The sequence below is a fragment of the Neovison vison genome, chromosome 6, assembly GCF_020171115.1.
Source record: "Neovison vison isolate M4711 chromosome 6, ASM_NN_V1, whole genome shotgun sequence".
Taxonomy (NCBI): Eukaryota; Metazoa; Chordata; class Mammalia; order Carnivora; family Mustelidae; genus Neogale; species Neogale vison.
In genome coordinates, this window is record NC_058096.1 from 3888414 (window position 1) to 3957211 (window position 68798).

The 68798-nt window shown below is 52.7% G+C and overlaps 3 protein-coding genes across 3 annotated transcripts; 1 reads left to right on the plus strand and 2 right to left on the minus strand.

Annotated features, from left to right (window-relative positions):
- Nucleotides 1-29030: 29030 nt before the first annotated feature.
- Nucleotides 29031-29315, minus strand: LOC122910289 (keratin-associated protein 12-1-like). Its single transcript, XM_044254940.1, has one exon. It carries the CDS (start codon nucleotides 29313-29315, stop codon nucleotides 29031-29033), a length of 285 nt encoding a protein of 94 aa, XP_044110875.1.
- A 2390-nt stretch (nucleotides 29316-31705) lies between these two features.
- LOC122910290 (keratin-associated protein 12-1-like) lies at nucleotides 31706-32147 on the plus strand. Its single transcript, XM_044254941.1, has 2 exons — nucleotides 31706-31811; nucleotides 31920-32147. The coding sequence occupies exons 1-2, from the start codon at nucleotides 31737-31739 to the stop codon at nucleotides 32145-32147; spliced, it is 303 nt and encodes a 100-aa protein (XP_044110876.1). The 5' UTR covers nucleotides 31706-31736.
- A 3883-nt stretch (nucleotides 32148-36030) lies between these two features.
- LOC122910291 (keratin-associated protein 10-7-like) lies at nucleotides 36031-37020 on the minus strand. Its single transcript, XM_044254942.1, has one exon. The coding sequence runs from the start codon at nucleotides 37018-37020 to the stop codon at nucleotides 36031-36033; it is 990 nt and encodes a 329-aa protein (XP_044110877.1).
- Between the last annotated feature and the right edge of the window lie 31778 nt (nucleotides 37021-68798).

Consider the following 68798-nt stretch of genomic DNA (forward strand, 5'->3'; position numbering starts at 1 on the left):
CTTTCTGGAGGCCGCCGGGCTAGGGGAGAATCTTCTCCATGCCCCCCTGTGGGCTCTCCTGTTGCCAGCAACCCTTGGAGCACTTCTTCCGCTTGGGGACGTGACACTGGGACCCCTGCCCCTGTTTCCATGTGTCCCCTCCACCTCCTACCATGACTGTGTGTCTCCAGTCTCTCCTCTCTCTTGTAAGGATATTTGGGATTCCTTGGACTGTGGGTGCACCCCCGCTCCCCTCCAGCCCTCCAGCCTCCACCTCTGCCTTCACATGGCCGTCTCTCCGTGACCTCCTCACTGGGGTTAGGGCCCAGCAGATGACCCAGGACAAGCTCATCTCCCCATCACACGCAGGCTGCACCCAGAGCTCTTTCCTCCTACTGACATCACCAACTTGTACCGAATGGTGGAGACAGGCATCGGGAAAGCAGGGGGTGCAGGGCCCGGTGTGAAGGGACAGGGCTAGCGTGCTTTATTAGCATTTCTCCTTGTATGTGGCCACTGGCAGAGGCTGCATCTACCACGACTGAGTGGGCAAAGTATTAACTTGGCCTGGCTTGAATATGAGATTCCTTGGCTCTCACTGCTGGGAAGCCTGAGAATGGGATGGTTTGATCCATGTGCTCAATAGCTTCACTGAGGGGTGCCTGGGTGGCTCAGTGGGTTAAGCCTCTGCCTTTGGCTCAGGTCATGATCTCGGGGTCCTGGGATCAAGCCCCTCATTGGGCTGTCTGCTCGGCAGGGAGCCTGCTTCCTCCTCTCTCTCTGCCTGCCTCTCTGCCTACTTGTGATCTCTGTCTGTCAAATAAATAAATAGAACCTTTAAAAAAAAAAACAAAACAGCGTCACTGAGAACTTGTTTATATACTCTCTGCTCTGCCCAGAGGGGCTTTCCTCATGGTGACAAAAAGGATGCCATAGCTCCAAGTATCACGTCTTCATGCTGTACCATCCAGGGGAAAAGAAGGCTGGATTCCAAAATGGCTCTCAAAGAGCAAAGAGCCTTTTGTTCCCTCAGGCCTCTGACAGGACACATGTCCCCGTGTCGTCATAGCAGTAAGCAGACTGCAGGCTCATTTCTGAAGCATCTCTCTGGTCATGGGAATTCTGTATACTGATAACCTTAGGCCAAGGTCACCGACTAATCCCTGGGCTCTTAGACAGACTCATCTGGCTGGGTTCAGATAATCAAGGCCATCACCCTCAAGCCCGTACCATTACATCACATGGGGGAGTTCAGGATTCTGGAAGCAGGTCTCTGCCGAAACCCTGTCTGGTGGTTACATCAGACCTACTTCGCTTCTAGAAACGATGCTAAGGAAATACCCAGAAATAGAGGGAACGATTTATGCAGGAACAATGTTCATTTTGGATTACTTTTACCTTGCAAACAGTCGGAACCCGTCTAAATAAAATGGATCAGCTCTTCGATGGATTGTCATAGAACCATTTCAAGGAACATTTGATGACACGGGAAAACAGTGATAATGGCTTACAGGGAAAGTGTACGGTGTAAACTAGGTTTGGCGCCTACACCTGGGGGCAAAAAAAAAAAAAAAAAAAAGGAAGGGCCTGTACCAAGAAGTGGGCTATCTCGGAGAGGTAGGCTTATTTTCTTCTTTATGGTTTTTATACTTTCCATAGTTTTTCAAGAGGCTCGTAATTTGTGCACATGTGTAAGTATAATTGGACCCTGGGGTGGCTGTGACCAACTCTCGCAGGCTGGGGAACTCACACAACAGAAATGTCTCGTCTGGAAGTCTGGGGGCCAGGAGTCCAAGGCTGAGGTGTGGGCTGGGCCAGGTCCCCCTGTGGTCTTCACAGACACTCTGCTCTGTCCCCTTCCCCAGCTTCTGGGGGTTTGCTGGCATCTTTGGGGTTCCCTGGCTTGTTGACGTGTCCCTTACCCTCTGAATCACACAGCCTGGTCCTGCGCGCCTGTCTCTCTCTGTGTCCAAATGTCCCCTTTTATAAGGACATGGTCACATTGGATTTCGGGCCACTCCATTCCAGAATGGCCTCATCTTAACTAAGTCCAGTCCGCCTGGGATGACTGTCTCGCAATAAGGTCACACTCCGAGGTCCTGGGGGTTAGGGCTTGAACACAGCAATGTTAAGGGGACATAACTGAGTCTGTAACTATTTATGTTTACACAGACACACATTTCTTAAAAAGACAATAATGCAATAGAAAAAAGCCCCTTTTCTTAGCCTGTATTCCTGAAGCGAGGGCGCTGGCCGGTGGGTGCGGCGAGGGTGTCGAGCCAAGAGCAGGTGGCCAGTGAGGAGGGCCGGGGCTCGGGGCCCGAAGAGAGATGCCGGCAGCTCCCTGAGGTTCTGGGAACACGGGCGGCATTTCCCCGTAGCCTCTTGAGGCAGGTAGAGCTTGGACCCCGGCCCCCACGCCTCCCCACCTTGCCCTTCTGACTCCGTGTCTGGGGGCGGCCCACTTTCCTCTGTCCTCTGTTTTGGAACCTGAAGACAGCCGTTCAGTGATCGTCTCTGAATCTGACAGCATTGACTAGCGCATGGCAGCCCGGGGACGAGAGAAGACCCTGCCTTGGGCGCAGTGGAAATAGGACATGGACGTGGAGGAGAATTAGCCCCTGGCCTGCTCCTGTGTCCTCTGTCTGCTCGCCTGTCTTCCCCCCCAGAACGAGCTCCGTGCCGAGCAGGGGCTCTTGTATGGAACCGCAGTCCCTGCGTGCCGGGAGCAGGGACCCAGGGTCACGAGCAGCGATGAGCCCGGCCATGTCGTGAACACCAGCCTGAGGGCTCCTTCTGAACGTGAGGGCTTCCCAGAGGGCTTCCTAGAGGAGGCAACAGAAAAACAGGGGTTCCCAGGCCTGGGGAGCAGGCTAAAGGGAGTGGGCGGGCACAGGCTGGCAGGAGGGCCTCACTCTGGCTGGGCAGGTGGCGTCCCCTGAGAGGGGGCCAGGAGGCGGGGCGAAGAGGAGGCCGGAGCTGCACTGGCTCATACAGCGGTCAGGTCTGTACTGCGGAGGCCATGGGCAGGGCTGGGTAGCAGCGTGGGGTCCGCGGAGGAAGGCCTGGCTTGCTCAGGAGGGGCTATGGGAACAAGGGGGCCCCCCAGAGCCCCAGGGAGAAGCCCTTTCCCTTCTGACCTTCCCGGGACAGAGGAGAACAAAGCTGCGCAGAGCTCAGGGAGGAGAAGGGAGCCCGAGCATACTCCTGGACACGTGGTGGAAATACCCCGCAGATGAGGGGAGCAGGTGCAGGTTCTGGGCCAGGAGAGAGTCCCCCCGGGGTGGAGCCGAGATACCCGGACTCAGGGAGACCCTGGCAGGGGCAGATGGGAGGGCCGGGGAGGGCCCACAACTCTCTTCCTGGCCTCTGCTTCCAGTCTCGGCCCTTCTGCTTGGACGTCGTCTCCTGGGTGGTCTCCTGGCCTACGGGCAGGGCAGGGTGGCCTGCAGGCCGACCAGGTAATCCGGATTTGGCTTCCCTTCCTCTCCCTGCACCCATGGGCCTTTCCCCAGGGACCCCAGGCCCTGCTACGGCGTGTGGTTTTCCCTTCGCGATCCCACTTTGGTTCTGAGGGGGCGTATCACCACTGCGGCATGGGAGAGCTCCAGCCTGGTCCCTGGGTCCCTGGAATGTAACGCAGCGGGGGAGGGGGAAGCGAGCAGACAGCCTGGTGGGGGTGGGGCCAGAGCGGGTACCAGTCCCTGGACAGACTGGGCGGCTGGAGCAGCAGGAAGTTACTAGCCCAGGCCGGAGGCCGGAGCAGAGGGAGGTGTCTGCGGCACGCTGCTCTCTCCAAGGGCCCTAGGGCAGACCGTCCCCAGCCTCTGTCCTAGCTGCTGGGGTGGCTGGTGACCCCTGCTGTCCTGGGTTCACAGATGCGCCGCCCCAGCCTCTGCCTGTCTCCTGCTGTGTCTTTTCATCTGTGTCTCTTTTCTTCCAGGGCACCCATCGTTGCATTTGGGGTCTAGCCTTCTCCAGACTGGCCGCGTTGTACCTTGATTTCCAAATCTGGGCAGGTGCGGGGGCGCCCCAGCCTGGGAATTAGCCAGAGCCCCCTGCGGGGGACGCGGGAATCCCACCATCATGGACAAGAAGCCCACATGCTACAAGGCCTCCCCCTCGGCCCCTCAGCCCTTGAGGACACTTTCTGCCCAAACAAGAAAGGTTCCCCAGGGAACAACAGAGCGGTGAGAACCCAGCCAGGGGCCCCAGGGAACAGCTGAGAAACCTCAAGAATGCAGAGCCCCAAACTTCCTTAACCTGAGACAGTGAGAGTCCAGGATCAAAGCACCTGAGAACAATGCCCCGAGCCAGCCGTGTGTCTCCCCCGTGTCTCCTGTCAGGCTCCTACACGCTCAGGAGCTCGGCACAGCTTTTAACCCCTGCCGGTACGGCGTGGACCCGACCCCAGCTCCTGCAGCTCCCCCGGCTCCCCCCGCCGCCAGGTCGCCGTGCCGGGGCTCCAGGTCTGTGTGTGCGGCCGCCTGCCCGACGCCCGGTGTCCCCCAGCCCAGGTCTGCTCTCGCCCCCGGGGCAGCGGCTTTGACAAAGTTCCTTCTCGAACACTCGGCCCCTGCTTCTCGATGCTTTGCTCTCCCGCACCCGGAGGGCAGCTGGCCCGTCCAGCCTGGGGAGCGGCTCTGAGCCTGGCAGGGAGCTGGGTTGGGCGTCAGGAGCTGGTGAGTTGGAGGCCTGGTGGGTCCCTGGGCTTGTGGGGGGCTTGTGGGGGAGCACTGGGCCCAGGGAGGAGGCGGGACTGGCCCGTCCAGGCAGCTGGAGGCCACACCCGAAGCCTCGTGATCCGCCTCTGCCCAGGTCCCAGCCCGGCTCAGCCTCGGTGGCCACAGGGACTCGGCAAAGTTCCTCAGCCCGGGGTGGCCCACTTCCTCATCTGTGAGGTGGGCTAAAAGGAGCACCGTCCCCTGGGCCTTGTGGGGTTAGATGGCACCGGTTGGTACACACCAGCGTGGAGCCCGGCGCCGCTCCGAGGGACCCTGGCGCCCTGTCACTCGGGGCCTCCCTTTCCTCGTTTGCATATCAAGGGACAGAAAGACCCGGACCTTTCCAGGTCCTTGCCGCCGCCCGCGTCACTTCCAGGGGCCGGTGCAGTGTCCGCTCCACGGACAGGCACGGCTTCCTGCTCCTGCCTGGAAAGATAAACAGAGACACAGTAACAGCTTCAAGAGCTGACCTGTTTGACCGACAGTCAGTCTGACTGGGGCCGTGCCAAGCAGAGGGGTTCGGTAGGGCTCCCGGACAGAAGCTGCAGAAAGACGTCCAGGGCCAGACAGACCAGGGAATCGACAAGGAAGTCACGGGATTGGCTGACGCTCAGGGCCACGTGGGCTGCTTGTGACCAGTCGTCCTTGGAGCCTCGGCTGCGCGACCTTGAGGTGCTTGCAGACTCAGGTTTCGGTTTGCAGAGACCCGCCACGGCGGCCTTGGAGCCGCCTCGGTGTGATGGCCTCCTCGTCCATTTAACACCTGCTCCGGGGACACCCCAGGTGTCACCCCAAGGTGACCCTGCCCCCTTCTGCCATGTTAGGACCGAGCGAATCCTCTAGTGCAAGCCGCTGCCAGCCCGACCTCACAGGCCGTGACCTCGATAATCTCCCAGAGTGAGGCTCACAGGGCCCCGAGGTCCAAAGACCCTGAGGTCACAGGGTCCCCAGCTCACAGAGCCCCGAGGTGTCAGGGTCCTGGGCTCCGAAGGGCCTGCCCCCCATGGCCCTGTGTCAGGCTGCCATCCAGAAGGTCTTATAAATACTTGAATGCTCGTGTTGTCCTGGGCCCCCAGAAGTATGGGGCTGTGCTTGTCCCTCTAAAGGGATCTGAGAGCTTCCCTCTCTCAGACGGGGTCAGGGCGGGTATGTGACCTCTGCACCTGCAGGAGGACGTGGGAGACTGGAGACCTGGGTGAAAACCTTCACACAAGACAGACCCCAGACCCTGGGCTGCTGTTCTGGGCTTACAGGAGGGGGGAGGGCAGGAAGGAAGGGGCAGGAATCCCATCTGAGGAGGCCTGGCTGGGGGTGGGGGCTCCTGGGCACAGGGAGGGGCGTCCCCACTGAAGACAGGGAGGATGGGCATGGGAAGGGCCAGCAGGGAACGGAGGGGAGGACACAGGAGAGACTGCCTCCCAGAGTGAGCCCAAGGGGAGCACAGCGCGGGGGAAGGACAGTGACCGCGGAGCTCCCCTCTCCTCTCTGCTCTTGTGGCGGGGGGCTGAGCCTGGAAGGCAGAGGGGGAGAGACCCCTGCCAGCCCCGCTTGGCCCCACTACGGAAGGAGGGCACGTGCTGCAGGTGGAGACGAGACGGGCGCAGGACGGAGACCCAGCATGGAGATCGCTGCTACCAAGACAGGGGGCGGGGCTGCTGGTAAACACCTGCTGTCCCACAGCAGAGGGGGGTGTGGGTCCCCCGAGGAGCCAGTGGAGGCTGAGCGGGCAAGCTCCCTGCCCGTGAACCTGGGGCTTTCCTGCAGGGCCCAGTGGGGGAGGGGGGTGAGGAGAGGTGCAGGGTTTTGCCCGGTGGGAGGGAAGGAGCAAGGGGCCGCGGAGCCAGGAACCGGAGGGCTGCAGGCGAATGGGCTGTCAGAGCATCCCGCCTGGAGCTCTCTGGCCGGCATCGGCGGCCCGGGGCCGGGCAGGCTTGGCTCATCCCGGAGCAGGAGTGCGTCCGGACGGAGCAGAGTCTCCTGACGCTGCAGCAGGAGACAGGCCAGCGCGAGGCTCCGTGGGAGCCACCACGCTGGACCCTCCCCTCCCCCCACGCCGTTGCCCTGCCGTCTTGCCTCATTCGTTCCGACATCCTGACCACTCCATCGAACGCAGGCCTCGGGGTGGGGGTCCCAGTGCTCTGCAGGGGGGCTTTCCTGAGGGTCAGGGGCTTGCTGCGTGTCCATCAGGGACTGGGTGGGCCCCCGACGACGGGCCGTGTCCGTGAGGACGGACGTTCATTTTCTGGGGCTGTTGGAATGAAGGGCCACCTGCGGGGGCCTCCACGGCGGAAACATGTCCCCTTGCGGTCTGGAGGCCCGAGTGGGAAAGCAGGGTGTCTGCCGGGCCGTGCTCGCCTGTGGCTGGGGGGAGGTCGCTCCTGCCTGGCCCCTCCTTCCGTCTGTAGGCGCCTCACCCCAGTGTTGGGGGTCACGTGGCCTCCTCGTGCATCTGTGCATCTCTAGCTCCTCGTAAGACGCCGGTCCTGGGCTCAGAGCCCACCCGGATTCAGGGGGACCTCACCTGAACTTGAGGGCACCCGCCTAACCCTATTTCCAAATGCTGCCACCAGCTTGACCTCAGCTTGGCCACGCCCCTTCCCTACACCTGTCCCTTTCTCTCCCGCCGTCTCCCTGCCAGAGCCTGGAAGGAGACAGGTGACAGGGTCAGAATTCCACGGATGGTGCAACCCGGTACTTGAATCCGGGGTGGTCACCACACTCGTTCTGCTGGGTCCTTAAAGGGGGATGCAGCTCTGACTGTGCATGGAGACTGTCCCTGCAGGGGACTCAGGAGACTCAGGAGAGCCCTCACGGCGAAGTTCAAGGCGAAATGCACCCCGACAATTCACCCGGCTGGTTTCACCACCGCCCCAGGAATCCCGGCCATCCTGTTCTTCTCATGGTCCTCCTGCCCCGGCTCCTCCACAGTGTACCCAAGGGGACAGTCCATCTGTCCCCGAGTGAGCACCCCGTCCCCTCCCCAGCTTCAGGGCCCCTGCTGCGGACCCTACTCACCCCGCCCTCCCTTCAGCCACTGTCCTCGCCACACGGTGGCTGGATGTACTTTTATGGTCTGTTCTCAATACAAATGAATAGATGCTCACACCAGATTTTTTTTTAATTCCAAGGAAAAAACAAAAGCTTAAAACCATCTGTGATCTCACCACCCAGAGGAAAAAAAAATCATCCGTGACATGTTGTCTTTCCAGTGTTTTTCTGGAGGTAAGTGCTACAGTCTGAATGTTTGTGTGTCCCCCAAGTTCAAATCTTGAAATCCCGATGACCCTCCGGTGCGATACTAGGAGGCGGGAGCTTGGGAGGGGCTTGGGTGAGGAGGGGTCCTCAGGCAAGGGGTGGGAGCCCTTCCTTATGATAGAGACCCCGGAGAGCTCCCTGGTCCCTTCCCCTGGGTGGATGCAGTGGGAGGAGGGCCTGCCCCCAGCCACGCGGCCCCTGCAGAAGCGGGAGGGACGCCCTTCCGTTGTGCACAGGCTCGGGTCTGTGGTGTCGGGGCTGAGCCAGGAAGCGTGCTTCGTGTTAGCACGTGAGCTGAAAGCGTGAGGTTTCGGGTCCCGCTTCATTCCCCAGGTAGTGCGTTCCCCGTGCCATCCCCATGTCTCCTGTGTGTTGCGGGCTCAGTCCATGGAGGCCGGGGAGCCCAAGTGGGCGGCTGTCGGGGGCCCCAGGGAGGGCTGGCGCTCCACCTCCCGGCCCCTCACCCCGTCCCGGAAGCCGGACAGCGTTTAGCTTTTGGTTTGGGGGCCATTGTGAAACATGTGTGACTTTTCAACAAAGCTTTCTCGTGTGAAAATATTGGGAGACCACTGTTTTACTGGACGCTCAAGGCATGCTACCCTGGGGAGGCATCAGACCCTATTTCGTGGCCCCCCTATGGTGACACGCATTGGAGACCGTGCTCACTTCCGACACAAGTGACCCTGTGGGCTTGGGAGGGGCTCCTCGTGCATCCCACTAGAAAGGAAGCTGGCAGAGGAGTCCACCATCCGTCTCACGGACCTGTCCCGTCCCTGCACACGGGGTCTGAGGACACTTGATGCCATGGTGAGCAGATGTTCCTGCACCCGGAGCCCAGCAGGTGGGGTTGCGGGACTCTGAGGATTTTGATGCCAAGTGAAAACCCCTGACGTCACCCTAGGGTCGCAAACAGGACTTAAAAAGAGGGAGAGAATCAGAAAGGATGAATGCCCGACTTCCGTATCAACATGGACGGGACTGGAGGAGATGATGCTGAGTGAAGTAAGTCAAGCAGAGAGAGTCAATGATCCTACGGTTTCACTTACTGTGGAGCATAAGGAGTAACACGGAGGACATGGGGAGATGGAGAGGAGAAGGGAGTTGGGGGAAATCGGAGGGGGGAGATGAACCATGAGAGACTGTGGACTCTGAGCAACTAGCTGAGGGTTTTGGAGGGGAGGGGGATGGGGGTTTGGGGGAACCCAGTGGTGGGTATTAGAAAGGGCCCATATTGCATGGAGCACTGGGTGTGGTGCATAAACAATGAATCTTGGAACACTGAAAAGAAATTAAATTTTAAAAAAAGAGGGAGAGAGAGAATTAGCGGGGAGGAGGGCTGCGGAAAGAGAAGACAGAGCGGCAGAGAAATTTATCTGAGTCTGGAGGCAGAGGTGAAGGTGACGAGTAGGGAGAAGGGAAAGCAGTTCTCGGGGTGAAGGAACCAGTCCCCAGGTTAACCCTAATTCTAATCCTAACCCTAACCTTGACCCTAACTTAGCCCACAGAATGCTTTCAGCTGCTGCACGCTGTTTTAAGACCACAGGTAACAGCTCACTTCACCTTCCCAACAGCCCTGTGAGTAGGAAAGGAGGCACAGAGAGGTCAAGAGACTTGTCCAGGGTCACACAGCCGGTAGTGACAGAGCTGGGACTCCAGCCCAGGACGTCGCTCTCTGTGGGCAGCTCGGTGGGGAGAGGTTGGGAGGCTTATGAGTGCCTGATGCTCCCTCCTCTTCCTTCCTTGGTGGGAAGGACAGAGGGCAGGAACCGCTTTGGGGCAGTCAGGGGCTGGTGACGGGGCACCCGGCGTCTCCCCAGGCATGTGGACCTTCAGGGAGGGAATGTAGGGCCAACAATGGCTTCGATGTGTCCCGAGCTTTCTCTGCCTCTGGCAGGGGTCCGGCAGTGTCACCGGGACCGTCCTCATTCGGGAGCTGCCGATGCTGCCCCGTGGATGAGTAGTGACAGCGCCAGCGTGGAAACCGGGGTTTTCTTTCTTCAAACACTCAGCGACTCCATGCAGTCCCCTGAGGGCTTGGTGGGTGTCCGATGGGCCAACAAAGACGCCGGGTCTGAGCCCAGGCAGCCAGCGTGGAGCTGGGGGGGGTGGGCAGGAGCACCCCCACCCCCGTCCCTCCACCAGCTGACCTTGAACTCGGAGGGCTGTCTTCTCTTATTTCACAAAGGGGTTCTCGGGACCCTAGGGGGAGTGGGGAGGTAGTCCGACTGGGCCTTTGCACACCCAAGAATCTCCAGTCGGGGGCATCGAGCACAGGACTGACCTCTGGGCGGCTGTGGGGTCACCGAAACCAGGATAAGGTTCCTAGTAAACCCCACTGTGATCGGTGGCAAGACAGGCCTCCCCAACCTGCCGCTGGGACATACGGATCATTTCGAGCTTAAGGTACTTGAAAGCCACACGTGAAACTCAGGCCCCCCTGGCCTTCCCCGTACAGGGTAGTGGCATTTACACTCGCCTCCTTGCTCAGCTAATGGCTATAGATGCATGTGGGTGTTGCCCCTTCTCTGGGTCTTCATTTCCTCATGAAGGCTCCCGGGCCCCCTGAAACTTGCATTAAATGTGCGTGGGGGCATCTGGGGGGCTCAGCCGGTGAGGCGCCCGTCTTCAGCTCAGGTCATGATCCCGCGGTCCTGGGATCGAGTCCTGCGCCGGGCTCCCTGCTTGGCGGGGAGCTCGCGTCTCCCTCTCCTCCCAGCTTGTGTTCCCTTGTCCTCGCTGGTGCTCTGTGGCTGTCTTTGTCTGCCTCTCTTAAATAAAATCTTAAAAAATAAATAAATGAGTGTGTGCTTTCCTCCTGTTTATCTGCCTTACGTTGCTGCATTCCGGGCTCAGCAGAGACCCTGAGAGTGAGAAGAAGCTCGGCCCCCTATAGCTGCGTGGCACCAGGCACGGATCCATCAGATGGAAACTGGCCATGGCCCTGGGGAACCCCTGAGCCAGGGCTTACCCCTCTAGGGAGGTCCCCACTTGGAGGGTCTTGGGAAGCAGCTATATAAGGACGAGACCTGCTTCAGGGACAAGAGGCCCAGCCCGGTGGGTCCCGAGCCGTCCGGCTGAGCACTGTCCCGGCCCTCAGCTCTGTCCCCGAGGTTGCCGGCCCCTCCCGGCAGACACAGGACCTCGCGGTTCTTTGTGGGGTCCCCGTCACCCCTTCTAGAGCAGACACCGTGGGGCGTTCCCCAAAGAGCAGGACCGGCTCTTGTTTTCGTCTGTGGGTCCCCACACGGGCCTTGAACGCGGCTGGGGCTGAAGAGCACGGAGTGACTTGAAGAGATGCGTTTGTGGACGGCACACACGGCTCCGCACGAGGAGGCGGCTCCACGCGGGAGCTCTCGGCTGCAGAGCAGACTGACCCGAGGCGCTCAGAACGGTTATTATCTTACCGTGTCCGGGGGTCAGGCGTCCAGGAGGAGCTTGGCGGAGCGCTGGTCTCCAGAGCCCCTCCCAGGGTTGCGGCGAGGCCGGCGGGGCCCCCGGGTTCCGCCCGGCGTGTCAGCCTGTGCACACACTCAGCAGGTGTCGGGGGATTCGGCTCCCCAAAGCCAGGCTCTGGTCTGCGGCTTCCCCCAGGTCCCGGCGCGGGGGCTCCGGCCTCTCCAGCGGGACTGCACCGGGGTGCGCAGCCGGGGAAGACGGTGGAGAAGGCGTCCCACCCTCTGCAAGTCCGTCCTGAAACCTAACCGTGGCCGCGAGGCTCCAGCGTGTCGCCCTCGGCCCGCAAGAACGACAACCAGCCTGGCATGGTGTTAATGCTTCGTCTCTTTATTACGACAACTTTCTTAGCTTATATGTGTCAGGGTGACCAATAAGGGGCCAAACAATGGGGAGAGCCAATGAGAGTCCTGTTATTATACTGATTAAATTTGAAACAGCCAATGACTATGTCCTCCTTCAGGTGGGCTTCACCAGAAAGTTCGGTGTTTACTTGCAGCATATTTTGCTGGCAGTGAGCCAAGCGCCATCTTGTAATGGCGGGGACTTTCCCGGCCGGAGGCGGTCCCCGACATCTCCCCCTTTTTTGTTTTATGGCGGAGATCGTGCCTGTCTTAGGTTGTCAGTAGCAGAAAACATCCTTACCCGTCATCAGACACAAGATATCGATGATCTCTGTCCTGTCTTAGGTTGGTATGTTTCTCTACTGATCTTACCCGTCTTTGGCTACCGATCTAGCATGCTTAGCCATATCTGGGGAGATGTCCAGCCTCTATTGACATAAGGGCTTGTACTATAGCTCGGCTCTGCTCTCGCTGCTGTGTTCTCCACTGGCGAACTTTTCTGAATAGAAGCAGAATGCCAATAAGAAGGATAAGAAGACCAATTGTGCCAGCCCATTGTTTGGTGAACTGGAACATATTGCTGAATGTTTGAAATAGCTCTGGGAGGGAAGCTGGTTGCACACACGTACTCGTGTGAAATTTTGAAAATCGTCAGAAAATCGTCAGACTAAGCACCCTGCAAATACTGGGAGAGCTGTCGGGAGACATTCTGTAAGTCACTCATATTAGCATAGGCTACGGGAGTTACACAAGTTGCCGGGAAGGGCGCTACACATCCCAGTCCCAATAGGGCCCCCAATATGTCCACTTGTTCTTGAACCAAATCCACTCTCTGGTTGACTATCAGGATTCCTGCTTGCAGGTGTGCATTGATCTGAGTCTGTGTTCGAAGGGCAGCCGCCGATCCTTCTGCAAGGGTGTTCACAGCTTCCGCAGTGGGTCTAGTTGCAGCAAGCGAGACTGCTGCTGCCGTGGTAGCTGCTGTAGATATAGCCAATGCTGTCACAATGGCGGCTGTGATACCAAAGTCTCTCTTCTTTCTGGATAGCACCACCGGTAACTTGTCATCTGGAATGAAAACTGGGATAGGAGTAGGGATACGCATAATCACAGCCAGCTTGAAGGCCGTGACATTCCAGCACTGGGAAAGATAGCAATTAAATAATATTATTGGGACAAGACACATTAACTGTTGTCTCAAAGGTACCAGAGTCATTTTGTTTATAAGAACAGTTGAGGAATTTGCCACCATTTAACATGGACACTGCTGAGATATAAGTACATGCTCCTAACAAGTTACAGACCTGCCATGCATCAAAGGGAGAGGAGGGAATATGAGAAAAGAATTAGTCACTGGTAAAGGATATAGCCATGCTTTAACCACTGCTCACAGCTCTCTGGCTTGAGTCTGCCGTAGGAGGTGTAGCATCCCCAGAGTTATCATCAGCATCTTCAGCATCATGACTGGTGTTCGGAGGCAAGGCTGCACGCACCAGCCGCTCTGGGATCCAAATTGGAGCCTCTTTTTCCTGTGGAAAAACACATACAGACCCCCTACTCCATACTAACACTGGATCTGGTCCATTCCACTTTCCTGTGAGGATGTCCTTCCAAAGTACTAAAGGCTTAGGGGGAGCAGCAGCAGCATTTGCATGTCTGTCTGCAGCTGATTTACCTGTTTTATCCAACGTTAAAAAATTCAAAATAAAGAGAATGGTGTTGAGCTTATCTTTAGGGGACCTGAAGGTGTCCCCTATTCCCCCTTTTTGTTTATAAAGCGCATTTTTTATTGTAAGATGCGCGCGCTCCACAACACTCTGTCCTTGTGGGCTATAGGGTATTCCATGTATCAAGTGAATGTCAAGTTGTTGTAGGAAGGCTTTAAAGGGTTGTGAGGTGTAGGCTGGACCATTATCTGTCTTTAACTGGCGTGGCTTTCCCCATGCCGCGAAAGCCTGTAGGCAATGGGCGATAACATCTCTGGATTTTTCCCCCGTATGCACTGAGGCAAAAATTATTCCAGAGCAGGTATCTACAGAGACATGAACATATCTTAACTTTCCAAATTCTGAAACATGTGTGACATCCATTTGCCATATATGATTAGGTAACAGACCCTTAGGATTAACCCCCAAAGACGGTGTAGGTAGTAAAGTCACGCAGTTTCTGCAGGAGACTACTATGTCCCGTGCCTGTGCTTTTGTTATGTTAAATTTGAGGCGAAGAGTTAAAGCATTCACATGGAACAGCTTATGATAATGTCTCGCCTGTTGCACCGGGTCCTCAATGGCAAAGACAAATTCTCCTCTGGTTAAGGAGTCTGCTAACCGATTACCTTGTGTCAGGGGGCCTGGTAAGGTTGTATGAGCTCTTATGTGGCCAACATAAAATGGAACCTTCCTGTCCCAAACTAATGTTTGGATTTCTTGTAATGCCTTAGAGATAGTAGACCTGGCATTAATAGAACCCACATTTTCAATGATAGAGACAGCTTGCACCACATATCTACTATCTGATAAAAGGTTGAAGGGTTCTTGATGAAACATTTGAAATGCTTTTATCACTGTGAGCAGCTCGGTTTCCTGGGGAGAGGAGCTTTGAAATAGGAAAGTCCAACTCTCTTCTTTGGTAACTATAGCTCCTACTCCTTGCTTAGATCCATCAGTGAATATAAGCCTTACATTACTGAGGGGTTTATGGTGAGTGATCCTAGGGTATATGATTGGATTGGATAAACTGAACTGTAGCCATGGATGTGATGGGTAGTGGTTATCAAATTGAGCGCACGTTATAGTTATCAAAATGGCCCAGTCATCATCACAGGCTGCTAGGCACTTTATTTGTTCCTGCGTATATGGTGTTATTATAGTATCTGGTTGTTTACCAAACGCTGCTATACTAAGTTTAATCCCTTTAAGTATAATTTGCGCAATGGCGCTTGGGTACCAAGGCAAGACCTTTCTTGGAGAGTGGGCCAAACTAACCCATGATATGGGGCCAGATTGCCAAAAAACTGCAGTGGGAGCTCGTTTTTCGGCAAGGACACAAAATAGCAAAGGTTTGGAATAGTCAATTCTGTCTATCTGAGCAGCTTCCAGCCTTTTCTGGATCAAACTGATGGCTGCTTTTGCCCCCTCAGTCAACTGACGAGGAGAGGTGAGGTTAGGGTCTCCTTTAAGTGTCTCAAATAAGGGTGACAATTCCTGATCAGTGAGTTTTAGGTAGGGCCTGATCCAATTGATATCTCCTAACAATTTTTGAAAATCATTTAATGTGTTTAGGTGATCTGTCCGCAGGGTTATCTTTAAAGGTCTGACTTTAGTATTCTCTAACCTAGTTCCCAAATACTCTTTAATGGGCGTCATTTGGACCTTTTCTGGTGCTATGTGTAATCCGAATCTCTCAAAATGTTTGAAAAGAAAGGAAAGGGCCTTCTCAATATACTGTTCTTCTTTATGGCACAGCAAAATATCATCCATATAATGATACACAATGAGTGGGGGAAATTGTGTTCTCACCTCCTTTAGGGCTTGATCTACATATAATTGGCACATTGTAGGGCTGTTGGCCATGCCCTGAGGCAATACCACCCATTCCTAGCGTTGATCCAGACTAGAATGATTAATGGTAGGTACTGTGAAAGCAAAACATTGGGTGTCCTCGGGTGCAATGGGATGGAAAAGAAACAATCTTTAACATCGATACCTGGTTTTTTAGGCTCCTGATAAGACACCTTTATCTCGGGGCACTCACGCTTAAGGTGTCCTGGCTCCTTGCAGTAATAACAAACTCCAGGAGTATCCCTATGTTTATATTGTTGAGCTCCCTGTAATCCTTGTAAACCTTGAGTGATAGCTGCAGCCATAACCTGCCCTTGAATAACACTGTCATTGATATCCCTGCAAACTTTAATATATGTACTCAAGTCTTTGCTTTTCCAAGGTCTGATGGCTTCTTTACACCACTTATTAGCTTGCTCATAAGCCAACTGTTTTATCAATGGCATGGCTGCCTCTACCTCCCCAAATATTCGACCAGCTGTTTGCATCAGCCTCGCTACAAAATCAGCATATGCCTCATTTGGTCCTTGTATTACCTTAGACAGCTGACCCTGTAAATCCCCACTGCCTTGAATGGTTTTCCATGCTTTAGTGGCCGCCGCAGCTATTTGCAGATACACTGCAGGGTTGTATTGTATTTGGGCCTGCTTTCCCATGTACGGTCCCATTCCCATTAACATTTCTAGGTCCCACTGAGGATTTCCAGCCGCTGCATTACGGCGGGCAGTGTCCTGTGAGTATTCTTGCCAGGCTGTTTTCCATACTAGATATTGCCCTCCTGACAAGGTTGCGCGGGCTAGATTGCCCCAGTCTTCAGGGACTAAGTTCATTCCCGCTATGGTCTCCAACAAAGATACTGTAAAGGCTGCCTGAGGGCCATACTGCATGACTGCTTCCTTTAATTGCTTAACTAGTTTAAAATCAAGAGGCTGATGATACCGCTGGTTGTTTTGGTCCTCTAAAACTGGAAAGGCAGAGGTCAGGTCATGATCTTTCCAGCTCGAAGCCTTGCCACTACCGCATGTGGTGCAGCAGCTACAAGCTCCTTGGCACGCCATAGGATTATACGGCGGAGGGGCACTAGGCGTTGCTGGAGTCGACAGTTTCAACTGTTCAAACTTGGAGTACATTTTACGGTCTAACTTTTCCCCTGACATTTCTTCTTCCTCTTCACTAGAACTACCCCCCTCTGAGGCAGAAGACCACTCTTTAGATACTTCAGATCCCATTATGAACACAAAGACAACAGACGCAGACGTTAAAGACACTAACCAACTCATTGACTTTTTACACGCATATACTTCAGTCGACCTTTACTCCCCGCTTTACCGCAGAAGAAAATCCCGGCTCTACGGCCGCCCGCTTCTTATTGCGGTCTTGTACAAGATTCCCACCACTTTAATTGTGGTTCCGTCACCGCTTACCTGCGGTTTTTCTCCTTGCAAGGTTTACTTACTCGTTAACTATTCCCGGGTTTCGGCACCATTTGTCGCCCTCGGCCCGCAAGAACGACAACCAGCCTGGCATGGTGTTAATGCTTCGTCTCTTTATTACGACAACTTTCTTAGCTTATATGTGTCAGGGTGACCAATAAGGGGCCAAACAATGGGGAGAGCCAATGAGAGTCCTGTTATTATACTGATTAAATTTGAAACAGCCAATGACTATGTCCTCCTTCAGGTGGGCTTCACCAGAAAGTTCGGTGTTTACTTGCAGCATATTTTGCTGGCAGTGAGCCAAGCGCCATCTTGTAATGGCGGGGACTTTCCCGGCCGGAGGCGGTCCCCGACACCAGCGCTCTTGGGTTCGGCTCGTTAGAAGCAAGTCCCTAGGACCAGCCCCCACTCAAGGGGGAGGGGGTGTGCAGGACGGGAACACCCCGAGGCCACATCACAGAGGGCCGCCCTGCCCGGAGCCTGCTGCCACCCAGCACCCAGCAGTGGGGTGGAACCGACCAGAAGCGGCAGCCGCAGCGGGGACCCCCCGTGCGCTAATTACAGGCCCGCCCCTGGCCCAGCGCCTCACGTGACATACCCCCGCTACAGAGGCCCAGCCCCTGGGTGCCCCCCACCATCATCTGACGCACAGACACTGAGAGCGCTTCCCCCACGACGGTTCACGAGGGACGGAGCCCGGTGCCGACCCCGATCATCTTGGCTACATGGGTTCAGTCTTACTGCGCTCTGATCTCCGCCGTTCCCAGGGCTGACTGAGTTACTCAAGGCAGGCTTCCTGGAGGAGGAGGCACCAGGCACAACTGTGAAGGAGGCGAAAGACTGCAGCCTGATCACTTGGATGAGGGACGGTCTCGCTGGGGAAACACCGGACGCCGAGGCTGGGCTCCCCTGACCTCAGCAGCAGGATCTGGGTGCTGGGATGAGGCAGCAGACCTTGTCCTCGGGCTGCTAATCACACAGCGTGTCTGGACCCCGAGACCGTGGGAAACGGTGCCGAGACGTCCCTAACCACACCCTGTCGCTCTCCTCTGGGCAAAAGGACCCGCATCCTGGGTTTTTGGGCGACAGAACGCCAAACAGTGACTGAGCTACCGTGACGATGTCCCGGCCATCCGGTCGTCACCGCGAGGCCGCTTCCGGCTGGGCTGCTCCGCACACCGGCCTGACGAGCCGCGAAGGCGAGACCAGGAAGTGCATCGGGACAGGGAGGAAAGACGCTAACCCTGCAGGGGTCCGGCCCTCCCCTTGGCCAGAGCGGCCTTACTGCCAGAGCCCGGATGGTCACTTACAAGAACACGAACGCCACCACCCGCCCCAGGGCCCCAGATCAGCGACGCCAGCTGACCCTTCTTCCCACTGTTCGACGCTGAAGGGCCTGCACGAGACGGATGGGCGAAGGTCCCCTGAGAAGTCAGACCGCTCCGGCTCAACACACGGGAACAACCAGACAGTGTGTGGGGTCAGGGAACCGTGAGGCTGACCGTGACTGTGTCCCACTTAGAGGAGTTTCCTGGGGTGCACCTCTGGTAGGGCTCCGTGTGTGGAGTGCAGTGTCCCGGCCTGACAGCTGTTGCGGGGGCGCTGAGCTCTCAGAGCCGGAGATGAAGGCACCGCAGACAGGGGGCTGGAAGCCCCAGAAATGTGCTCTTTCCGGGTTCTGGAGACACATGTCCAAGATCAGTGTGGCGGGGTTGGCGAGGGGACACTGTGTTCCTGGCCTCCGGCAGCTTCTGGTGGCTGCCGGAAATCTCTGGCTGGAGGCTGCCTCGCTCTGATCTCCAACCTCGTGATCACATGGCCTACCCCCGTCCCACGTCCTCTGTGTGTGTGTGTGTGTGTGTGTGTGTGACAGCTCCCTCTGCCTTTCTTTCAGAAGGACATTGCAATGGCACGTAGGGCTTACCTGGATAATGCAGGACAACCCCCATATCAAGACCTTTAACTTGATCGCACCTGCAAAGTCCTTTCTCGTCTTTTAAGGCCACATTCAGAGGTCCGGGAGCTAAGACCTGGGTACCTTGAGGGGGCACCGTCCAGCCTTCCACAGTCGGTGACGGCAGGCTGGAGGGCGGCCCTGGGCAGTGCCGCTGCGCTCTGGGCCCCTCTGACCTCTGCCTCCCCGCTCCAGGGGGCCGCCTTGGGCCTGTCGACACCCACGGGGGAGCAGATGGGGTCCACAGATGACCTTGAGACCTGCCCCCTCCGTACTCCATGGGACATCAAGACCTCCACCACCCCCACCACTGCCCAGAACGAGCAAAGGAGGAGAGGCGCGGCACGTTCAGCTGCCTGTGCGAGAGAACCCAGTGTGACCCCCGAGCGTCACAGTGTTCGAATCCTACCAGGACCATGATTTCGGGGCCTTTGCCTCCTGTGCCGGGTCCTGCTGTCCGGGCTGCAGTTCCCGCCCTGGCCCATGAAAGCAGGTCACGCAGGGCCTGAGGACGTGGCCACGGGCGTGTGCGCTGACAGCTCACGGTGCCGGTTAGGCCAGGCGCCCTGGAGGGGGCCACTCCCTCCCAGGCCGCTGCGTGTTCCTCCAGCAAAGCAGCTCGTATGGGAATTGATCCTTTTTTAAAAAAGATTTTATTTATTTCTTTCAGACAGAGAGAGATCGAGAGAGAGCACATGACCAGGCTGGGGAAGGTTGTTCTAGAGGGAGAGCTGCCGGGGGGCGCAATCCCAGGACCCCGGGATCATGACCTGAGCCAAAGGCAGACGCTTAACTGAATGAGACCCCCCCCCAGGTGTCCCTGACTGGGAACTGTTCTGCTCGTGTCCACCCCAGCACAGGCCCCTGGGGGCCCATGGCAGAGGGTCAGAACCCCGAGATCCAGCTGCCCTGGTTCAGGGACCCCCACACTGAGGTTTGGGAGGAAGGATGATGCAGGAGCCCCTCCCCAGCCTGTGGCGCTCCTGGAGGCACCGGCTCGCCCAGCAGGCAGGGGCCTGCGGTCCCACGGGCCGTTAGGGGACGCCACCTTCACAGACCCTGTCCGGCCCTTTCTCTTCTTCGCCGTCTGAGTCCGTGTCCTGGGTGTGACGGAGCAGCTCACATCAGGGGCCTCAGAACAACAGACAGTTATTGTCTGACAGCTCTGGAGGCCAGAAGGCCGGGGCCAAGGTGGCCCCAGGACCATGCGCCCTCTGAAACCTGTAGGGGAGAATCCTTCCGCGCCTCTTCCAGCCTCTGGTGGCCGGCAGCAGCCCCTAGTGTCCCTCAGCTTGTAGCTGCCTCGCTCCCATCCCTGCCCCCCTCTTCACACGGCTTTTCTCCGTGTCTCTGTCCGAACTGCTCTCTTCTCGTGGGGCACTTCCTATGGACTGGCCCTAACCCACCGTGACCTCCTTCCCAAAGACCCTATTTCCAAATGAGGTCACTTTCAAGGATACCGGGAGTTCAGCCTTCCCAACACATCCTCTTGGGACAGAACCCCTAACAGCCCAGCCAGCCGACAGCACCTGGTGAGGGACGCGGCGGCTCACTCTTCGCCGGCTTGGCGTGTCCCCGCGGCTGGTCCGGGGCTCCTTGCTGTCAGCTCCAAGAAGCAGAAGGAAGGCAGGGCCGGGATCTCACCGGGGAGGGAAGCGAGGTCTCGGCAGAGAAAACAAGGCCACGCGAGCTGCTCGTGGGATCCGAGTCTGTCCCTGGGCTTTCAGCCATTCGATTGCAAAGGTTAAAAATCACACTTTCCCATTCTTTTACAACGTCACAGAAATGATCGGAAACACCAGCCTGAGGTCTGGGGAGAGCAGTCGTGAGCGGAGATCTCATCCCGAGGCCAAACGGTCCTCCTCGGGGTTTTTGCGGTGTTGGAGCGACATCCCACCACCGAAGCCTGGGTCTGTCTCCATTCATCATGCTTTAGGCTCCCTCCCTATTTCGGTACAGCAGATCTTTTTAATCCGGCACACGGTATCCACAGCCTACGCTTGGGGGTGCCTGCCAGCCTAGCGAACCCCTTCACTCTTCAGTCCGTATGACAAGCAAGGCTTGTGGGAAAAAAAAGTGGGAAACCAACCGCATGACTGGAACATTGTAAGGGGACGCCTGGGTTGGTCAGTCTGTGAAGCATCTGTCTTCTGCTCAGGTCAGGGATCCAGGGTCCTAGGATCGAGCCCCTCGTCGGGCTTCCTGCTCAGCGGGGAGCCTGCTTCTCTCTCTGCCTGCGGTCCCCTGCTTGTGCTCTCTCTCTCTGTGAAATAAATTTAAAAAAAAAAATAAAAAGAACTTTGAAGAAGCACAAACTCCTTCCCACCACAATACACACCACACACAACAATTTTTTTTTTTTTTTTACTGTACCAGAGTCTGAACAGTGGTTCTCTAGGGAGTGGGATGACTTCTTTCTCTTTCCTTTTTCTAGGGATTTTGAGCCACAGGAAGGCAGGGATCCCTAACGCCTGCCGTGCAGCACTGAGCAAAGATAACGCTTGCTCTCTCTTGAGTCTGGGAGCAGGACTTTTTGAAAGCTCCTGGTCTCCCTTGTGTGAACCAGTGGGGTTTCTTCTTGGTTTTGTTGTTGTTGTTGTTTTGGGTTTTTTGTTTTTTGTTTTGTTTTTGTTTTTGGTGCCAGTTCACTATGAGAAGGGAGCAGTCAGGTGAACTTTCCCAAGGGCATACCTTAAAGTTTCCAAGATAACTTTAGTCTCAGGGTAAGCAAATGCTTATCTAGGATTATTTGCCTGGTGATCCAAGTGGTTCTTTGAAAAGCCCTTCCCCCCTGTGTCAACAGTAACTCTTAGTTAAGTTGTAAATTATTAACAGGTTCTTATGGAAGGAGATGCCGGAGGTGAGTGGCGTGTCCCAATGGGCTGCGCAGCCTTGTTTTATAGGCACTTACAAAGCACATCTCTCGTTTGCATTGCGGCTTTACAGATTAGACAGTAAACGGAGTGGATCGTATTTCAAACATTTTTTTAACACCTATTGTCCGCTTGGCCAAGGAATCCTGCCGGTTTGGGAAGAAAGGTTCTTTCTGAGAACAGAAAAATCTGGCACCTGCTGCCCCCACCCCCGCAAGGTTTTCCCAAAGCCCCCTTTCTGCCCCTTGGTGACTTTAGAGAACTCATTTTTTTTAAGGAGGGCCGTCGCCTCCGCCGTCTGCGCTAAAGATCAGGCAGGGTCAGGTGTCAGGGGAGCGGGACCGCACAGTCCAAGGACGTCATCGCCCTTCTCCGGTTGCCAGGCAGCGTCTCCTTCACCAGCGATGGACAAAACAGGTTGGAGGAGATACCAGGAGGGAAGCCTGATTCCAGGTCAGCCCCACCGCCCGCTGGAAAGGGACAAGAGACAGGAGCCTCTCCCGAGGCCACCCACTCAAGGGGCAGCCTTGTCTCCTCCCCTGCAGAGCCCGGCCTCCGGGGGCCGGGATCTCGGAGAGCCTGGGTGCGGCTGGTGTGTGTTACCCGGTGCGCTCCCCGGGGGCACCCCGCCGGCCCGCTGTCTGTCATCGGCAGCCTCGCCCGGAGACCGGTGACCGCCAGCCTGGGGGCTCCTGGGCTCCGTGTGTTTACTGGACCCCAGTGTGAGGAGCGCTGCCCAGCCAAGGGGCGGCTGGCAGTCCCCGGGTTCAGTGACTGCAGGTTCCAAACGGCCGGGTGTTTGCGGCGGCTGTCCGCGGGGAGGCGTGGTACGGCAGTCCGCTCTGGAAACGTCTACAGTCAATTCATCCATTGTCTCCAAGAGTCCCCTGAGCCGGGGCGGTGTGGGAGGTCGCAGTGGGGCCCAGGGCTGGTGGTAGACGCCTGCTCTGCTGGCCTCTGACGACAGCCTGGGGCAGCCGGTCTTTCACAGCACACGGCCTCCTCCTTTAAAAAGTGGATATGTCTTCCAGGAATCAGCCCAGCAGAAGCCCTTGCACAAAGATGCACATGCTTATGGTCACATCGTTTGTGACAGCAACAGTCACAACAGAAGGGAGGGGATGGAGACCATTAGTAGAGGAACAATGTTATTTTAGCATCTCTGTTGAGGAAATCTACACAGGCACTAAAAAACCCCAGGGTAGATGTATCCATGTGAGCGTGGAGGAAGACCTTGACGTTTATGCAGAGGAGCAAACCGAAGGATGAGCACCTCACAGAACCTTGTGTGGACAGACACCTCTCCATCCTCTCTGTGTAATGTAGATACTGGGAGCATTTATAGGAGTTTGAAACACTAACCTATAAACCGCAGAAAACTCAATACTTACTTCACTGGGATTCCTGTTGTATCCCTGTCGGGAACCGGGATCTATAAACCCGTAGAGCTCACAGTGGTGGGGGTCGGAATATGCAAATTCCCCAAGCTGGCTGTGGGGCAAAATGGTAAACAGGGACCCTCCTCGTCACCATCCCTTGGTCTCCAGACTCATGATTTCCACCTATCGTGGACTCAATACCATACCAAGGCCACTGATGTGGGGTGCCTAACGGTGTTCTGGAGGATGGTGCTCCCTTCTCATGAGATGTCACCTCCAAACTGGCCTTCAACAGGCTCCTATAGCTGGAAGGTGGGGTACCAAGCAACCACAGGTAGCCAGCTGGGTCTCAGGAAGGAGCATAGCCTCCTCTCCTCGCCCCTTGGCTCTGGCACTTGTGCGCGCCCCCCCCCCCCCCCCGTGCTGGCGATAGAGACCAGCTAGCCACAGCTGGCCACGTAGTTCTGTCCCGCTGACTGGGTAGCACCTCTGCATGGGGGCTCTTCTCTGAGTGTGATAGTCTGGTCCAGCACGGGAGAAGCTGGAAGTCACCACTCGGTCCTAGCCATGAGTAAACAGCAGAACAAATAAAAAAATCGAGGGTTCTTCTTAGATCTGGAAGAGAAGTGAGGTCACAGGGCAAACCACTGCCCCCCGCAAAGGGAAGGTGCCCACAGGCAAATACAGAGAAGCACAGCTTGCTGGGGCTGGAGCCAAGGGCAGGGAAACCCGAACGTAGCTCACAACTTGCTGGATGCTCGGCGTAGACAAGCCTGAGAGATTAAAAACTTCAGGAGGCCCAGTCATGGGGGCGGGGGGTTTCCTGCACTTTTGTGAGTTTTACCTCCTAGAACTCTTGGTGGTGGAGGAAGAACCCTCATGCATCTGGCGGGGTGAGTGGAAAGGGACCGCCTTAAAACACAGCAGAGCATTCTTAACAAGTCTCCCTCAGGAAAAAGTATTAATCAGAGCTTAAGCACTGAAGGGTTTATCAGCCTAACTGACCCACAGGAAGGGAAACACCCAGCTCGGCCCCTCTAGCTGTCCTGTCTCATGTAAGGGGGGGAAGACTAAGAAACTCTCGAGAAGGTACAGGCTCACCGGAGGCCTGAGCCCTGATCACTGGTCTGCAGTGCCTCCCTCAGCACCTCACCACCACGGTACGAAGGTTATTTACGGCAGCTCCTTCCACCCAGGTCCTCGTGTCTGGCTATCGAGACAAAAATCACAGGACAAAAGGCTAAAGAACACACGTGCAGAAAGAGCGCGCACCAGAACCAGACGTGGCCGACGTGTCGGAACCGTCAGACCGGGGATTCAGAACGGCCCTGACCAACGTGCTGGAGGCTCTGACAGGCAAAGCAGACGGCGCGCAAGGACAGTCGGGCAGATGTAAACGGAGACGGAAATCCTCAGAACGAACCAGAAAGGATCTCTAGAGTCAACAACACTGTACAGAGATGAAGACAGCCCTGGATGGGCTCCCTAGTGGACCAGACATGGTGAGAAAGCATCTCTGCCCTGGAGAACACAGCAATGGAAACCCAAAAACCCGCAAGGCAGAGGGACCAAAGATGAAAAACTGGAACAGAACGCCCAAGGACCATGGGATGCCACGGAAGGTGTGACCTCTGTGCGGTGGGACAGCAGGGGAGAAGCGAGAGGGAAAGCACCAGACATCCCTGAAGCAAGAGTGGCTGAGAATTCCCTCAACCACCATCCAACACTGAACCGCAGCCCCAGGGGGCTCGGAGAACACAAGCAGCGTGAGTGCGAAACTCAATCACGCCTGCGCACACTGTGTCCAAACTACGGAAAATCAGAGACAGAGTGAGCCCTGACCAAAGCCAAAGGGAAACCAGCTCACCTGCACACGGCCACAGACAAGTGCTACAGCAGCTTCTCCTCAGAGAGCAGAGCGAAGTATTTAAAGCGTTGAGAGGGGAAAAAAACCCATCACCCAAGAATCCTATACCCTGCAAAATTATCCTTCAAGAGTGGAGGGAAAATAAAGACTTTCTGAGACAAATAAGTACTGAGGGAAATTTTTACCAGTAAACGTGCTTTGCAAGAAGGTCGTTAAGAAAAGGAAAGTAATATAAGTCTGAAACTTTGGTCTGCGTAAGGGAAGGAAGCACAAAGAAGAAGGAGTAAGTGGAGGTAAAATAACGACTTTTGTTTTCCTTATTTTTAATTGATTTGGCATAATAATTTGTTCAAAATGATAATACCAACAATACATTTGAGTATCTTATGTGTATATTATATATGTATACATAAACATACACATCATACTTAACACATATGTAGTAATTAGTGTATATAGAAACACATATATATGAAATAATTAACTATGGTTTTATATTTAAAGTGGGATTTCTGGTAGATAGTTGGTCTTGCCTTCTTATCCAATTTAAACACCTCTGTCTTTTGATTTTAATATTTAGACCTTTTTACATTTAATGGAAGTTGCTGATACAGTTAAATGTAAAATATCTTGCAGGTTGTGTTCTATTTGGGCTGACTGTTCTTTTCTCTCTTTCTCTTCTTTTCAGGTTCAGTATTTTTAATTTTCCCATTTCATCTCTACTTTGGTCTCATCTACTTTTCGCCACATCTTTTTGGAGTGGGTTGGTCGAGAGTTTATAATTTACACCTTTAATAGAGCACGACCTACCTCCAAATGCTATTACCCGTCGGTCTGTAGTGTCAGGACTCCACAGCAGTGTACTTCCGCATCACATCGTCTGAGGGGGTGTTGTCTCCTCCACTTCTACCCATGTGAAGAACCCCCAGTGCACTGGGAAGGTGCCTGCTCTAGATAGCCATTATCTTGTAAAGCTTTTTATATTGAGCTTCTCTCTAGAATCATTTCTAGAGCTGTTTTTTCCAAGCCAGCCAATCACTGGCTTGAAGAAATTTTCTGAATATTTCTGATAGTGCGTGTCTGTGGTTAAACTCTCTCAGTTTTTGTTTATCTGAGCAAGTGTCTGTTTCACTTCAATTTTTTTTTTTTTTTTTTTTTAAGATTTGAGAGAGAAAGAGAATGAGCAAGAGAGCACAAGCTTGGAGGGGAGGGGAGAGGAAGAAGGAGAAGGAGAAGCAGACTCCCTGCTGAGCAAGGAGCCCAACCCGGGGCTTAATCCCAAGACCCTGGGATCATGACCTGAGCTGAAGACAGATGCTTAATGGACTGAGATACCCAGGTTCCCCTCACTTTAATTTTTAAAGATGCTTTCTTAAAACCTTCATACAGTTGACAGATTTTTCTTTTAGTATCTTAAAGATATCTTTCCATTGTCTTTTGAATTGTATGCTTTCTAATTAGACTCTGAAGAAATTCTTATCTTTTTTCTGTATGGAGCATGTCTTTTTCACGCAGATGCCTTCAAGATTTCCTCTTCTCTTCCGGTTTTATAGTCAAACTTTTAATGACGTGTCTAGGTCATTATTTTTTGTAGGAGTGGGGGGCTGATCTATTTATCCTGCTTGAGGTGCTCTGAGCTTCTTGGATCTATAATTTTATGTCTTTCATTATTTTTAAAAAGTAAATGATAAATTTTAAGAAATTAAATATTTCTTCTGGCTTATTCTCTCTCTCCTGTTTTTATGGGACTTTACTTACATGCATTTAAGTGATGATTTAATATTGTCCTACTAATTTTTCCCTACTATTTTTCTCCTTGGGTTCTAATATGGGATATATCTACTTACTTATCTTTACATTTAACAATTCCACACTTGGCTGTGTCAAGTCTACGGATGAACCCATTGAAGGAATTTATTGATATTTTATTTTGATTTTTACATAATCTTTTTGGCCCTTTCATATAGTGCCCATCTCTCTGCTGAAATTCTCCTTCTGTTTGTATATGTAGTGCAAGTTTTACCCTTGATTATTTAACATATTAATTTTAGTTATTTAATTAATTTACTTGAAGCATTACATCCCCCACATGACTCAATGCTTTAGTCCATCCTGAATGTAACTGTTATTCTAAATTTAATATTTATCATTCCCATGCTTTTATTTATGAATTTACTACACATACGACCCTAATCATTTAGCGCATCTCTTAACTTCTCTTACGTATTTGCTACTTTTAAAACTTTTTTTGCTGCATTCAGGATATTTTCTTTGGCTCTCCTTCCTGCTATCTCTTATTCTCTCCTCTGCTATGTCTCATATTCTGTTTAAGTGGTCCACTAAGTTTTTAATTTTTATTACTTGATTTTTTTTTTATTTCTAGAAGTTTTCTTTGTTTCCCTCAACTCTGTTTGTTTCTTCTACTCTGTTCTCATATTTATAGTTCTGTATTTTATTTCTTTAAACAAACTAACTTAGTGTTTTTCTCTTACAGAGATGCTGTACATTACATTCCCCAACTCATTTGTCTTATAACTGGAAGTTTGTAGCTTTTGACCACCTTCACCCATTTCACCCACCCCCTGCCCCTACCTCTGGAATTATTATTACTATTATTATTATTTTATTCCACATATAAATGAGATCATACTGTACAACTGACTCTTAAACAACATGAGTTTGAATTGCAAGGCTTTTTAAAAAAATACAGTACAGTACTACAAATGTATTTTCTCTTCCTTATGGTTTTTAAATAGCATTTTCTTTTCTCTAACTTACTTTGTTGAATACAGCATATAATATATTGACAAATAATATAATCAACTATGTTATCAGTAAAGATTCTTGTGAGCAGTAGGCTATTATTAGTTTAGGTTTCGGTGAGTCAAAAGATATATGTGAATTTTTGACTTGCAGCGGGTCAGTGCCCCTAACCCCACATTGTTCAAGGGTCAACTGTATTTGCTCTTCTCTCTCTGACTTATTTCACTTGTCATAGTTATTTTGGTGTTTCTGTCTGATAGCTCTAACATCTGGGGCATTTCTGAGTTCAGTTTTGTTGATTGCTTTGTCCCTTGAAAATAGATTGATTTTTTTTCCTTGCCTTTTTGTATGTCTTCTGATTTTTTTTTTTTTTGAAACCAGACATTGTGTATTAATTGAAATGGACATAAAAAGTGTTTCCTCTGGGAAATGGGTGAGTCTCTTCTGTCAGGTCATCAGTGTGGTGGGGGAAGTTTGGATCAACCTGCTCAGATGCTGACCTTGGTTTGGGTTTTGTCATTATTGCGATGACCTTCAAGGTACCTAAGACTTTGGATTCCTCTGTGGTGGGCTTCCAGTGCCATGTGCTTAGGGCAAGGGCTGGAGGCACAGCATTCCTGCTCTGCCCTAAGTTTTCAGCTATCCCTGCGTGCCTGGCACATGGAGGGGACCTCTCCACATGCCTGCCTCCTCCCTACCCAACCCCCACTCCATGACTGCTGTTGCTCCTGCAGCGGTACCAGCCAGGCTGAGTGGGAGCCAGGAGGGCTCCATTGTCCTAGTCCAAGGTCAGTCTTGAGTGGGCCCTGTGTGCCTGGGTCTTGGGAGATGAGGCTTTCTCCCTTCCTGCCCCTCTTCTCTGCAATGGCCAGACTTTACTCTGTAGTTCGGGTGGGTTTATGTGAGCTTTCCCTGCCCTCCCTGTGGTCACGCTCCGATTCCCATCCCCTATTCCGTGGAGGGTAGCTTTTTTGCTGCCCTTCCCCATCTACTAGGTGAGTCTCAGGTGCTGCCGTAGGAAAGGCACCTCCCCCTGCACCCTCCACGGACCCTCTCCCCACCTCCAGCTGAGCTGTTGGAGGGAGGGCTCTTTGAGGAGCGGCTGCTGTGCTCATGGCTGTATAGGTCTTTGAGAAAAGTACTTGGAAATACATGAAGATAAACCAGGGACAAGCTGCATCAGGAAAACATGATTTATTTGGCTCACACAGGGCTGGTTCCCTCTGGAGGCAGAGGACCCCGGAAACTAGGCCTCCCAAGGGCATACACTGGGTCACAGAGGGGTCTGGGTCATCCTGCCACATCCTCGTCATGGGCTTCTGAGGGTCCGCTGGGCACGTTCTTCATCTGCCTGTGCAGAACCCAGAGGCCACTGAAGACTTGCCCCAGGAGGGTCGCAGATGTGGCCCCCTGTGCCCTGGGAGCAGCTGGGGGGGATCCCGGTCAGAAGCAGGACGGGGTGCTACAGGAGACGGGTCTGTAGAGCAGGGTGGGGCGGGAGGGCTGGCAGCCCCCGGAGGACTGGCAGGAGGAGGCCATGAACACGAGGGGCTTGCAGCTCACGGGCACACACACAGAGGACTGGCAGGAGGGGACGACGTACAGGGCGGGCTTGCAGCTCACGGACACGGCGGGCCTGCAGCTCACGGGCACGTAGCAGGACGTCTGGCAGGAGCTGGGGGAGCAGGAGGCCGGCTGGCAGCCCGTGGAGCAGCTGGTGTGGCACATGGTGGGGCTGGAGTGGAGTCAGGGAGGAGGGCGGGGAGTTCTGGAGGCTCCTGCCCGGGGCGGCCTTTATACCCGGGCAGTAGGCGTCCCGGCAACACAGAAGCACAGCTGTTGACTTCCTCATAGTTGTTCCCCAACATCTTGTCGTGGGATGCGCTCCCTGTGTTTTGCTCCACTATAATGAGTTTGGCTGAGAGGCTGATTCCTTCTTCTGTAAACAGGATGTTCTGGTTTGGCTTTACGTGGCGCTCGTGCCGTTTCTCCAGACCAGTACAGTGCACACAGCCCCGCCGGCCCCACTGGGTATCACAACCTTTGTTCTTTTTGTCTCACAGCCGTCGGTGGTGGCTTTGAGGCAGTAATGCTTCTTGAGCCTCTATTGGGCACAGGAAAACATTAGACTGGGGATCTGCAAACTGGGAACCAGGGCAGTCTGTGGGACAAATCTGGCCCTCTCCTTGTTTTGTAAATAAAGCTTTATTGGAAACAGCCACGCTCATTTGCTTACATGCTGTCTAGGGCTTGCACTATAATGTGGAGCGGTTATGAGTGAGACCCTGCCCCTGCAAAGCCTGAAATACTTACTCTCTTTCCTTTATAGAAAGTTGACCAACTTCTGCCTTCTAGTAATCTATACAATCATTGATTTGATCTTGCAACAAATGTATATTGTGTGCTGGCTATAGAGACGTCCTAGCCTCGTGAGCCTTGTGAGCCTCGTGGGGCAACGAATAAGCGAGACCATGAAAGTTAATGCGTGAAATGATGCCAGGATGGGCTGAGCCCCAGGAAGGAAAACGGGCTCAGTAGGTGGAGAGGAATGGGGGTGCTGGGAAGTGGTTTGGGGACCTGTGTGCGGAGGCGATGCTGAGCAGGCACGATGTGGGGGATGTCAGGGTGGGGGTGGGGCGGGGTTCCAAGCAGAAGCAGCCGTGGGGACGTGAGGACACCGGGGCAGAGATGGGCACGTTCCTGAAACAGTGGGAAATCCTGCGGTGCAGGCACCAGGCAGCAGGAGCAGGTGGACAAGTGCAGACGGCACAGCGTGAGTCCAGGCCTCGCCGCCCCGGCTGATGGAATAAGAAAGACTGTCGATGTGATGACGCATCAGTAGGAATCACCCAATCGGAGGAAGAGAGAACAGAATTAAGAATCAAAAAAAAAAAAAAAAAAGAATCATGAAGAGGGTGGCAGCTGGGTGGCTCAGTCGGTTAGTGTCTGCCTTCGGCTTGGGTCATGATCCTAGAGATCCTGGGATCGAGCCCCACATGGGGCTCCCTGTTCAGAGGGGAGCCTGCTTCTCCCTCTCCTTCTGCCTGCTTATACTCTCTGTGTCAAGTAAATAAATAAAATATTTTAAACATTTTACAAAAAGAATCATGAAGGGGTCTATGGACAATATCAGACAGTCCAACAAGAAACAATTTCAACCCATGGAGAAGAAGAGAATGCTATTGAAGCAGAAATAATGGGCAATTTCCCCATTTTTTTTTTCAAGTAGGCTCCATGCCCAGCTTGGAACCCCATGCAGGACTTGAACTCACAACCCTGAGATCAAGATGCGAGCTGAGATCAAGAGTCAAATCCTCAACTGACTAAGCCACCCAGGTGTGTCCCCACATTTGTTTTGTTTGGTTGTTTGTTTTTTAATTCTAACTTACAGATCCAAGAGTCCCAGAAACCCCCTAAAACCCCAGCATAATTTGGCGCAACGGTAATGACCGCAGACCCCAGAGTGAAACTGAGCTTCAAACGCCTGCTTCTTGGCCGCAGGGGGAGAGCGCGCACGCATCCCGGAATCCAACCGCGCATCCGCGTCTGTGGCTCCCCTACCCCTAGGATGGCGGCAAGGACTGGTGACTAGTCAGTGACGAGCTGACAGCGTGGCACCTGGCACAAAGCCGGGACCGGATGACATGGTGGATGCCACGGCCACGGCTGTCCCCAGTGAGGAGCCCAGCCGCGGGGCTCTGGTCCCTTGGGAAGACCTTTTGGGTCACGGAGTTTCCAAATCAAAACAGGGATCCCCGGTCTGGCGAGCAGGACGGTGCTTGTGTGGGCAGAGGACAGGGTACGTGAGCTCGGGGAGGACCTGGAGCATCCTGATATGGGAGCCCTTGTCCCCAGCCGATGGTCCTTCACCATCCTACCTGGGCTGGGTCGAGAAATCGCGGGGCTGCTGGGTCACGCTGAGCCTCCAGCTGTCACAGAGTCTCCTGAACAGAGTCGCTTCCACCAGGAACTCCAGGAAGAGACGCACAGAGGAGGAGGAGGAGGAAGAAAACAATCAGGCCACCAGGAGGAAGGCCCCGTGTGGCTTGTGGCCAGGATGCCACAGCCCGGGTATAAAGGCTGCCTGGGGAAGGAGCCTCCACACCAGCCCCGTCCTCCTCCCTGACTCCGCTCCAGCCCCACGCCACCATGTGCCAGTCCAGCTGCTCCACGGGCTGCCAGCCGGCCTGCTGCGTGCCCAGCTCCTGCCAGCCGGCCTGCTATGTGCTCAGCCCCTGCCAGACGTCCTGCTGTGTGCCCAGCCCCTGCCAGACGTCCTGCTGCATGTCCAGCCCCTGCCAGACGTCCTGCTGCGTGCCCAGCTCCTGCCAGACGTCCTGCTGTGTGCCCATGAGCTGCAAGCCAGCCGTGTGTGTGCCCATGAGCTGCAAGCCAGCCGTGTGTGTGCCCATGAGCTGCAAGCCAGCCGTGTGCCTGCCTGTGAGCTGCAAGCCCATTGTGTATGTGGCTCCCTCCTGCCAGTCCTCTGGGGGCTGCCAGCCCTCCTGCTCCACCCTGCTCTGCAGACCTGTCCCCTGCGGCACCCCTACCTGCTGCTGAGCCCACGGCCTCCTAGGACCCCTCCTCCATGGGGTCAGAGGTAGCTGCTCTCCCAACTCCTACCAGGCAGCCCAGACATCACCCGCTTCAGACCTTCCGGACCCGACTAGACCATCCTACAACAAAGCCACTTGGTCCCCGGTACCCAGGCGGAGAGTCGCCCCCAGTGTCTCTGCTGGTGCAGGGTGCCCAGCTCTGCAGCCCCCGCACAAAAGTCTAATAAATTCCAGAGTGATCTGAAGCCCACCGAGTGTGTGCACCGTCTCTCCTTTACACCCGTCCCTGAACGGCTTCCTCTGGTCGTGGCTCCCAGAATCCAGGGACGCTCCCTCTGCGGAGAGGCCACAAGTTACCACATGCCCGTACCCTGGGGGACTGGCCACTCAGGGTGCCTCCTGGGCGACTGGACGCCCCTAGCTCAGGGGCCCTGGACCCTGGGCTTCCTTTGGTCCCCCTTGGTCCCTTGAACCAGCGAGGTTATTTCTTACTCTGCTGGGGGAACTGAGGGCAAATCCCTAACTTTGGGGTTTGACCCTTTTTAGGTAAAAAGGTCCCCTGCTCAGCAACCAATATGCAGAGCCAACCCAGTCTCAAAATTCAAGTGTACGCCCTACAGACGAGTAGGGCTCCTCCTTCTCCCATTCGGGGGGACAGGGCTTTGTGGGTGACTTTTGTAGCTCCCGGACATGTCCACACCGTCATCCCCAGAACCGGTGAACACAGCCCTGCAGGCACGGCAGCTCCCCAGGTGGGGCGGACTGAGGGTCTTGCCCCAGGAGCCGTCCTGGATTGGTTCGGGGGCTCCCGTCACCCCAGGGACGTGGGAGACGGGAGAGGAAGGGCGCCCGCGGAGGAGGAGGCCGTGGGAAGGGGCACTGGGCTGCGGGCTTGGAGCCCCGTCACCTCCGACTCCTCTCCGCGCGCGACGGTGTAGACGCCCCGCCTGTGAGCAGTTCTGCTGGCCGTGTAGATGCCCACGGAGCAGGCGGCGCCGCTCGTGGCTGGAAGGGACCGGGACCGGGTCGTGCAGGCGTTCTGGGAGGACCGGCGTGTGTATGGTCTGTCTTGGGGGCCACGGCACAGACAGAGCCTCTCGGTGGCACAGCCTCGGGTGGCTGCCCTCCTGTGTGCCCCTGCGTGGAGCCTGCACTGTGCTGGGTCGGGACACCTGCCCCTGACAGCGTGGGCTCAGCCCCTGTGGGAGGACCCCGGGCCACCCAAGAGCAAGGATGCTGGGGCCGCCCTGGGCGGGAGGTGGGGGACCCCCAGAGCGTGCACGGTCATCAGCACAAGGGAGCCGGGGCACACCGGGGTGCCAGAGGGGAGCTGTCTGAGAACCGAGAAGCAGTCTAAGAAGAGCTCTGGTGGGGGGAGGGGAGTCCTTCCTGCGACGGGATCACGGATCCACGGATCTGGAAACGTCCATTATCGTGAGGTCACGGGATACGTGATGGGAAATTCAGAGGGACTCTCAGAGCACCTACTGTGCACAGCTCTGCCTCATCCTTGGTCCATGCAGACCCCACGCCGGCCGCCTGTCACCGTCCCGGTGTCCAGCCCCTGCGTGTCAGGCCCTCACCTCGCAGACACCCTCCCTCCAGGCACCCCGGCAGCCGCGGCGCCCTCCGCCAGACAGCGGGGGAGGCCTGCCCCGGGTCCTCAGTGATGCTTTTGAGGGCAGTGACCGTCTGGGTCGGAGGCATGACAGCGATGGGGTGTCCGGGGCGGGGAGCTGCCCGCAGAAGGGCTCCCCGAGATCTGGAGGGTCTCAGAGCATCGGGCATTGTCCCCGCACTGTGTACACATGTTAAAGAAGCCTCCCAAGGTAAAGACTCCTGTCACCTCCGACTCCCCCACCCCCCACCGCTGGGCAGTGGTGACCAGCTAACCGTGTAGACTCCCTATCTGTGAGCAGCCTGGCTGACCACGTAGATGCCCCACCTGTGATCAGTCAGACTGACTGTGTAGACACCCCTTCCGTGAGCTGTCTGGCTGACTGTGTAGATGCTCCATCTGTGAGCAGGCTGGCTGACCGTGTAGATACCCCGGTATGGAGTCCAGCAGACTGTGTAGATGCCCTGTCTGTGAGTGGTCTGGCTGACTGTGTAGACAGCCCGTCTGTGAGCAGTCCGACTGACCGGGTAGACACTCCGTGAGCAGCCTGGCTAACTGTGTAGACACCCTGTCTATAAGCAGTCCAACTGACTGCGTAGACACCATGTCTGTGAGCAGTTCAGCTGACCAAGTAGACACTGTCTGTGAGCAGTCTGTTTGACCTTGTAGACACCCCGTCTGTGAGCAGTTCAGCCGACCACGTAAACGCCCTGGCTGGGAGCAGCCTGGCCACCAGTGGCCGGCCATGCCTTTTCCAGCTGTGACCGACTTTCCTGCAGTAGCCGTCAGAAGGTCCTAGATGTTCTGGAGCCACTGGGCCAGAGCCAGGGAGCGTCCTGCAGGCGCCCCCCCATCCCTTCCACACACTATTTTGGCTACACTGTGCTTTGCTGGTGTCCACGGGAGTCCACGTCCCTGCACTTCAGTCTTTGGTTATGGATGCGGTGGGAGCTTCCTCCACGTCTTTAACTCTGTGCCGTGAAGAATCCATCAAGGTCCCTATTCATTTACCTGTGCAGGTGGTCACATTTCCCTTCAAACGAGCAAGTAATGGGTACAGGTTTTCAGTAAGTTCAGGTAGACTGAGGGATTTAAGAGTCAAGGTGGGTTTGCAACCCAGCCCCTTTCTCTTTAAAGGCCCCTGAGGTTTTCGCTCTGTCTCCACCTCCCTGGGGTAGAGCTAACTTGGGACGGAGCCAGCCGCTGTGGAGAGGTAGATACCTTCTGCTCCTCCTCCCGCCTGCCGGGCCTCTGCTGCTCTGCTCCTGGGGTCCTCTTCCATCTGGCACAAGGGGTGAGTAGGGAGCCTGATGCTGACCTGGCTGGTCTGACTGGTACCCGCTTGACTCTCTAGCACTTGTGGTCCACTGAGACTGCAGGCTCATCATCTTCCACTGTTCTGAGGATTTGTCAACAAGGCATCTTTTTCTCCCTGTCTCCCCGATCAGACCTTGAAGTCTTGAGTAGAATGAATGATGTCTGAACCGACCTTTGCACCCCTCTGGGGGCCTACAGGGATTTGCTGGTGCTTCAGGGAGGCAGCCCTTGTGCCCAGACCAGCATGCAGGCATTCCTCTGGGCGGCACCTCTCTCCGAGGGAGTCGGCGTGGTGCTAGGTACTGGACCTCAAGTTCCCACCAGTTAGGTCGTGCTGCTCGTCAGCTCACCTTTAACCTGCATGGGTAGGGGGCCAGGCATGGGCGAGACCCCAAAGTCCCCTCAGGGTCTAATCCTTGTGCAATCTTGCCCCCCACCTCCCCTGGCCCAGGCTTGGAGGGCTCGTCACTGTGGGGAGGGCAGGGCCACAGGTGGAGAAGGGACACGGAGTGTGCAGAGCCACATTCAGACCTCATCATCTCTCAGGGGCTTTGAACTAGGAGTTTGAGAATATGTCTTTATTATTGGCTTCCACCAGAAAGAGCTCCAGTCTGGGCGGTCTCTGGCGTCCGAGGAGGAGGAGAAAACAAACACTGGTTTCTAGGTCATGACACAAACATTTTATTGCTTATAGCGATTGGCCTTGGTCACGTGGAACACGAGCAACCGGCCCTACAGAAGAGGTTCCCCGGAGCCACAGTCCACCCCCACTGAGGGACTGGCGGGTATCTCTTCTCAGGAAAGGATGGGCAGCACGTTCAAGGCCCCAGCAGACAGCAGCTGTGTGTCCACCGACGGCCAGAGGGATGGTCTTGGACGTCAGAGCTCCTGAGAGAGGACATTTGTGCCCAGGAGCAAAGACAGCAGCGCCAGATGCAGAAGTTCAACCTGGTCAGCAGCAGGACTTCTGGGCCGAGGCAGGCACGCAGCAAGCCTGGCGGGAGCACGTGGGGCGGCAGAGCAGGGACACGCAGGAGGCTCGGCGGCAGCAGCTGGGCTGGCAGGAGGAGGCAGGGGCACAGCAGGAGGAGGCGGGCACGCAGCAGGCGGGCCTGCACACGGGGCGGCAGAGCAGGGACACGCAAGAGGACGGTCTGCAGCAGGACGAGGAGCAGGGGCTGGGCTGACAGCAGGAGGAGGGCCCAGAGCAGACCGGGGTGCAGCAGACGGGCTTACAGCAGACCGGGGTGCAGCAGACAGGCTTGCAGCAGACAGGGGTGCAGCAGACAGGCTGGCAGCAGTCTTCCTGGCAGGGGGAGGAGCTGCAGCAGGAGGGCTGGCAGCTAGACTGCTGGCAGCATGAGGAGGCTGAGCAGGGGGAGGCCTGGCAGCAGACCGGGGTGCAGCAGACGGGCTTGCAGCAGACGGGGGTGCAGCAGACGGGTTTGCAGCAGACAGGGGTGCAGCAGACAGGCTGGCAGCAGTCTTCCTGGCAGGGGGAGGAGCTGCAGCAGGAGGGCTGGCAGCTAGACTGCTGGCAGCATGAGGAGGCTGAGCAGGGGGAGGCCTGGCAGCAGACAGGGGTGCAGCAAATGGGCTTGCAGCAGACAGGGGTGCAGCAGACGGGCTTGCAGCAGACAGACACACAGCAGCCTTCCTGGCAGGGGGAGGAGCTGCAGCAGGAGGGCTGGCAGGAGCTGGTGCAGGCTGACTGGCAGGGGCTGGACCCGCAGCTCGCAGGGGTGCAGATGAGGGTCAGGCAGGAGGGGGCACAGCAGGTGGGGGCACAGCAGGAGGGGGCACAGCAGGGGGGCTCGCAGCAGCTCTCTGGGCAGTCGTCCACCTGCCAGGAGTCGGGGCAGGCGTCACAGGAGCCGGGCAGGCAGACACGGCTGCTGTAGCTCCGGTCGCTGGAGCAGACGGACAGGGTGGATGCGGCCATGGTGGGCGGTGGGGCTGGAGGAGGCTGGGAGTGTGAGTGTGAGTGTGTGTGAGTGTGAGTGTGTGAGGTGCTGGTTTGGCTGTCGGCTTTTATACCCTCCAGCATGTGTGTGTGTTGTCCCCGCCGTCGGCTCACCACGCCTTCCTTCCTTGTTGGTCTGAGAGCTGCTAACAGGGAAGACCTCGTTCGTGCTGGTTTATTTTCCACAATTAGTTTTTACTCATTAAATGGTGAGGATGTTGTAGGACTCTGTTTTCCTGTCTGTTCTTTGTTGATCTCCAGAAAACTTGTGGAGAATATTGGAGGCAGGTTTTGCTGAAGGACTACCATGGTTTCTAAGGTCACATTCCTGCAGGGCTTGGTGTGAGGTAGGGATCCTGCAGACCAGCCCCATCAATGTGTGAGCACTCGGGGAGGACCCTCAGGGCCATTGCACGCCCAGCTGTCAAGTGTCTGCAAGGGCCGTTGAGAGGGTAAGACATGCACAAAATAGGAAAACCTGATGAGGGAACACATGCAATGTGTGTGCACTGGGGGCCGGAGACCTTCGAGGGCTGGAAACTCGGGGCGAGAGAACCCTCCCCTTGTCCCCGACTTATCATCATTGGTGTCATTTCAATCAAAGCCCAAAGGGAATCTCCTTGGCACATATATTGAAATGATTGAATGGCCAGAAATATGGGCAGGATGCGTGATGGAGGAAAGGTGAATATGAAATTTTAAAGTCCTTACAACCAAGGCAGGAGAGGGCACAAAAGAATCACAAACAAAACTGAAAACATTCAGATTCCCAATAAGCACATGGAAAACTACCTGAACTCATTAATGAAGTTCGTCAAATTAAAACATAAATGTCCCACCTGTAAGATCAACTAAAATTTACCATGTTAATAGTTTCCAGTGCTGCTGAGTATGGAGGCCTCACTCCCAGAAACCTCCAGCAGGCAGGATTTTTACAGATTGAGCCCATAATATATAAAATGTATAATTCCATCCATTTTAAAGCGTACAAGTCAGTGATGTCTAGCAAAGCCACAATGTTGTGCAACCGTGATCACCAGCTAGATCCAGAGCCTTCTTGTCCCCCCAGAAGGACGTCCTGAACTACGAAGGAGCCCTCGGCAGTCCCCATCAGTCACTAATCTGCGTTCTGTCCCTGTGGATTTGCCTATTCCACACCTCTCATGTGTAAGGAATCACACAGTTCATGGCCTCTTATGTCTGACTCCGGTCACTGAGTGTGATGTTTTCCAGGCTCGTCCATGTTGTAGCGTGTGCCCGTGCTTCACTCCTGTTCCTGGCTCAGTAATATTCCAGCAAATGGGTTCGCCACATTTTATTTCTCCATTCCTTAGTCAGTGGACATTTTGGTCATTTCCACCTTTTGGCTGTTGGGAACCGTGCTGCTATGGCATTTTTGTCAAGTTTCTGTTTGACTTTTGTACAAGTTTCCCAAAACATTTTACATTTCCAGCAGCAAGGTACAAAGCTCTCATTTCTCCACATGGTCCCCAGCACTGCTTCCGCTGTCTTCTTCTTCTCCTCCTTCTTCTTCTTTGTTAAATTGTGGCCATCCTACTGGGTGTTAAGTGGCATCCTATTTGGTTTTGGTTTTCCCTGATGCCCAGTGGATTTTGGGCTTCCTTTCAAGTGCTTTTTGGTCATCTGTGTTTCTCCTTCTGGAGAAATGTCTATCCAAATGTTTAACCCATTTTTAATCAGGTTGTTTATCCTTTTGTTGTTGAGTTACAGGAGTTATGCATTCTGGACACTAGACCCCTATCAGAGTTATGATTTGCAAATATCTTCTCCATTTCTGTAGGCTGTCTTGTCTTTTTCTCTTGATAGCATCCTTTGATACATAAAGCTTTAAAATTTTGTGAACTCTGATTCATGTGGTTTTTTTGTTGCCTGTACTTCTGGTGTCATATCTGAGAAACCGTTGCCAAATGTAAGGTCATACAGACTTAACCCTATGTTTTCTTTCTAGAGTATTATAGATTTATCTCCTATGTTTAGGTCTTTGATCCATTTTGAGTTGATTTTTGTATATGGCGTGAGGTAGGGTTCAACTGTTGATCTGTCTCTTCTCTGATTTTGGGCAAATCTTAAGTATTAGGGATACGGCATATTTTCTGTGGTACTAGTTGTAAATATTAATTCTTCCTAACTTGTTTTTTGCCTTATACTTCCTTATGACATTATCATTCCATCTCTATCTATCCATCCATCTGTCCCTCTACCTACCTACTATCTATCCGTCTTAATGTAGAACAAAGGGAACACAAGATAATTGAAAAATTATCAATTTTTCTGCATTTCCTGTTTTAATTCCGGTCTCTTTACTGTACAACCAAACCTTTTACCCAGTAGTTGGGTGTAGTGAAAGGCGTGTGTGAAAATCAATAAAGAGAAACCTCACTAAAATGTATTAGGCGGGAGGCTGGGCAGTTGGGGGCTGATAGCCTTACCACTCATCTCCAATTGCAAAGCCAGCAGGAAGAGAAGCTACTACTTTACTACACCAACAGGAGGAAGTTTTTTCCTCCCAGGACAACAGCCCCGCCAATGAGAAAAGCCTCTACACTTCCAGCTCCCAGTTTACTGCAATGGACCTTCTGTTACCCAGTCCCTCCCAAACCCCACCCCCTCCCCTCTCCTCTGTAAAACAGCCTCCTCTCTTCTCTTGTAGCTTATCCCAGATAGCAATTCTCTGTTAGTCCCAAATATACCCGACTTTGGCTGGCAAAATAACTAGCAGTTTTATTTTTAAAGTTAACAAGTGAAAAAAAAAGTAATTATTCACTGAATGAATAAATGCAGGAAGTGCTCATTCAAAGTCAGGGACCCTGTTTCTCATTCTTCACAGTGTCCTCTGCAGGGACCAGAATCGTCTTTCATGTGTTTCTGATACTCCATCCGCGCAACCATTGAACTCCTACTGTATACAAGCATGCCGTTGCGGTCAGTGTCACTGGTGCTGTTCCCGGATGCTCTCCGACCCCATCGCCCACCGCACCTGCGTGCCTCCCCGACCTCTGTGCGGGTCTGCTTCTACCCCCGGCTCTCCTGGGAGGACTGCTGTCACCGCACAGCTGAGTGAGTCCTCAGTGCCTGGGTATCTACAGCCTCCCACGGTCCCCCAGCCGAGCTTCCTTACTCTGATGTGTGGGGGACACTCCAGTGCTCCTCATGGGATCAGGCTGGGCTGGACCTAAAGTCACACCTTGTTTACCTTCTACCGGTTCCCTGGTCTGCCCACCCCGCTCTGGACTTGTTTCCTCTGGAGGCTCTTCCTGAGTCCACCACTCAGGCTTGTGTCCTTGTCATTAGCTCAGCTCCTGGGAGAACTGCTTCACTCCTGGGGCCATGACAGGTGTGAGATGCCACCGTGTGTGGAGAGTTCCGTGCCTGCTGGACGCCCGTCCCCTCCACGCCCTTTGCTCCTGCTGTGCCCACCCTACCCTTTTCCCCTCTCCATGCCGGACCTCAGAGTTTTCCCCATGACTCCACTTCCCAACGTTGCTTTCGTCCCAACCTTCCCCTTTCCAGGGCTCAGATGACATCACCTTCTTTCCAAACCTCCCCCATCTCCCTTAGCACCGACTGCCACTTCTCCTTTCTGGGTCCCAATGCCCTCTGTCTCCTGTGCCAAACCATGGAGTTCATAGTTTAGTGGACTGTTTTGGTTTTAAAATTAATTTCATGCATATAAATCTGGTCTCTCCAATATGATAGCCCATGTCAAGACAAGATGAATAACTATTTCACCGACTTATGCCACATTCTAACCCCTTCATAGGTAGTATTTTTGCTGAGCGGTACATAAAATCATGGGGCATCTTTAGTATTTTTTTTTTAAAGACTTTATTTGTTTATTTGGGAGAAAGAGAGAGAGAGAGCAAGAACATGGGGAGGGATGTTGGTGGGAATGCAAGCTGGTGCAACCACTCTGGAAAACAGCATGGAGGTTCCTCAAAATGTTGAAAATAGAGCTACCCTATGACCAGTAATTGCACTACTGGGTATTTACCCTAAAGATACAAACGTAGTGATCCGAAGGGGCACGTGCACCTGAATGTTTATAGCAGCAATGTCCACAATAGCCAAACTATGGAAAGAACCTAGATGTCCATCAACAGATGAATGGATAAAGAAGGTGTGGTATATATACACAATGGAATACTATGCAGCCATCAAAAGAAATGAAATCTTGCCATGTGTGACAACGTGGATGGAACTAGAGCGTATCATGCTTAGCGAAATAAGTCAAGCAGAGAAAGACAACTATCATATGATCTCCCTGATATGAGGAAGTGGTGATGCAACATGGGGGCTTAAGTGGGTAGGAGAAGAATAAATGAAACAAGATGGGATAGGGAGGGAGACAAACCATAAGTGACTCTTCATCTCACAAAACAAACTGAGGGTTGCTGGGGGGAGGGGGGACGGGAGAGGGGGTGGGGTTATGGACATTGGGGAGGGTGTGTGCTATGGTGAGTGCTGTGAAGTGTGTAAACCTGGCGATTCACAGACCTGTACCCCTGGGGATAAAAATATATTATATGTTTATAAAAAATTAAAAATAAAAAATTAAAAAAAAAAAAAAGAACATGGGGAGGGAGCGAGGGAGAAGAAGAGAAGTAGATCCCCACTGAGCAAGGCGCCCGATGCGATGCAGGGCTCCATCAGAGGACCTGGGATCATGACCTGAGCCGGAGGCAGACGCTTAACCCACTGAGCCACCCAGGCGCCCTGCATCTTTACCCTCGGATGAGATCTGAGTCTTGATTACCCGTGACCTGTCTAGGATATATGTGTCTTCTTCAGCACTTTGCCCCAAGCGTACTCACTGCGAACGTCTCACACCTGGCGATGTGAATTACCGGAAACCCTCATGCTAACCCAAGGTGACTAAGTTCCTCAGGTATCACCAGATTCCTTTCTGGGTTTCAAATGCAAGTAAGAGTTCTTTCCTTCAAGCCCAAACAGCCCCTCTTCTCAGTGAAACTTGCAGGGAGCACCTACTGCATACAAAGCCCCTGGCTAGAGCCAGAGATACAGATCAACAGCCCGGCTCTGACTTCCTCCAGGCATGCGTGGTGCTGCCCGGTGGGACCGCCCGGTGGGGCCGACCTCTGCGGAGTAGAGAGGAATAAGCCTCAGCTTGTCTCCTCCCTCTCTCGCCCCCGCACGCGGCTGGGAACAGTCAAGGCTGACCACAGAAGTAATAGAAATAAGAAGGGCTGATGAGGGGCGCCTGATGGGCTCAGGTCACCATCTCGGGGTCCCCCATGGGGCTCCATGCTCAGTGGGAAGCCCGCGTCTCCCTCTCCCACTCCACACTCCTCTCTTTTCGCGCTCTGTCAAATAAATAAAATCTTAAAAAAATAAAATTTAAACCAGGAACTGCTGGTGGAAAGTAGGAAGGGCGGAGGAGAAGGCCTCCCACTGCGGGGTGGGGGGAGGTCGGAGTAGGGGAGCTAGGGTGGCTGTCTGGGGTAGCCCCGCCTGATGGTGGTGACCTGGGCTTGGGTTTCCCAGGGCAACCATCAGGGAAAGAGGCAGAGGAGCGCCTCGCTGTGTGACCTGTGTCCTATGTCCATTCACGGAATGCTGCCGGATGGGTCTGGCCTGAGGCTGAGTGTTTGCAGAGCGAGGGCCACAGGGACGATCCCCACGCAACTTCTCAGCAGGCTCACCTTGCAAGTAGTGTCAAAGGCCTCATGGGACTGCCCTCCGGAGCCCCCAGCCGACCCCGGCTCGGCTCGGGCAGGGCATTCTTTCCTGGGTACATGCTGGCACCTGGTCCAACAGACCTGGGAGCGGGACTAAGTCACCTGGAATGTAAATATTTGGGTTCGGGGTGACGGGGTTCATACCAACCCCATCATATCCTTCATGTGTGTTCTTGTACAACAGGAAGAGAAACAAAACACTTCTCAGGTTAAAAATAGTTCTGTTCCCTGTGGAAACACGTCCCCACGGTGGCCGCAACAGTTCATGGTCATTTGTCGCCAGGAAAGGTTTTCCAGTGAAATCTCTCTCTCCCTTCCCCACCCCCATCTCCCAGCCACCTTGCCCCCGAGCAGGGGGACAAGAAAGCACATGCCGAAGAAACCCTAATTTGTAGCAAGAACAAAGAAAGTCAACTTGACACGCAGAACCTGAGGCCAGGAGACACAGAGAGGTCCCCTCTATGTCGCGCATCTCAGTGGTGGACCCCACAGAGCCCACGGCCCAGACCACGCCCAGCCACGTGTGGGGGGCTCTGGGGACCGGCGGAGCCTCACAGCACTTCAGGGGCAACTTTCCCCCGGGGATCCCCTTCAGTGTCCTTGCAAGCAACAACACAGAGATGGCCTGCTTGTCCCCCGGACTTTGACCCCGGTCCGTCCCCATCCCCGTAGACAGCCTCCCATGGGAACTCTGATTCACCGGCGAACCACACGCACCCTGACGAACCCAGGCCCCATGTTGGGGTGGCGGCCCCCTGGTGCCGTCAGGGACCCTTGCTCCTGCTACGGCCCCGCTTGACCATCCTTCCTGTTGGCTCTCCTTCCCCACATCATGGCTTCATGATTGCAAGCGGCTCCTGCTGCCCCAGGCCTTGCTTCCGTGGCCTGGGGAGGGAGAGAGAATGGGAGAAGAAAGGAAAAGAAAGGGTCCCCAGATGCCCCTGCAGGTTCCTGCTTAGGTCTGGTTTGCCGGAAGTGTCCTGCGGCCACCCCTCACTTCAAGAGAGTGTGAGGACCTGAGCGCTTGGACCTGGGGGCCTTATCTGGCCTGTTCGTCAGGACGCGGCGGGAAGGATGCGGGGCTGGCCGCCACGGGTGTCCCCCTGGGGTAAGTGAGAAAATCAGCATCTTGACCCAGCGGTGGGGTCTGGGCTTTACGAAATACTAGATTCGGTGTGGGGAGGGGCGGCTCATACCACTAGGCCCTGTTTGCTTTGCGTCTTGTGAAAATCACGGGGCCCAGTAACGGCTCACGTCCCTCCACTCCTCGTGACATGGGGACAGAGTTTTAACCTTAGAGAAGAGAGATCGCTGGGTGCCTGTCGGTTGAGCGTCTGACTTTGACTCAGGTCATGATCCCGGGGTCCTGGGATCGGGTCTTGCCTCGGGCTCTCTGCTCTGTGGGATGCTTGCTTCTCCCTCTCCCTCTACCTGCCTCTCCCCCTGCTTGTGCTCTCTGTGTGTGTCAAATAAATACTTAAAATCTTTTTTTTTTTTTTTTTAAGATTTCATTTATTTTATTTGACAGAGAGAGATCACAAGTAGGCAGAGAGGCAGGCAGAGACAGAGGGGGAAGCAGGCTCCCTGCTGAGCAGAGGGCCCGATGCGGGGCTCGATCCCAGGACACTGAGATCATGACCTGAGCCGAAGGCAGCGGCTTAATCCACTGAGCCACCCAGGCGCCCCAATACTTAAAATCTTAAATAAAAAGAAAGAAAGAGAGAGAGGGAGAAAAGAAAAGGAGATGGCTGGATGCTGTACATTTCAGTCGAACAAAATTCTGTCCGGGTGGCCCAGGGATTTCCATGCGCCGGGACAAGCGTGATTCTCATGAGCCCAAGGGAGGGGCTGGCTCTGGACGGTATGGCGTGTGGGGCCTCGACGGGGCAGAGAGTCTGCGCGCCCCCACGGCGCCCCACATGCCGCCCCCACCCCCGGCCCGGTCCAACCGGCTCCGGCGTGCTGGGCAGGATTTTCAGCTCAGCTCGGACCCCGGCTTCCTGCTGTGGTCAGTGGGGAAACTAGGGCAGCCCTCAGAGCCACATTATTCTGGATCCAACTTCCCTGACCCACTGTTTCCTTGAAGAGTAAACCTGAATCCAGGAGTGTTTACTGTTTGGGGAAAAGAAAAAAAAAAAAAACCATGCAAGGAAAGAATGGCAAATATTGACACAGGCTTGGTAATGCCCCGGGCACTGCCCTGGGGGCCCGCACGGGCCACACAGGAGCCGTCACTAACCCCGTGCACACAAGGAAAACAAGGTTGTCCCTGACCTCAGGTGGGGACCCTCACATGGGATATGTGAGGGGCCAGAGTCCCACCAGGACTGTTGTCCCACGACCGTTGACAGAAGTGAGGCCCCAGATTGGGCTCTAGGGACAGTGGAGGACCCAGGACTCGTCAGTCCAGCAAACAGAACACAGAGCCCAGGGTGCGTGGGGGTACGCGGGGCGCCCCTGGAAGGTGGGAGGGTGGCGCTCCCTCCCTCAGGTCAGCCTAACCCGGCCTCCCCTCCGATGGCCTGTGGGCTGGGGGATGGGGAGGGCCTGCTGCCACTCTAGGGCCTGTCCCAGCGGTGGCCCAGGCTCCCTCCATGAGCAGGCCATGAGCCAGCCCCTCCCACCCCTGGCCCCCCCACGGCCCCACCCACCCCATGCCCACCCTTGGGGTGCCGTCTCTAGCCCTCACCACCCTGCCTACATCCTCCTGGGCTCAGACTCCTGTCCCTCCAACCTCTGTGAGGCAGTACACGGCCTGCTCCCAGCAGGTCAAAGACACCCAAGATCGAAGGCCCCCCGGGGAGGGCCGGGAAAAGACTTCAGCCAACGAGGCCCTGCCGGCCATGCAGACATGCTTCTATAGCCGGGGACTGGTTGTAACAGTGGACCCTGGAGCCCAGGTTCCTCTTGGGCAGACAGGTGACCCCTCCAGGGGTGTGGGCTGCTGGGGCCCGACCACAGCCCTGACCCCTCCCTCTCCTGCTATCTTTTCCCCAGCTCTACCTTCTGTCTCTGCACACAGTGGATATCTGCAAGCCTGTGAACCCTACAACAAGGTAAACAGGTAAGAAACCGGGGCAGAGCCCCGGGGCGGGGGGAGGCTCTGCCCCCGGGGCGGGGGGAGGAGGGGGGGAGCTAGGCACATCCCCACAGTGCCAGGCAGAGTGGCTCACCGCAGGTGACATGCAGCCCTCTCCCTGGCCCAGAAAGTACACACCAGCCACTCACTGACCCTTGGGCAGCGGCCCAGCACGGCAGTGGCAGAGACGGGGACAGAGGTGTCCCTGCCGTGTTGGTCTGTCACTCCTCGGCCTCTCTCTCCCCCTGTCCCCTTGGCCCCAGGCACCGTCACAGACTGTGAGGCACCAATCCTCGGTGATGGCAAACATGTCCCAGTGGGGTTCTGCCCGAGGTCAGGAATGATGCAGAGTCTGTCCCCTGTGATTCTGATTTGGGGACATGCAGATGTGACCTGTGATTCATTATCAGTGGCTGGGTCCCAGCCCGTGTCCCGAGCGGGAGCATCACCCTGCTGGGTGTGGGGAAACTTCCTCCGATCCAGATCGGAAAGCCCAGATGGTCTCTCTTAGAGCGGGATGTGATGCTCGGTTTCAGTCCGGAATCACCGTGAAGAATAAGGCGATGATGACTTTTCAGAAGGCCCAAGTGTGGCTCCTGCAAACAGGGCATGGGGGAAGCTGTCCCGTAAGGCCTGCAATGACACAGGTTCCCGGCCCCGCCCCGGATGCCCTCTGGCCCAGGCCCGCTCCTGACTCACGGAGGAGGGAGAGTGCGTCTGCACCCGCTGGCCCATCATTGTGTCCTTCCTGGGTGGACCAGCGTGCTCTGTCTGGCAGGCACCTGGGTGTGCCCCTGAGCCAGAGGACTCAGGAAGGGAGGTCATTGTCAGCACAGCAGGGAGTCAGGAGAAGGGCTGTCAGGAGCCTGAGTTCTTTGTGGCTGAGTGCGGTCTCTCACTCCACAGATAAAGAAACTGAGGCCAGCTCTGGCCAGGCCATTCTCCCCAGCCTCTCTTTCAACCTGTCCAGAGGACCACTCTGCCCACCCCGCTCCTGGCTGCCATCCTCTGCCCAGTCCTCAAGGAGGACACCTGGTCCCTCTGTGCTCCCATAGCCCGCCAGCTGGTCCGACCCTTGAGCCCTCAATGCCCCCTGTGGAAGGCCGGTGGTCCTCTGGCTTTCTGCAGCCTAAAATACTTACTGCTCTGCTCTTGGGGAGAGCATGCAGAGCTCTTGGGTAGAGAAATGCAGAGACCCCAGCACCCATGGGGGCAAACATGCTGGGGACCTAGGTTCCTGTTGGAACAGCTTTCAGGAATGGCTGGAAGCAGGGGCCATGCCCCCTCAGATGTGAGGAAGCAAAGTCTAAAAGCCATTGACTCTCCCCCATGGCCAGATTTCATCCTGGCCTCTGCTGGGTTTGCTGAGTGCAATCACCTTCACCAGCGTGTTATCTTTAATCAATTCCCTCAGGAGAAATAGCAACAGGCAGACCATCACTCCCAGACCTGGGTCCCTGCAACCCCCATACCCTAAATGTCCCTGCCTCCACAGTGCCTCCCCCTGGAGGAGCTGCCTGCCAACAGACCGTGGGTGATGTTGGCCTCTGGTCATGGATTCTCCCAATTATGAGTCAGACATCTTCTCCAGCCCTGACAGGATGGCAGCAAATCCAATGCACAACGTCCTGACGTTATGGAGCCCTCATTTCCAGGAAACAGGAGCCCCAGCTGGTGGTGCCACAGAGCAAATGCGTCTTAGCAGGTTTTTTTGGTTTTTTTTGGTCTGTTTGTGTGTCTGTTTGTTTAAGAGTAAGCAACTGATGGAGAAGCTTGCTGTGGACATGAGATCATCATCCATCATCAGATATGTGCTCCTCACTGCCACTGGTAGAGGCTCACCGTACCACCATTGGGACCCTACGATGACCCCCACCCAACAGCAGGGGTATGCACACTACGTTCGTGTTATACACCCTCTCTTCAGCCGTTGGGCTTCATCTCACTTGAACGGACCTTACTGCTTATTCAGATCCAGTCCATCTCTCTGTGTGCTTTTTCTTGTTTGAAATAAATAACCCCACTTCCTGTTGTTTGAAGATGGGCAGGTTATGAAGAGTCATCTTGAATGGATTCCAAAGAATACAAACGAACTACTGTTGCAGTGTGAGTCATAAATTAACACTTTGGTCTTTGAGTCTGTTAAAGTGAACAGCTGTGGATTGTATACACTGAGACATAAGTGTTTGAAGTATGGGGCATTATTCAGCTGAGACTCAGAGGAATATCTTAATGAGAAAAGAGCACATGATAACGTATGTTTTTTTTTGGTCAGGGATTTCAGTGAGTTCCACTTCTGTTTATTTGGAATGAATGTCTTTGAAAACTGCTTGAAGGAATGGGAGCCCTAACAAGGTGTTAAAATGGATGAAGAACCAAGAGAAGATGGAAACCTGAAGAGGAACAGTCAGCACAGGGTACTGCCTATATCCTGGGGTGTTTGTGGATTCAGGGAGAGGAGGTGAAGCAGCTGAACCACACTTTGGCTGTCTTGTGAGACAGGAGGTCAAGAGCAGGAATCCAGGCCTGCCAGCTTTGTGTTTTCATAAATCCTTGAAGGCTCTAGTTGGGAACACCATGGGTCATACCCTAGAGGTCAGGAACTCTAGATAAAAGAATGATCAGACACAATTGCTAAAGTAATTATGCTTATGGATTCAAGATTATAAAAGGCAAGATTTAAACTTTTTAGCAGAAAACTGAAAACTTTTTTAAAAAGCGAGAACAATTTGGAACAAAAGAAACATGCTGGAACTGAAAAAGGCATCACAAATTGAGAACACAATCAGTGTGTTTTATAGCAGGTTAGATTCAGCTGATGAGAGAATTAAAAACTGGAAGGTAAGCCAAAAGAAAATATCCAGATCCAAGCAAGCAGAGACAAAAGACGGAAAAGACGAAAGAGGGTACTAGACATGGAGGATACAATGAAAGTGAAGCATTTCAGAAGGAAAGGAAAGAATGGGCAGAGTAATATTTGAAGAAATAGAAGTTGAGAAGGTAATTTATTTTTCTGTTTTATAGGGAACTGAGCTCATAGTTCTCTTCTTTCTTCATAGGAAACTGAAGTGTTTTAAAAAAAAAACACTCGAGGGGCTCCTGGGTGGCTCAGTGGGTTAAGCCGCTGCCTTCGGCTCAGGTCATGATCTCAGGATCCTGGGATCGAGTCCCGCATCGGGCTCTCTGCTCAGCAGGGAGCCTGCTTCCTCCTCTCTCTCTCTGCCTGCCTCTTGCCTACTTGTAATCTCTCTCTGTCAAATAAATAAATAAAATCTTTAAAAAAAAAAAAAAAACACTCGATCATCACTATCAGATAACCAGCATGAAAAGACTATTTTAAAGATATGGAAACAGAAGAACTTAAAGAGAGCCTAAAAAACTTATTTTCAACTATCATTCTTTAATTTTACTAATAAGTGAATAATAAAAAGAGGATTGTTTTAGCTTACACATGCAGAGTAACTGTTTTGATGTTTTGGGAACATAGGTGAGCATCTGTCAAGCATCTGAAACTAAAAAAAAAAAAAACTAAGAGTGTCCTCTGACAGTGAAACTGAAACACAAGTAGCTCATGAGGGTGAAGATATGCAAAACTTTCTTAATTGTATGGAACAGCTCCCGGAAAGCTTGACTTGGCAATGACCCGAATGACGTAATGTCTTAAATAGGCTCAACACCCAACATGGGGCTCAAACTCACAACCTCTAGATCTAGAGTCACATGCTCTACCAACTGAGCCAGCCAGGTGCCCTCACAATGACCTGAATGATGGACTATCTTATTCTGATTAGGTGTGAAAGCATGGCAGATTTATCAGCCAAAGGAAGCAGAGAATAAAGATGGTCACAGAGACAGATGCTGACTGGACTCATAAAGCATAGTCCAGGGCAAAGACTGTAACCATTCCTGTATTCCAGACAAGACTATCCCATGAAAACATCTTGTACATCCCATTCATTCAACTAACTCCTTTGTTTTGGGTCCAGATCTACCATTGCAATTTTCTGGTTAGGGTTTGGTTTCCCAAGCTGAGTGTCTAGAGTGAAAAAAATCATTCCTTGGGCAATAGTATACTTTATTATAAATTGTAAGTTAGTGCTACAGTTTATACATCAGTCTCTGTTACATCGATTAATGTGAGTCTACTGCTGCAGAAGCATCAACTCAAAAGCCAGGGGTCAGGTAGTGAACAGAAGGGCCATCTGTACCCCAGTATTCACAGCAGCAATGGCCACAGTCGTCAAACTGTGGAGAGAGCCAAGATGCCCTTCAACGGATGAATGGATAAGGAAGATGAGGTCCATATATACAATGGAGTATTATGCTTCCATCAAAAAGGATGAATGCCCAACTTTTGTATCAACATGGACAGGACTGGAGGAGATTTGCTGGGTGAAATAAGTCAAGGAGAGAGAGTCAATTATCAAAGGGTTTCACTTATTTGTGGAGCATAAGGAATAACATAGAGGACATTGAGTGAAGGAGAGGAGAAGTGAGTTGGGGGAAATCAGAGGGGAAGATGAACCATGAGAGACTATGGACTCTGAGAAACAAACTGAGGGTTTTGGAGGGGTGGGGGTGAGGGATTAGGTGAGCCTGGTGGTGGGTATTAAGGAGGGCATGTATTGCATGGGTACTGTGCGTGGTGTATAAACAAGGAATTCTGGAACACTGAAAAAAAAAACAAAACAAAACTAGGGGTCTGAATCCATAAGACTAGGGGCCAATATCTAGACCATGTAATGTTTACCAAAATATATCCAACTGTACATCCTTTTAGATTTGTTAATCATTCTCTGGCTACAGCCCTGGTGCCATTATTGGCTAAAAAAAGTCTTATTTTTCTAAATGTTTTTTAAAAAGTTAAAGCAATATGATTACACACAATGTAGGGTCATCACAAAACAGCTTATCTCTCCCTCATCCCTACCCATTCTAATCCCCAAAAGCTATAAGGTCACCTCATTTCTTCTGTAATTTACTATCATAACTTTTAAATACTGAGTCTATTCTATTTATTATTTTACTGATTTATGTGGAAGAAAAAACTGAAAATATGGTGTGCTTCTACTTGTAAAGGGTTTTCCTTGCCTTTATTTATTTGTTTGTTTGTTTAATTTTAAAGATTTTATTTATTTATTTGACAGAGAGAGAGAGAGAGAGAGAGCATAAGCAGGGGAGTGGCAGGCAGAAGGAGAGGGAGGAGCAGGCTCCCCTCAGAGCAGAGAGCCCAATGTGGGGCTTGATTCCAGACCTTGGAATCAAGACCTGAGCCAAAGGCAGACGCTTAACAACTGAGCCACCCAGATGCTCCTCCTTGCCTTTATTTATAATTCAGTTTTGAAATTCTGTGTCAACAACTAGAATGATATTTTATGTACATCTTCCTTTTCTCTGATAGCTTCTCTTTCATATCATGTTGTCTTTGCTTTATGAAGGCAATAATTGTAATCTCAAAAAAGGGATTCATGATAATTTTTTTAAAAGACTTTATTTATTTATTTGACGACAGAGATCACAAGCAGGCAGAGAGGCAGGCAGAGAGAGAGGAGGAAGCAGGCTTCCTGCTGAGCAGAGAGCCTGATGCGGGGCTTGATTCTAGGACCCTGGGATCATGACTTGAGCCAAAGGCAGAGGCACCCATTGAGCCACCCAGGTGCCCCTTGTGATACTTTTTTAAAAAAATGTTCTATTCACAGAATAATTTCTGCGTCCTTCACATGTTCAATTCTGTTGATTTATTTGTTTTATCTTTACTGGTAAAATACAGTCTTTCTGGAAAGTCAAGGAAAACTTGGATCTACACTTGGACTTCTTGTTGGCAGACTCTTCAAGTGGCCCCTGCAACCCCCCCACTCCCAGTCCTGGGTTTCACACCCTGTGCAATGCTCTCCCCTCAAGTGTGTAGAAATGGGCACCTTGCTTCTAACCAACTGAACACAACAGTGCGTCAGGTATGTGACTCCAGTCACATAAGCTTCAGCATTCTTGTTGGAGTCCCTCCCTCTCTGTCTCCCTTCCCCCCCTTTCTCTCCCTCCTCCCTTCCACCCCAGCCTTGATCTCACTCTCTTGCTGGCTTTGAGGAAAGAAGCAGTCATGGAAAACAATCCTCCATGGCAAGAATCTGGGGGTGGCTCTTGGGGTTGAAGGTGGTCTCTGGCCAGCAGCCCAGGAGATTCTGAGGCTCAGCCAGACAACCAGGAAGAACTGTGCAGTCAGAGGGGGCTTGGAAGTGATCCTTCCCCAGTCAAACTTCGGATGAGAACACAGGTAATCCGACACCTTGATTACAGCCTGCCTAAGACTCTGCACAGAGACTCCAGCTAACATGTGCTTGGATTCTACTTATTACTGAAGCATTAACAACTTCATAGGAAACTATGTTTCTGAAATTTGAAGACTATAACCGTACTTAGTATTGCCAAGTTATAGTAGCTTTTTTATATATTCTGAATACAAGTCCTTTGTCAGATATTTATATGAGAAATATTGTCTCCCATTCTCTGTGTCACCTGTCAATTTGCTTCATGATTTTTATTGGAAGATTCTGAATGAAATCTAATGGTCAACTTTTTTTCCCTCTTGTCCAGGGCTTTCAGTGTCCTGCCTAAATAGTCTTTGCCCTGCCCAAAGACAGAAGTTGGCAGTTTTAGTTATTACATTTAAGTCAATAATGCACTGTGCATTAATTTTTCTGCATGGCACAGGGGAGGAGCAGAGGCTCATTTTTCTAATATGAATATCTCTTTAGTCCAGCTTCCTGGCTCCCTCTCTCCACTGAAATGCATTGGCTGAAATGTGAAAAATCAATTGACCAGATAAATGTGGGTCCATCACTGGATGCTTTTCTGTTGCACTGGTCTATCCTAGGCCAATCCCACTCCATCTTGATTATTATAGCTTTAAAGTAAATCTTGACGTCAAGTAGTACGAGTCCTCAAATTTTATTAGCGTTTTGTTTTTGTTTTTGTTTTTGTTTTTAATTTGGCTCTTCAGGGTCCGTTGCATTCCCATGTAAATTTTTGAATGAGTTTTGAAAACTTTTACAATATGAAGACTCTGGGATTTTGTTTGAGATTGCATTTAATCTGTAGGGTAATTTGGGGACAACAGACATAGCACTGTTGCCAGTGGGAATCTTTGGATCTGAAAACATGTCCCATCCCTCCTCTCCTGCTTAGATGTTTATATAGTCATATATATATATATATATATATATATATATATATATATATATGTTGTTAAATTAATCTCCACATGTTTCATTTTTCAATGCTACTTTAAACAATTTTCTTAAAGTTCATTTTCTAGTGTTCTAGTACACAGAAAAATTTGACTTTTAAAAATACTGACCTTGGGCATGCCTAGGTGGCTCGGTTGGTTAAGCATCTAACTCTTGATTTGGGCTCTGGTCCTGGTCTCAGGGTTGTGAGGTCAAGCCCTGATCGGGCTCTGCGGTCAGTGGGGACTCTGAGACACTGTCTCTGCCCCTCCCCATCACTCTCTCTTAAACAAACAAACAAACAAACAAACAAAACATTTTGCATCCGGCCACCTTTCTATATTTGCACACTAGTTCTAGCCATTTGTTTGTATTTTGTGGATTCCTTAGGATTTCCCATGTTCCATGCACAGTCATGTTGCGTGTGAATGAACATCATTTTAGTTCTTCCTTTCCAATCTTTTTTCCTTGAGTGCATTTTTCTAGTAAAGTTCTGAGCTGAGGTGGAGAGTGGACACTCCTGTTCCTTCCCAATTTTAAGTAAGATTCATGTCTGTGTCTATGATTTTCCTATTCTGTTTTGATGCTCTGCAGCTTTTCTATGCTGTGTATATATATAGATTTCCTTCTCATTTATTTGCTTTGGGGTCATTTCTCCTCCCCGACTTAATGGTTGATGTCTATTAACATTCTGGAAAGTTCCTAACCATTACTTTTTTGAGTATTACAGCCTTCCCACTGTCTCTACTATCTCCCTGCAGAATTCCGGTTAGATCATCATCAGATTTTCTCACTCCATCTTCCAGGCATGTCACAGTCACTCCTCTTTAGTCTCCTGTATTCGGGTCTCTCTTTGCCTTTCATGATCTTGACTCTCTGGGGGAGTACTGGCCAGTTATTTTGCCAAACGTCCTTCCATGTAGGTTTCCCTGTGTTTCCTCATGATTAAATTTGGGTGATGCATTTTTGGCAGAAACACCACAGCACCAATGCTGTGTTCCCCGTGCGCCTGACCAGGAGGCACTGAGGTCAGTTTGTGCTGCTTCTGGGATGTCACCTGTGCTCTCTTCCTCCCTACTTAATAGCGAACTTGGGCCATGGTGGTGGCCCAAGACTTCTCCCCTCCACTCAGTCTAGGAGCACTTGCTGGCTGGCTCCTTCTGCTCATTGGGTTTAGTTGTCATTCATTCGTCATTGTTTGCCCGGGGTATAAACTCTGGGGACACCAGCTGTCTGCATGGGCTCCCATCAGCTTTCCCCCCTTGGAGGATCCAATGTTTTCTCACCTGCCTTTTAGCTCTGTGCAGTTCCAACTGTACTTAAACACAGGGAGTTCCTGTCCCACCCCCAGGGCTCCCTCAGGCTCCAAGTCCCCCCCCTCAAGGAGAGCTATACCACCTCCCACTAGGTTGGATGTCTCCAGGGAGTGTGTCTATGAGCAGACGGGCTCTAGGACTAGAGTGACCTGGCCACCTCTCCACTGACTGGGTGAGCAGGAGGACTGCTTCAGGAGAGGGGATGGGATGACAACCTGTGGGCGCCATTGGAGAAGCTCTCCTGGGCTTAGGGCAGGCACCTCAGCCTATGAATGTCCTCTCTGAGCTCTGGGCACCTTCTGGTGCCCCAGGATGGGGCCACAAGCAAGCATGTTCACCCACTCTGTCACCAACTTTGCCTGCTCCTCTTTTCCCCGGGTGTCCCCACTTCCCTGGGCTGCTGTGCCCATTCTTTCTCGCCAGAGAGGGCGCCCTGCACACAGGAAGGGACAAGACAAGCCCAAAGACACCATCCCGTGGACTTTGCCAACATCCTGGGAGCCAACACATCTGGAATTTACCTCTCCACTTGGTCGTGACTGGCTACGTGACCAGGAAACAGGTGTCTGTTTGCTCGGCTTCTTCCATAACATGAACGCCCCATCCACTTTATAGGAACAGAATGAACCAAACCCAGTGCTGTAAACCATTGTAAAATCACCTGAGATGCAAAGTCACCGTTAAACGCCGTTAAATGGAATGGACTTGCACGAGCCACCTTAAATGCTGGCAAAGTCCAAGTACTTCCCTCCCAATGGCTCCTGCGACTCCTGGTGGCTGTCCCCAGCCTGGGGTCTGCTCTGCTCGCCCCCCGGGGGATCTGACCCCCTCTTACCTGCAGGAGGGGCTGCCCCCGCAAAATGTCTGGCATCGGGAGGCCCACCCTCCAGACTCTCTCCTCTCGTTTTTTTTTTTCCGTGCCTACATTCCAGGCCTGTCTTGTTCTCATCAGCATTTCCCGCTGGCTTTTGGCCCCAGAGGGGTCGCAGCCACTTTGTATCCCAAGTCTGGACCAAGAGTCATACAAAGATTAGGTCAACATGCCAATGGAGTGTTTGCTCTTAAAGCTTAGCTCAAGGCAGTTTGCAGTAAAGTTAGGAAGATATGGCTGGCAGCGTGGTCTGTGCAAAGCCTCACAGCCCGGTGTGTGAGGCAGAGGCTCCGGAATGGCAGCAAGGGGGGAACTGAGTCCTGCAGGGACTAGGGACACCTGCTGGGGCCCGCACGGGGAGGCCAGGTCCAGGCAGCCGCAACACGCAGGAGACGGGCAGGACCTCATAACCCCCGGCGCGTGATCCTTGCTGGGAGCTGGATGGCTTTGGGGTGCATGTTCCCCAGGAGGGGGTTCCAGCAACCCCCTTAGGGCAGGTCACTGCCAATTGGTCCAGCCATGACATCCTGGTCCCCAGCAGGGCCTGGCACATAGCCAGTTGCTGAATGTTACCCCAGCCACTTGTTAGGAGGAAACGGGACTTGGGGACAAGGCAGAGGGACCAGAGTGGCCTTGGACAGCTGAAGGGCTGCTGGGGGACCTCAGAGCAGAGCTGGTCTCAGCATATATGGAGCCGCTTGGGGACCCGGAGGGCCTGGCACCCTAGGATCACAGCTGAGCTAGGATCATGGCTGAGCTAAGATCATGGCTACTCACTGTCTCTGCCACAGAGGAGGGAGTGGCAGGAGTGAGTTGACCCTAAAGCCAGACTTGCTCCTTCTGTGGTCCCCAGGCTTTAGTTTTAGGCACCAGGTCCCTTCTCTGGGGCTTTCAACAGAGTCACGGCCCACCATCCCACAAAGACTGTAAACTGGACAAAGATTACACTCCGGGTCCTTTCATTCCGTCCTTGGACGTTAGGTCCCCAAGCCTTTTGTGACCCGGGTGCTTCACCACCTTTCTCTTTTCTAGCTGGCTACTATCAGAGGGCAGAAGGAAGGCAAACTATTACTAATTCTCACCAGAGTGTAAATGATGGGTCGGGTTTGTGTTAAGTTACGCCTCATGAGAGAACCCATCGACCATGGAAACTGGTCTCCAGAAGTGGCGCCCGTGTCATTACCGGCAAGGCTAATAGAATGCATTCGCTCATTCCCCTGGAGAAGCAGAGGAAACCCCCCACTGCCGCCACCATGGGGCGGGACACAGGCCGTGCCTACCTCTGCGTGGGATGGTGGTGCCCCTTGCACCTGCCACGCACAAGGTTTCCCAGGGTGGAGGCTCCCCGAACCCCTCCCTCCCAGAAAGCCCCACCCAGGAAACGGGAATTCAGCACCTGGGCTGTCCCCATCTCCTAGGAATAGCCTGGAAGGACTGCACTGCCCCTTTACCCTTTGGTTTACAAATCGGGCTTCAGGGAAGGGCTTTTTCCCACGAGGGAAATCAACTATAGGACAGTCGTTGGGATAACTCAGGCCAGGCCCGATCTAATTTAAGAAAATGTTAGAGGAGGGGCGCCTGGGTGCCTCAGTGGGTTAAAGCCTCTGCCTTGGGCTCAGGTCATGGTCTCAGGGTCCTGGGATCGAGCCCCGCATCAAGCTCTCTGCTCAGCAGGGAGCCTGCTTCCCCCTCCCTCTCTGCCTGCCTTTCTGCCTACTTGTGATGTCTGTCTGTCAAATAAATACATACAATCTTTTTAAAAAAAATAACAATAAAAAGGAAAATGTTAGGGGAATCTTCAGCTCAGAGGTTACATCTGGCTTTGGAATTCAGACTCTACTGGTCAGCAGCTGTTGGCCTTTGGACAACAAACTGTCCAACATTAATAAACAACATCTTTCCTAACGATCAAGTACAGGAAGTGGGTCCCAGGACACGTTATTGAAACGACACTGAATTTTGTGCTGGTTGTGGGAGATCCCAACCACAGGCTGTGAGTTCTGCCAGGGAGTTTCAAACACAACCTCTGGAAAGCCTAATGTAAAATGCATATCGAGGGGCTCCTGGGGGGCTTGGTCAGTTGAGGGTCCGGTTTCTGATTTGGGCTCAGGTCATGATCTCGGAGTGCTGAGATCCAGCCCTGTGTCGGGCTCCGTGCTCGGCAGGGAGTCTGCTTAGGATTCTCTCTCCCCCTCCCCCTGCTCTTGATCTTTCAAATAAACAAATAAATCTATTTAAAATTTAAGAAAAATAAAATACACACTGACAGTAGCTTGAAAGACGACCGTGTAATAAAAACTGGTTTGACTCTTCCCCTCTCCGCCCCCACTACTGATCTGCTCCAAACAGCAATGCTAACTAACGTCTGAGCAGTGTTATTGGGAGACCTGCTCAGAGTTCTGGGGAGAAGAAGGGGATCTTGAGGACACGAGCGGCAGGCGACGATTCCACACGGGAACAGGCCGTGCACTGAAGAAGGACAGCGTGAGGCGTCGGGAAATCAGGTGCCTGCTCTGAGCTGTCGGGGAGGGTAAGTCACGTGAGAAGAGGAAGACCTGGGGGATAAAAGCGGGCTCCCCGAGGAAGTTCACATCGTGCTGAATGTCCCTCAGAAGCCCTTAGAAGGGAAAGCTCTAAAAAACAATCATATCTGGCAACAAGGAAGCAGCTAGGTGCTGGGGAGACTCTGGTTTCTAGGGACGAGTGACTCATAAGCCACACCAGTCACCCCCAGAAACCAAGCATTTCACCGAAAGGTGGAGAAAGGCAGGTGTCACGGAGGGGACAGGTGGGTCGCAGGCACGCCCAGGGATTTCGCAACAGTTATTCTCGCGTCTCTCAGCAGGAAACCGGCCGTGGGCAAGATGAAGGTGACCCGCGGGAAAGCCCAGACCCAGAGTCAGGCCCGGCTGCAGCCCCCCTGCCCCTTCTCCCCTGGCCAGTCCCCGACAGCAGACGTGCGAATTCCAAAGTGTTTTCCTTCACAGGACATCCCGATCCCCGGGCTGAACGTAGGTGCATGAGGTCTAGCATCAGAGTTGCAGCGAACATCCACCTCTTTCTAGAAGCTGCGTACAAACAAAGGGCGAGGGGGTGAAGGCAGGTCCTGCTGGGGCGAGCAGCAGGCCACTTGGGGAAGCATCGGGTCCCTCTGTCGCACATCTGAAACTGACGGAACACGGTCCATATCCCTCCCGGATCTAAACAAGATGCTTTTTTTTTTTTTCTTTTTTAAAGATTTTATTTATTTATTTGACAGACAGAGATCATAAGTGGGCAGAGAGGCAGGAGGGGTGGGGGGGAGCAGGCTCCCTACTGAGCGGAGATCCTGATGCAGGGCTCGATCCCAGGACCCTGAGACCATGACCTGAGCCAAAGGCAGAGGCTTAACCACTGAGCCATCCAGGCATCCCTAAACAAGATGTTTTTTAAAAAGGATCCATGAGGGGTGCCTGGGTGGCTCAGTGGGTTAAAGCCTCTGCCTTCGGCTCAGGTCATGATCCCAGAGTCCTGGGATCGAGCCCCACGTTGGGCTTTCTGCTCAAACCTGCTTTCCCCCCCACCTCCGCCTGCCTCTCTGCCTACTTGTGATCTCTCTCTACCAAATAAATAAATAAAATCTTTCAAAAAAAAAAAGAAAAGAAAAGAAAAAGGATCCATGAGCATGACCGAAGAGGGCAGAGCTGTGCGAGCCTTTCAGATACAGCCATGAGAACATCCTGTCCCTCCCCTCTGTCACCACTGGCCGTCTTGGACTTCTTCTCGTCCCCTTCCCCGCCCCACCTTGGCAAACGTGTGGGTCACCTACGAGACTCTGCGTCTCAGAGGCTCCCCTGGAACCCATCCCCTTCCTGTCCCCATCTCGGGGCCCGTGTTTGCCTCTGGTTCTCAGGGTAGCTCTTCCCCACTTGGCTGTGAACTTCCCGGAAGGGCAGCCTGCCGCCCCTGCAGCACCCACCTGCTCTGTCCTGCCCGCTGGTGGCCACCGAGACGCACTAAGGGCTGCGTGGAAACTGCTGGAATGAGCAGCTAGAAAGGACAACTTTCTTCCAGAGCAACCTCTGCTCCACCAACAGGGGTCCCCAGCCTGGGTCCAGGCCCCTTGAAACCTGGGGGCTACGGATCTACCAGCTGGGGGTCCCAGGTCCCCTGGGCCACAGGTCACCCCCAGTTAGGGGAGCAGGGAGGTCTGGCTGTGTGGACGTGGGGGCAAAGGGAGGACAGAGGCAGGACAGGAGGGGGGATGGCTCCCGGGGCTTTCCTCAGGGCCGGAGCTAAGCGAGGGGCAACGAGCTATCTTCTATCCTCTGCCCTCGCGGCCCCTCTCAGCAACATCACTATGGAGCTGTGGGTGCCGTCTGGTCCGGGTGCCCCCGGGCTGCCCCTCCAAGGACACGGGGGGCAAGCTTCCTGGTCCACAGCTGCCCGAGAGAGCCGAGAGGTGGAAGGCCAGCTGGCCGGAGCGGGACACACACGAAGCCCACGCGCAGAGTGTCCAGGGGAAGCGGTGAGGAGCCTGGAGCCGGGGACGTCCTGAGGGCGCACCTGTGGAAGCGTGGGGGAGAAGCAAGGGCCCCAGTGCAAAAGAGACAAACATCTCAAGGACGCGCGTGTGCTGGCAAAGTCAAGGTCTGGGGAGCAAGAGGCCCGCAGAGCGGCAGGCAGACGGACTGGAGGGGGAGAGGGCCCCAGGGCCGTCTCAGAGCACCGTCCAGAGTCCCGGGTGCCGCCGGACCGCAAGGCATTCCTGCCGCAGGCACTGCGCCACGAGGTTCGACTGGGGCAGGCGGGGAAGGGACCGTGGGACACAGGCTGCAGCCGACCACCACACCCCGGGGTTAGAGACAGCGGGCACTTGTCTCTCACCGTCGGGAGGCTGGAAGGCCACGATCCGGGGTTGGTGGATCTCAAGTCTAGGGAGTCCCGCGTCCTGCCTCCTGGACGGCTGTGTCCCCCTGCTGTGGCCTCACGTGGTCGAGGGCGGCAGGGAGCTCTCTGGGGTCTTTTTTATAAGGACCCTAACCCCATGCACGGGGGTCCTGCCCTCATTACCCGAGCAGCTCTCGAAGCTCCACCCCCTAAGGCCATCACCGGGGCAGGGACAGGTGGGGGGTGTGAGGGTTTCACATAGGAATGGGGGAGGACACAAACAGGCAGACCACGGCAGGGCAAGCAGGCGTCACCTGCCACTGCGGGAGCCACGTCCCCATGTTGGTGGCCCGAGGCTGCATTTGTTACCCTCCTGAGAGACACCAGACGGTGTGCAGACCCGCCAGCTTCCACTGAAGACCCCCCCTCGGCAGGGAGGTAACTCTGGCCCAGGGAGAGCTGTTCTACGCAGGGGGTGAGCGTGGAGGGACATCTGGGGTCTCTCTCCACCTCCACCTTGGTAGGGCCACAGCCCCGGACAAAGGTCTCAGTGAGTCAACACGCCACAGACGTTCTGTGCTGATGGAGAAGCCCTCGAAATGGTGGGGACCAGCTCTCCCAGGGCACCCCCACGGGAGAATCCGGTGAGGCCAGGAGGAAAGGGGGCAAAGCTGGAGAGAGCAGAGGGACCCAGGGAGGCCAGCCTCTGTCTCGGTGCAGGACCGGGGACCACCCATTGCCTTTGCAAGCCTCAGTTTCCCAGTGTGAAAATGAGGAGCTTGAACTGGTCCAGTGTTCTCCAGGGTTCTTAGACACACTAATAACCCAGTCCTCACGGAAGCACGCCCTTGGCAGGGTCCCTGACAGTGCCATCAGCCCTGGCACTGAAGGGCCATTTGTGGTGACAGCGTCACCGTGGCGACCAAGTGGACCACAAGGTTGCCTTGAGGCTCGTGAAGTGTCCCAGGAAAGAAACCGTAAACCATTGTTCCATATTCTCATAGCAGTTAGTCAGCAAAGTGGGTGTTTGGGGGCTTTGCGGACATGACCCCGCTCCGGGGACGTCACCGTCAGGAGAGGGACAGCGGACACACCTGGCCGTGGGAGGACGGAGCCTGTGGGAGGGCGGGCCCAAACCTGCAGAGAGCGGGCTTGTTTCCCCAAGTGTGACCGCTGGCTCAAAATGCAGATTCCTGGGCCCCGCCTGGGCCCACTGCCCGGCAGCCTCTGAGGGCGGCCCAGGGAATCCGTGTTTTGCACCAGGTGCCTGAGCGGTTTTCACGCACAGTAACACGTTGAAAACCCTGACAAGCCGGCCAGCAGAACAGGAGTTGAAAAGGGAGCCCTTGAATCCTCCTAAAGTGGGCCAGCTTTTGTGTTACTTTAGAGAACAGGTCTCACCCGAATCAGCCCAGAAATGTGCCGGCGGAGGAGACCACGTGCTGCTGAACACCTCCATCCGAGGCAGACACAAACAGCCCCTGTCGGCCCGTGTTCCGGACCCGCGCGGGTCCAGACCGCCCACCGTCTGTTCCTTAGGCATTTGGGTTTGTAACTCCTGAGCCAGGAATTGTTGTTCGGGAGGGACTTTGAGGTTCAGGGCGGGGACGGTGTCTTATTATCTCAGACTCAGAAGTGTCCGGACAAGACGCTGTACATCGTGGGTGCTCCATGGAAATAAATGTTTGTTGGAAAGAAATAAAAAGAAATGTTTGGACAAAGGTCACTAGGCTTCCACAGAAGCCCCGGGTAACCTCCTTATCGTCCATCACCACCCAGCGCCTTCCGGAGAGCTGGCTATCAGGTGACTTAACCACACGTACACTTGGGACGGACGGGCCTCCCCGCTTCCCGGTTAAGGAAGTAACCCCATCAGACAATGGCTCGATTTGTCCAAAGTCCCCCAGGTAACAGCATGGCTGAGATAAGAGTTTTGAACCCCGGGCGCTCCCCTGAGCCGACAGACGCCCCAGACGTGATGCCCACTAGTGGCCCCAGGAGAGACAGAAGTCAGCAATTCTTTAAATTAGCCACAAATCCTCTAGATAGTGCCAGTGCGACCAAAAGACATCGGTTTGGTTAATGCATGAATTCTTTGTCTAAAAAAAAATAACTGAAAAGGAGCCATATTTGTACCTTTGGAAGGACTCGGCAATCCACTAATTCTAGGTTTCCAGAACAGTTCAGCACCTGGGATTGCCTCCTCTGCTTGTTCTCATGTCCTTGGCAGAGAATCCCTAACTCAGGGGGTTTCCGTCTCGGCTGCCCCAGCAGGGATCGAGAGCCCTGTCACGCGGCCTCACCCCGAATGCAGGAAAGCAGAACCTCAGGGCAGAAACCCCAAGCAGCAAAAGGTTTGCAACCCTCCCCAGGTGTTTCCAGTGCGCTACAAGACAGTATCTATGGCCTTCCATCATGGACTCATGCTGCTGAACAGAACTTCTTTCCTCCAAACAAAGGTCAATCACATAACAAGGGAGTGAGAAAAATTCACCTGGGATAGAACCAAGTCAGAGAAATTAGATTGTCCAATAATGAGCTCCCCCAAACCAATGAGGTTATTGTGGAGGATTTTTTCACCCCAAACGATAGTCCATTATATTAACTGACATACGTTACCAATTCCTGTGTTCTTGGGAGCTGCTCCTGGATCCATTTTCCTTCTTCCTCAAGTTTCTAGGTAACATAGTGACTTCAACATGGGCTGAATGCTGGACCCACCTCAGGACACATGAATGAGCTGACCTGTGGCTCTTGGTGTGCCCTGGGCCCTGGAGTTGTGAAATTTCCCCCAAGGTGGTTTAATGGGCATCCAAGGTTGAGAGCCACTGACCCTGTCTTTATTTCATCAAAAGTCTGTGCTAGGGGTGCCTGGGTGGCTCAGTGGGTTAAGCCTCTGCCTTCAGCTCAGGTCATGATCTCAGGGTCCTGGGATCAAGCCCCACATCGGGCTCTCTGCACAGCAGGGAGCCTGTTTCCTCCTCTGTCTCTCTGCCTGCCTCTCTGCCTACTTGTGATCGCTGTCAAATAAAACAAAAACAAAAACAAAAACAAAACTTAAAAAAAAAGTCTGTGCCAGATTCCTCATTCTTTCTGAGTCTGAAGTCTTCCTTCTGCATTTAATCTTTTTTTTTTTAATTTGACAAGAAGAGAGAGACAGAGATCACAAGTAGGCAGAGAGGTAGGCAGATAGAGGGGGGAAGCAGGCTCCCTGCTGAGTAGAGAGCCCGATTCGGGGCTCAATCTCGGGACCATGAAACCATGACCTGAGCCAAAGGCAGAGGCTTAACCCACTGAGCCACCCAGGTGCCCCTGCATTTGATCTTAACAGTAACTTGATCGCTCGTGGATTTTGGGGTTGAAAGTCACATTGCTCTGTCTTTTGCAAATGTTCACTCACCATCTTCCACCGTCAGTGTGAAATGCCAGCAATTAGTCTAAGTATCACTTCCTTGTGACGGATTCTATCTTTTTTCTTCCTTGGCACCCCTTAGCTGCCTTCTCTGTCCCTGACATTCTGCATTCCTACTGCAGTGCATCTGGCTGGGGGTTTGTTGGTGCGTATCCTGTTGGCTCCTTGGTGCTGTCTTTCTATTTGGAAAATCGTGCCTATCTTCAACTTTGAAAAAACTTGGCAGCTATCACAATTTGGATACTTTCTCCACGCCTTCCCGTCATTTGTCATCCTGGAACTTCTGTTAGATGCTGTTTTCAGCCTCTCATTTCATCCTCCATACTATTCCATTCTCATTCACATATTTCTTTTCTTGTGCGTCTCGTTAGCATTAATTCCCTGGTGCAATCTTCTATTTCACCAATTCTCTCTCTAACTGTGTCTACTTCAGAGTTAGTTGTGTTTCACTAAATCATTTATCTCGATACTTCCAGTTTTGTTTTGTGTGTTTTTGTTATTTTTTAAATTTCCAGGCTCTCCAATCAGTCATTTTTCTCACCCACTTCTTGATCCCAACTGTGCAAGCTGTTTGTTCCAACTATAACCCGTGCCTCTGTGTCTTTGAAGAGTGTTGCAGTGAGTTAAAGCCCTTTGATGATGGCTGTAGTGTTTGGATTTCCTCAGAGGTATTGTCCCATTTGTTGTACTTACTGGAAACACTTTCAAGGTATTTATTTCTCTCGTGTACTCTGGGACGTTATTTTGCAAGCTCCTATTGTTTTGTCCATTCAGTGCCTCTACTCTCTCCTGTGATGGCTGGCAGACTTACCGTTAACTCCACCTGTGTCTCCACCCCTCCTCAAAGCCAGGAAAACAGTCTTTATCAAAAGAAACATGTTTTTTGTTCACAAGAGGAAAGCCATAGCCCTGTTCTTTGTTTCCCAGAGTGAGCCAATCGCAGGCTCTTGTCACATGTGGGGCACCAATGGTGTCCTTTCCTGCTTAGGAGTTGACCTCCCAGTGACATGGCCTGTTTCTAGGCCTGGACACCAGTAGGCAGGTTGCTTTAGGACCTTCTTTGAGTTTGTTCATTCAATTTACAGCCAATATATATTTATATATTTAGAATAACTGTGTACATAAAATATTTTATGTATGTATATTAGGATGCTTTGGGATGCCAAAAGGAGAAAACCCAATTCAATGTACCTTTAAAACAAGGAATTTGCTATGTCATGCAGCCTCAAGCCTGGCTCTACTTGGTTCAGTTGCTCTACATTGTGCCAGAAAGCTCTCATTTGCCCCTCCAGACTGCCTCCCAGCCCTCTCTGGGATGTCTACCCCAGAAGTCTGCCTAATGGACTTCCAGTTGAACTTTGCTAAAGGCAAGCACCAACAGAAGACCCAAGTAGGAAATGGCTGTGAGTTTGGGCATTTTGTCTCCCAGCTGTCTCCTTGCAGGGACCCCTCAAGCTGGCTGCAGCCCCCACTCCTCAGAAGGACTTTCTCCACACAGCCTCTCTGCCTCCAAGTTCTGGGAAGGATCCCCTCCCTCTTGAGGATTTGAGGTGCGGAGGGCAGGACAGAAGAGCTGCCTTCACTGCTACTTACTCCAAGCAGGCTCCACACTTACCTCTTGCACACCTTTTTAAAATGGTTACTTTATTAGATTCTCCCACATTATCCCAATTCCAGTGTGCCATCTTCTGGGAATTTGCCTCGTTAAAAAACAAAGTCGGGGTGCCTGGATAGCTCAGTGGGTTAAGTCTCTGCCTTCGGCTCAGGTCATGATCTCAGAGTCCTGGGATAGAGTCCCACATCGGGCTCCCTGCTCCACAAGGAGCCTGCTTCCCCCTCTTTCTCTGCCTGCCTCTCTGCCTACTTGAGATCTCTCACTGTCAAATAAATAAAATCTTAAACAAAAAAAAACAAAAACAAAAACAAAGTCACCAAAGAGCAAGGCATGTTTGAGTCTCCAATCTGCCTTCTACAGTACAACCTTCCTCCGAACAGTGGTTGGTTGTCAGATGGCACCAGCAATAACTGTGCATACATGTTAACATTCAGTGAGTGAGAAGAGACCATCCCTTCAAAGACCAAGGAGTCTTTCCCAGGGGCTGCCGACCAACCACCCTTGATGTTTCATTGGCCAAAACCACTCGCATGTCCATGCCCAAGCTAATTCCTGGCCACTAGAGAAAGGCCATGGATTGACTGGCTTCCATGGAGTGCTCAGACCCATTGCTATCAAGGAAGATTCTATGACTGGCTTGGGTTTTCTAGCTTTGAGATCCATCCTCCAGTCACAGGCTGTTGCTACATAATGGTGCAGGAATGGAATGGGTGACAAGGAGTCATTCACCGTATCTCCTAAATTTGGAGAGAACGGAAGATGACATGGTGAATCTGAGGCTGTATTTCCATAAACTCTCTCAGCTTGGCAGTCCATAGAACTTTGAAATTAGCAATTCCTTTTTTTTTTTTAAGATCTTATTTATTTAAGGAGGGAGGAGTGGGGAGAGAGAGAGAGGAACAAGCCAAGCAGACTTCCTGCTGAACATGGACCTCCCAAATTGGGGCTCGATCCAGGACCCCAAGATAATGAGCTGAGCCAAAGGCAGACGCTTAACCAACTGAACCATCCATGTATATGGAATTTTGTGGTTCTTCTGAAGACCCTTGTTATTTGAAAGAATGGCTCCTGAAACCCTCATAAGTCCCCAAATCTAGGACTACTACCAAGATACAAAATGCTCTTGGTTTCGTTACCTGAAAGAGAATGACTATCACAGAGCATTGCCTTGAATGAGATCTTGTGTCCCATAAGGACATCCACACCAGGTAGTGAGACAGCCAGCTTGGTTCAGGGATAGCTCTGGGACTGGTTCTTATCCTGCTCTGTCCATGATACAGTCTGACCATGGTGACATTCCAGAGGACCATTGTCAAAGGCTTGGGGGTGGCTCATGATGGGTCCAGTGCCAAATGAGTGTCAAGTGTCAGGTACCACACCCTGTCTCCCTTTCTGTGAAACGAGACCTGGAGACAGTTTTTATTTCAAGATCTATCATTTACGTAAGTTTTTTCATGAGAAGAGAAATGAGAATTTTCTTGAACTATAATTGATCACTCCATATACCTATAAAACATGATTATTTATATAAAATGTATGAAACTTACAATGATTCTTCACCCCCTTTCCTTGTTCCTTCCTCCCCTTCTCCTGTCAGCAGTAAAAGCTGAAGCTAGCCCACTCTCTCTGGGTGAAGGTTGACCTAGAGAATAAAATTGTTTTTCCTATAAAAAGAAAACCAAAGATGACAGGAGCTTGTGTGTCTAATGTGTGTGTATGTGTGAACACATCTGTGTGCATGTGTGTGTTGTCGTATTTGAGTATATACACATGTGTGAGCCCATGCATATGCACGTGTGAGTGAACATGTGTGAGATCATAATGGTGCACCTGTGAAAGCATATATGCATGTGTGCACACACAATTGTGCTCTCCATTGTGCATAGATCTCCTGGGCTCCTAGAAATTAAAACAAAAAAACCCCCAGGATTTAAAGATCAGCTAAGTCATAACCTTTTTTTAATTTCAGTGCACTGAATTAGAGCAAAGACCCAGAGATCTGGGGTCATCTACCCATTTTTACTCCACAACAGAGAAGGTCTTGGTGACTGCAACAGAGATGAACAGAAGTAGATACTCAAGTTAACCTAGAAATGCATATGAATCTTTTAGTTATTCCTCCATTAGAAAAGAGTATTAGCCTATATATACTACTTGATGTTATAAACAATACTCTATAAAACTCTAAATGATCCAATAATTTTAATATGCTTTCCTTGAGAGAATTTTGCACATAGTTTAATTTGTGTGGATTCACAAGCAGCATGTTGTCATAGTCCCAGCAAGCTCCCTGAGCATGAGCCTCCATCAAAGCCTGCCTGGAAGTGTGTTTGTTGGGGGGAGGGAGGGGTGTTACACACATGAACGCCAAGGGTACAGGGCTTAGATGTTAGAAAGTTCTAGACCAAAACCCTGTCAACACTTTACTGTAACCAAACAACCCCAAACCAGTTAAATTAATAATGAAACTAACCTAACAACAATTGATAAGCAAAAAGCATAACAGCGACAACTAAAAGCCACTGATGATACCAGGACCTCAAAATCTACAGCGATCACAGTCACTACGTATATCCCTCAGTAAAGTAGATCCCCCCACCCCTGACAAAAATCATCCCCCAGAAGAGAATAGGTTGCCTTCTCTTAAAGTTCATATAAAGTCTCTCATATCATAAGACACTCCCACTTGCTTTTCAAACAATGTTTGTATTGTGAAGTATAGCATCAGCTGCTTTTTTACAGAAGGCAAACTTCTTTTTCCTGGAAGCACATGGCCTGAAATGACCTCAGTCCGTGCCCGGTTGGGATGCTTCGGGTAGCCACCTGCTTGAATCACTAACAGGAGACACAGAAGAAAAGATATTTAATGCGGACTGAGTGATTCCAGAAGGCATGACCTCACACTCTGAGGACTGGGGTGTTAAAAGTAAGCTTTTTTTAAAGAGTACATTAAAAGCCATAGGGTGTCCATGTTTCGCCAACTCACTTACAGAAGTAATGCCAAGGAAACAAAGTTGTTATGTAAGTAGTACAGTTTGGGATAGAGTTTCTGGTGACAACACCCCACTGTGGTCAGCTGGCGGCAGCTGTAAGGAATTAGACGGAGCACTGGATTGCTGCCCGGCGGCTCAGCCCGAGGCGCCGCCCGCGGCACGCATGCGCAGAGTGCCAAGGCACCGCTTCATTCAACGGGGCGTGGAAAATCAGCCCTACCGCCATTTGGAATTTATTTATAGCATATCCGATTTTTTAATGTGTGTAAGGAAACTAATAAATGTTCTGTTTTAATTTAAGTTTCCACTATTTGATCTGTCCTTAAATCCCCTATGGGTTTTCTCATATGAAAATGCCTTTGGCGGCCCATGCCCCTTGTCTTCAGGGACATGAGGCAACTCTGAATTTAAGCAAAGTGGGAGGCACTCTGGGCATCAGCGCTGGTTGCTGCTTTTGCGTTTTCAGTAGATGAGCAATATGTTAATTGTATCTAGTGCCTACAAAACACCAGCAATCTTTACCAATTTATTTTATGGGCCACAAGTAAATAGCCCACTGTTTCACACAAAAACAAAAGTCAACATAATTAAGTCTCTTTTTCAGATAAGAACCAAAAAAAAAAAAAAAAGTCTACCTCTTTCCGCCCACCTTGGCTCCCCAG

Coding starts and splice junctions, on each gene's coding strand:
- LOC122910289 (XM_044254940.1), bottom strand. CDS start 29,315: ATGTGCCACACCAGCTGCTCCACGGGCTGCCAGCCGGCCTCCTGCTCC.
- LOC122910290 (XM_044254941.1), top strand. CDS start 31,737: ATGTGCCAGTCCAGCTGCTCCACGGGCTGCCAGCCGGCCTGCTGCGTG. Junction 31,812..31,919: donor CCTGCCAGCCGGCCTGCTAT/GTGCTCAGCCCC, acceptor AGCTCCTGCCAG/ACGTCCTGCTGTGTGCCCAT.
- LOC122910291 (XM_044254942.1), bottom strand. CDS start 37,020: ATGGCCGCATCCACCCTGTCCGTCTGCTCCAGCGACCGGAGCTACAGC.